Below are 70,587 nucleotides of genomic sequence, written 5' to 3' on the forward strand. Positions count from 1 at the left end.
GTTGTTAGATTTATGTCATCAGACCCTTTTTGGTTGGTCCCAGTGTTGTGGTCTCTCGGATTGTTCTACACTTATGGATTTTCTTTTGTCTCTCAGAATAGTTTAGTGACAATTCGTTTACTTTTACTTCGCTTTCCTCTTTGTTCACTATCGTGAACCTTCTATATTTTTCATGCTTTTCCAGCTTTAATAATATTTTTTCTTACCTATCAAAAAAATAAAGAAAAGAAAGTACTAAACTTAACCCAACCTAGATAACCTAACCCGGATAACTTAAACCGGGTAAACTTAACCCTCTAACCAACCAAGGGTAAATAGTACTTAACCCAATTCTCCTCAGCCTTACTCATTCCTAGACTGATTTTTTTTTTTCAAGCAGTCAGTTGGATGCCACATCTGCCTTCGTTGGTGCTCGGAAATTGTTTTCTCAGCAAAATCAGCTTTTCGGCAAAAGGTAGTCCTCTCTCTCTTAATTTTCTGATTCTTTGATTGTGTTTAATTTGCTGGAAATGGCCAGAGTCTCTACTTCTTTGTTCATGCTTAACATGCTTGATAAATTGCCCCAATAATTGTGTGAGTACATCAAAACCCGCAGGTGCTACTAAGGGTAGGACAGCTAACACGTACTAGTCAAACACAAGTATACATTTTTTTTTTTTACTTATAAAAAATAAAAATCTATTGATATGATTGAGATGTAGTATGTATCTTATAGATTATATTTTTTTGCTTCCTTGAACCATGTTAGAGAACTGATATGATGGAGACATAATACATATCTTATAGATTATATTTTTCTTTTTCCTTGAACTATGTTAGAGAACTTTTGTTATGTTTCCTTTTTTTTTGATAGGTAATAAGAATAATATTATTTAAGAAAAAAAAGAAAAGAAAGGAAAATACATGGTGTTAATGATGATGAACACAGAAAAGCAAGAACAGAAAGTAAAGAGAAAAGAAATCAAGAGGCTATTCTATGAGAAAAAATAAACTCTATAAAAGAGGAAAAATCCATAAAACCCTAGCACCATGACCAATCAAAAAGACTATGGTGGCACAAATCTTTTAACTCAACCAATGTCTTCTCAATGTCCTCAAAGGAGCAACGATTTCATTTCGTCCATACAGTGCACATTAAACAGCCTAGAATCAAATTCCAAATATCTGAACTATGGTTTCCATGCCAATGACTCCAACAAAATAACAACCCTGCCTCAAAAGCCTGGCATGACCCTCTCATGGTTTTCTTGGATAGGTGCAATGATTTTCTCTCTTTCCTTTCATGTTACCCTTCTACCCCAGGTTAGTTAGAACTGATGTGATGCAGTCTCTCTCATTATGTGAGTTCCATAATAGAAACAATATGTGCTGTGCAGGAATGAGGGGTGTTTTTCAAACTAATTCCTCAAATCTACATTCCTTGGTAACAGCCATCAGATCCCAAAAGGCTCTAAAGACTACCCTTTATAAAACATATGAAATGGATCAGCAAATGGTACATGGTCTCACCGTTTATATAGGTGCATACATCACCTTACATACTACTTTCTAAATGAAAAATGAGGCCCCCTTTGGGCATTGAAGCACTAAAGACTCTTCTATTTTACCCCAAATAACCTCATACTAAGAAAAAACATCAAAATTATCAATCCCCTTAAATTTTCATCTCATCCTATCAGTAGCTAACCTCTTGGGGATATTTGAGTAGAAAAGATCTAAAAGAAAATTAATTGACACCAATTTCTAAACATGAAAACCTTTTAGTAAATCTCACATTCCAACTTCATTGCACCCCATTTAATCGACTATCCACGGCTAAATGTATGACGTAGACTCTTTATCTTCAAATTAAAATGTGTTTCATCACACTCTTTTTGATTGATCAAAGTGTTGGGGTTTTTCTATTTGTTCATCTGTCCTTGAGTTCCTGGCTTTGAAGAGTGAAATTTTGTTCTCTGCTATACCAAAATTAGTGATACAAAACAACAAATTCTTCATGTCTTACCTTTTAAGGAAGGGATTCTTCCTGTCAAATATCTTGGATTACCTCTCATACCAGGGAACTGTCTTATATGGATTGAAAGTTGGTTTGGAGAAGATAGCTGCTAGAATAAATTCTTGGGCAACTAAAAACCTATCTTTTGCCGGTATAGTCCAACTTATTCAATATGTTTTGTTTGGGATTCAAGATTATTGGACAAGCTATTTCATTTTTCCAGCTAAGCTCATTAAAGACATTGAGAAGCTTTTCAATCTGATCAGGCTGTTCATATAGCTAAAGTAGTTTGGACTCAAGTTTGTTTGCCAACAAAGGAGGGTGACTTGGGGCTGAAAGGGGTTAGGGAGGGAGTGGAATATATATATATATATATATATATTTATATATATAATCATTGTACTTTGGCTATGTTTGTTTCATGGATAATCAGGGGAAAGAAATGAATTTCAGGATTATTTTCTAGTATGGTTGATAATTCAAGGAAATTTGCCTTTACTGTTTATCGATTATTGATTTGGTTTTGGTGCTTTATATATCTTTATTTGTTGATTATCTTTATTATCACTACCTAATAAAAAAAACAAAGACTGTAAATACAAATATTGGAATTCATAGTTGGTTGGATTCTTTGTACCGCAGAATTGACAATCCTTGGACAGCACTTGGTTAATAGTTCATTGTAGTTTAGTTTATATGGTCTGTTATGTGACACAATTCTTGTGTCTATTATTATTGTATCGGTAATGTGATTGTTATTAGTAGGTGATTTTGGAGTATGGTTGCTAATAGGAGAAAATTTATTTTAGCTAATGATTTCATAAATTGAAGATTAATATTTTTTATGATTGTCATTTGTGTTGCAGATAACAACAATACGTAGAAGGACTGAAGGATGCAGTCGCGTAATGTGGCAGTAGTTTTTTTCTTTTTGCCTAGAATTTTTTTTTTTGGGGGGGGGGGGGAGGGGGGGCTATGGCTCTTTGTCAAGCCTTCTTTGTTTGGAAAATGTAAAGTACACTTCCTATTGAGAATAATTTTAAATTTTTTTTATAAACTAAGATATTTTATTAGTAGACAAGATTACTTCGTGTTCAAGATGATAAACAAAGAACCCAAAAGAATTGCACATGAATGAAGTGATTCTAGAAAATCTAAAAATGCAACTAGTAGGACCCCACACATGAGACTAATGAAACTTAGTTCAAATCATCAATGATTCCAACTTAACATAAGATAGATAGATAGATATATATATATATATATATATTTTTTCGAACTTAACAAGTCAATATTCCAAATATTTGAGGGATGTTTTTCAAGCTAATTCCTCCAATCTACCTTCCCTAGTAATAGCCATTGGATCTCAAAAGGCTCTAAAGACTACCTTCTATAAAACATATTAAATGGATCAACAATTGGTCTATAGTCTCACCATTTATATAGTTGCATGCATACAATACCTCCCATACTAATTTCCAAATGAAAAATGAGCCCTTGGGCTTTAACACACTAAAGACTCTTCTATTTTACCCCGAATGATCTCATACTAAAAACGAACATCAAAATGACCACACCCCTTGAAATTTCATTTCATCCTATTGGTCGCTAACCTCTTGGGGATATTTGAGTACAGAAGATTTGAAAGAAAATTCATTGACACCAATTTCTAAACATGAAAACCTTTAATAAATCTCATGTTCCAACTCCATTGCACCCCATCTAATGGACCATCCACGATTGAATTAATTGAAACATCCTTATTCACTAAATAGACATATAAAGTAGGGTTCAACTCATCTAGAGAATGAGTCTTGTGCCAATTATCATGCAAAAACCTTACCTAAGTGAATAAAGTTATCCCAATCTACCTTAATCCTCCTCCATTGGTTACACCCATGCATTCCTCTAATTGATTTTGAAATCTAACCTCCCCATTGATGTCTAAAGTTTACAATTTTGTACATTAGCCCTAATGTTTGAAATCATTTTTAATATTAATATTTTGTCCATTTTACTAGTTAAGTTACGTGGCCATTAAATTTTGCATCTCCGATCAAATCTCATATTCACTAAAATGTATTTTGCCTCAAGTTTGTTTTTGACAAAAGGCCTTTTAAATTTCAACTAATTTGATAAGATTTTTATTTATTTATTTTTTGATGATATAAAATTTTGATTTTTATTGAAATTGAAAAAGAAAAGAAAAGAAAAATAAGGATATTATTATTTACTAAAGAACTTGTAGTGCCTACAAGGTGGTTTTTTTTGGAAAATAACACTGAAACTATTGAGGGAACTAACATTTCGAGTGCAATAGACTCGATTTTGGAGTGCTAGAATCTAGTCCATTGAACTCGATTTCATTTAAATTGAAATCGAGCCTTATAGACTCAATTTCACAATCTTGCCTTCTTCACTCTGTCTCTCCCTCACTCAAGAATCTCCTTCACTCAGATCACTCAACAAACCCAATGAAACCCAAAAACCTAGAGAGAGAAACATCAAGAAACCCACCCAAAAATACAGAGAGAAATATCATACCCCGTCACTATCGCATGCCTTTGCCGCCTGGGTTCAATCGCTGCCGCCTTCACTGTTGAGGGTTTGTTTTTTCTATCTTCGTGGTTTGGGTTTTCTGCAAGTGTCTTTGTTGGTTTGGGTTTTCCTATGGGTTTTGGGTTTCCTCATGCGTTGAGTTTCTAGGCGGAGTTTCTGTTCTTCATGGATGAGAAATCGAGCCTTACAAACTCGATTTCATTTTAAATGAAATCGAGTTCTGCAAACTCGATTTATCACTCTCAAAATCAAGTATGTTACACTCGAGATATTAGTTTTCTAAATAGTTTTGAAAACGTACTAACTAACAAAATTGTTTGAAAATTAATGTAATTTTGAATAAAAATCCTTGGGAAAAGATCATTTTAGACAAAAATGTAAAGTACACTTTCTAAGTTTAGAATAATTTTAATTTTTTTTTATAAACAAAGATATTTTGTTAGACGACAAGATTACTTCGTGTTCAAGATGATAAACAAAGAACCCAAAAGAATTGCACATGAATGAAGTGATTCTATAAAATCTAAATGGAAATGCAAGGCTTGGGGGGGCCATGGCCCTCCCAAAATTAAAAAAAAGAAAATGATTTTATATTATGTATAAGTATTAAAAACTTTAAATATTTTGCTACAAAAATATAAGTTGGCCTCCCAAATGTTTGAGTTCATTTAACGATGCTCGGCCAAAATGGGCTTTTACCCATTTCTCACAAACTTTCCAGCAAAATGTCTCATATCTGAAACTATTTAGGGATATGCCCCTGTTTTGAAACTCAATTTTCTAAAAATCAAGTTTCAAATGTAAAACTCGATTTTTGGAAAATCGAGTTATAGTGAATGTGGACTTAGAATTTTTTTTTTTTTTTTTTGGGGAACTTGAGTTCCATTCAAAGTACTCGAGTTCATGGAACTCGAGTTCCACTTGAATTTTTTCAAGGAACTCGAGTGCCATGAACTCAAGTTCTAGATTCTTTTTTTTTTTTTTTTGAATTTTCAGTTCGCTATAACTCGATTGTCCAAAATCGAGTTTTAAAATGAAACTCGATTTTTAAAAAATCAAGTTTCAAAACAAGTGCATTTCCCTAAATAGTTTCAGACATGGGGTATTTTGCTAGAAATTTTTGGCGAAAAAGGCAAATGCCCATTTTGTCCAACGATGCTCTGAAAAACCAATAGAATTTGTCAATTGGTCTAGTAGTTATAAAGACAAGACGATTTTTGTTTTCTCTAATTTGGTTTTTCGTACATGTTTAATATCAAACTAGACAGCTTTTGTATACTCGTTAGATTTTAACAAATGAAAAGTTCCCTTAAAAAATTATATTGCGAATATACATGTGAAAGTTGTTAATTTTATATACAATATATTTATAAATTACGACCTACTCTAGTATCAAAATATTAATGTTTATATTTGTGTATGCGCATTTATGCATGTGTGTGATGAGTTATCTTGACTCCAAACTAATATATTAGTACCAAAATTTGGCCCCCTAAACAAAAAATCCTAGCTCCGCCCCTATATGTATAAAAAGAATAGGGAATTGATGAATCATCTTCTTCTTCATTGTCCTAATGCTTATGAATTAGGGTCTATGGTGTGGGCTCTATTTGGTCTTCTATGGGTTATGTCGTATAGTGTCTATGATTTATTTTCGAGTTGGCAAGGTTCCTTCGGTGGGCATTGGCGCATTGATTTATGGAGGGATACCCCACATTGTGTCCTATGGTGTATTTGGAGTTCTTCCTTTAATCTTTTCCTTGTTCTAATTTTTTTAGAAATGTTTGATCTTTGTAATTTGTGTTTGATGTACTGTTATCTATGCACACCCCCAGTGTACCTGGACTTTTGATTAATACAATTCCGTTATTTATCAAATATATATATATATATATATATAACTATTTCTGATGATAACCACATAAGATATAACGAGTCAAAATTCCAAATATTTGAGTGATGTTTTTCGAACTAATTCCTCCAATCTACTTTCCCTAGCAATAGCCATCGGATCCACTACAAAAAAGATTGCTATTAGCAATGGCCAGAGTTTGTCGCAACAACACAAAAAGCCGTCGTAGATTAGTATTGCCGATGGTAAATGGCCATCGACGGCCTTCGGAAAAAGCCTTGTCGGTAATACTATATTACCGATGAGACCGTTGCTAACACTCATTTTCGACAGCACAACTCTGTCGTAAGTACTTGATAATTGTCGTCGTAGATTCAACTTCATATGAGGAAGTTGGACGACCAAATACCTTTTGTGACGACCTTCGGCCATCGTTAATGCATAGTTTCAACGACAAAATGCCGTCGTAGTAATTTCATTTGTCATCGACAATACAACTTTATATGAGGAAGTCGTATGACCAAATACTTTCTACGACGAACTAAGGCCGTTGTTAATACCTTTTTTTGACGAATAAAAGCGGTCGTAATTACTTGATTTGTCATCGACAATGTAACTTCATACGAGGAAGTGAAACGACCAAATACTTTCTACGACGAACTAAGGCCGTTGTTAATGTCCTTGTTTTGACGAATAAAAGCCGTCATAAGTACTTGGTTTGTCGTCGAAAATAACTTTTGTGATGAACTATAGTCGTCGTTAATGTAGTTTTTCAACGACTAAAAGCCATCGTAAAATAATTGGTTTTTCGTCAACAATACATTATCAATGTGACCATTTACCTTTTTCAATGAACTTTGACCGTTATTGAAACCTATTCACCACATCAGTAATACATTATTTGCAACAAAATAACCCTGTCAATAACAAAAGAGAAATCATTTCTAATATTTTAATTGCGAGGAAACATAAATCTCCCAAAAGTTTTTCAATTCAAATAACAAGCACAAATCCATAATTGTCCAAATCTAGAAAGTGCATAATGCAATAAAAAAAATATTAAAACGTCTATAAAATAGAATAAAAAATATTAATTAAAATGTCTACATGAAAGCTATAATATCCTTCACCAAACTTGAAAGCATAAATATTGGAAGATCAATCATCATCTGAGTCAGTATTCTCCTTCTGAGAGCCATCTTAGTCATCTTCCTCCTCAGAGTCATCTTTTGTGTTTCCATCCACATTTTGATTTCCTTCTCCAGCATTGGTCTGTAATATTTTGATCTCCTTCTGCGATTTCTTTTGTTTCTATCACTCTTTTCCTAGTTACATGAAAAAAAATACACTAAATGAGTTAATTATTAAACATTTGCTTCTAAGAAAGATTTTAGAAAAAAATATATTAAAAAAATATTAATAAAGTTCATTTTATAATCACCTTCCACTTGCGATTATTCCATTTGTTGCACATCTCTATCCAAATAGTTGGAGTTACATCATCTGGGGGATGCTTGTACCATTCATCTTGAGGAATTTTATTTGTTACACATTCTTCTCTAAGGTGCCACATCCAATTAGGATAGCTTCGTTTGACATGCTCATCAAATACCTCCCACTCAAGAACTAAGTCATCTGTCTCAAATTGTGCTTCTTTGTATAACTCATAAAGCATATTCAGTTGTTCTTTAGGGTATTTTGAAAAAGTTGTCCATGGCCCAGTAATGTTTTGGTGGAACTTAATAGTAATCTCTTGTGGTATTTTCTTTTCTATGAATCTAATAATATGAAAGAAACACAAAGCATGTAAAATATTACATATAAATGAAATGTAAGCACTAAAAAATAAAATGATTAAAGTAACCAAAAAATAGGGAAAAAAGACTTGTCATGTATCTCACACTTGTGGCTATGACCTAGATAAACACCCTTAGCCTTTCCCCGACCTCTTTTCTTTTGTACAGTAGATCCTACCAATAATGGAATAAGTAAAAATAAATAAATAAGCTTTAAGCATAAAATTGGTATATTAGGATATAAACTTTAGGAACATATTAAGTATTACCTTTGCTGCCCCCATTAATCACACTATTACAAGAAACAAGTGCTTCATTAGTTGGAGACTCAGATGATGAAGGTACAACTTGTGATTGACTACCACTATCAACTTTATCTCTCGCTTGTTTTATAGCTCGCTTCTTACTTTTCTTTGCCATTCACCTGTAACGTAGTTAAAAAGAAAGCCACATATTTGATAAGTTGTAATTATTTAGTCAATAAAAATATAATTAAAACCTAGGACCATATTAGAAATATCAATATAAAGATAAAAAAAATTTGTGATAGATAAACTTATTATAAAAGTTAAAAACTAAAAAACTAACTTAACAACACCACATCTGAATATATTGTAAACTAACTAACTAACATGAAAAGCTTAATCAAATTTTAGAGATCCACTAATTTAATTAAATAATTATATACAAATAAAATGAACAGCTTCAACAAATTGCTAAAGTTTAGCAAAAAAAATGCTAAAGTTACTTTTTACGGTACACTTATATTATTATATACTACAAGACAAATACTATTATTATTATACTATTGTCACAACTTCAACAAATACATATTATTGAAAAGTGTTCAATAGGATTCTAGTCTCCTTGCAGTTTTACAGACAAAGAAACATTCAACGATACACTAATATTATATTATATTATTATATATCCACAACAAACACCAACCATTCATTCAAATATATTTTTTTAATCAAAAAAAATTTTCAACCATTCATTCATTAGCTTTTTGGCTCAACACCCAACCATCCACTATCACTATATGTCTATTCAGTGGATTCATTTAACCAAATCGTGCAGTATAACTTAAAACTGTACAAAAAACTAAAGTGCAGACAAAGAGAGTGAGATAGAGTAAGTGATACCGGTGGCTTAGCAAGATGATTGGATTCTGGCAAGTATGGAGAACGATGGTGTAGAGACAAGCAAAGATACTGACGGCGCAAGAGAGTAATAAGACAAAGTTGTGTTTTTGTTTTTTTTTTTTTTTTTTTATGTTTCTATTTTTTGGTTTTTGCACTGGGAATTAGGGATTTGTTGAGGAAGACAGATTTGGGCTTTTTTTTGTTTTGTTTTGTAATTAGGGATATGCTTACCTGAAAGGAATTTCCTATATTTTTGGGTTTTTTAAAATTTTATTTTTTGTTGAGAAGATGGGTTTGTTAACATTGTTGTACCAACTTTTTTTTTTTTTTGAATTTTTTTCAACAAATTTATAAGGGTCAATTATAAAATTTTAAAGTATAAATTTTTTTTTTTTTTTGGATGATTTGAATTTTAAATTTTTAGCTGCCAAATTCTAAATTTTGAGAAGGGTAGGAGTAGGAGGGAGGGGGTGGCGGTAAAGAAAATTTTAACCTATGTTGCAATTTTATTCCATCTCAAATAGGAAGTTTCAAAAGTCAGTGAAATATAACCTCAATATTGTGTAGGTGGATTTTTTTGTAAGAAAATATAACCTCAATATTAAAAAAAAAAAAAAAAAATTGTGTATTTTATTTGGCAAAACCTCCCAAGGAAAAAAACATTTTTCACTTGAAATCTCATTAACCAAATTTTTTTTAATTAATATTAAAAATGTTGTATACTAACTTGCTCTCAATTTTCCAAAATTATCTTATTTTATAAATAAAATTTACTGATTTAAAATTTTAATTAAAGTTTTCTCAAAAAAAATTTAATTAAATTTTAATTGTTGACATGACAATTAATAATTGATCACCTTGAAATTTTATAAACATGAAAAATATATGAAAATAATGCAATCTAACGGTAGATTTGTCAAAATTCACATCGAATTAAGAAATATAGAGTTGGGTTCAAGTTACACGTGTTGTAACTCTAAAAAATGTTACAACACCCAATAACTTATAATTGAATTAATATTTTGAAAATCCAACCATTGGATTATATGTTCTATATGTTCTTAACATGCATGCCAACTTTCATACCAATCAGATTTAATTTACCATTTGATCTATGAACTCATCCTTTATGCACTATTTTAAACTACTAAAACTTGAATCTAGACAATTGATTGATGACATGGCTATTAATCTTTGATCACCTTAAAATTTTGTAAGCATGAAAAATATACGAAAAAAAATGTAATCTAATGGTAGATTTGTCAAAATTCGTATTGAATTAAGAAATATAGAGTTGGGTTCAAGTTACACATGTTGTAACTCTAAAAAATGTTACATTACCTAATAACTTATTATTGAATTAATATTTTAAAAATCCAACCATTGGATTATATGTTCTTAACATGCATGCCAATTTTCATGCCAATTTGATGTAATTTACCATTTGATCTATGAACTTATCTTTTATGCATTATTTTAAACTACTAAAACTTGAATCTAGACAATTGATTGATGACATGGCTATTAATCTTTGATCACCTTGAAAATTTGTAAACATGAAAAATATATGAAGATAATGTAATCTAACAATAGATTTGTCTAAATTCACATCGAATTAAGAAATATAGGGTTTGGGTTCGAGTTACACCTGACAGAACTCTAAAAAATGTTACACCACCCAATAACTTATTAGTGAATTCATATTTTAAAAATCCAACCGTTAGATTGCATGTTATATATGGTCTTAATATGTATGCCAATTTTCATGCCAATCGGATGTAACTTACCATTTGATCTATAAAATTATCTTTTATGCATTATTTTAAACTATAAAAAATTGAATTTAAACAATTGATTAATGACATGACAATTAATAATTGATCACCTTGAAAATTTATAAAAATGAAAAATATGTGAAAATAATGTAATCTAACAGTAGATTTGTCAAAATTCACATCGAATTAAGAAATATAGAGTTGGGTTCAACTTACATGTGTTGTAACTCTAAAAAATGTTACATCAACCAATAACTTATTATTGAATTAATATTTTGAAAATTTAACCATTGGATTACATGTTCTATATGTTCTTAACATGCATGCTAATTTTTATGCCAATCGGATGTAATTTACCATTTGATCTATGAACTCATCTTTTATGCATTATTTTAAACTACTAAAACTTGAATCTAGACAATTGATTGATAACATGGCTATTAATCTTTGATTACCTTGAAATTTTGTAAGCAAGAAAAATATATGAAGATAATGTAATCTAATGGTAGATTTGTCTAAATTCACATCTAATTAAGAAATATAGAGCTGGGTTCAAGTTACACGCGTTGTAACTCTAAAAAATGTTACATCATCCAATAACTTATAATTGAATTAATATTTTGAAAATCCAACCATTGGATTACATGTTCTATATTTTCTTAACATGCATGCTAATTTTCATGCCAATCGGATGTAATTTACCATTTGATCTATGAACTCATCTTTTATGCATTATTTTAAACTACTTAAACTTGAATCTAGAAAATTGATTGTTGACATGACAATTAATAATTAATCACCTTGAAATTTAATAAGCATGAAAAATATATTAAGATAATGCAATCTAATGGTAAATTTGTCAAAATTCACATCGAATTAAGAAATATAGAGTTGGGTTCAAGTTATACGTGTTGTAACTCTAAAAAATATTATATCACCTAATAACTTATAATTGAATTAATATTTTGAAAATCCAACAATTGGATTACATGTTCTATATGTTCTTAACATGCATGCCAATTTTCATACCAATCGGATTTAATTTACCATTTGATCCAGGAACTCATCCTTTATGCATTATTTTAAACTACTAAAACTTGAATCTAGACAATTGATTGATTACATGGTTATTAATCTTTGATCACCTTGAAATTTTGTAAGCATGAAAAATATATGAAAATAATGTAATCTAAAGGTAGATTTGTCAAAATTCACATTGAATTAAGAAATATAGAGTTGGGTTCAAGTTACACATGTTGTAACTCTAAAAAATATTACATCACCTAATAACTTATTATTGAATTAATATTTTGAAAATCCAACCATTGGATTATATTTTCTATATGTTCTTAACATGCATATCAATTTTCATGCCAATTAGATGTAATTTACCATTTGATCTATTAACTCATCTTTTATGCATTATTTTAAACTACTAAAACTTAAATCTAGACAATTGATTGATGGTATGGCTATTAATCTTTGATCACCTTGAAAATTTGTAAGCATAAAAAATATATAAAGATAATATAATCTAACGGTAGTTTGTCTAAATTCACATCGAATTAAGAAATATAAGGTTGGGTTCGAATTACATATGACATAACTCTAAAAAATGTTACACCACCCAATAACTTATTAGTGAATTCATATTTCGAAAATCCAACCGTTAGATTGCATGTTATATATGGTCTTAACATGCATGCCAATTTTCCTGCCAATCGGATGTAATTTACCATTTGATCTATAAACTTATCTTTTATGCATTATTTTAAATTATAAAAAATTGAATTTAAACAATTGATTAATGATGTGACAATTAATAATTGATCACCTTGAAAATTTATAAAAATGAAAAATATGTGAAAATAATGTAATCTAACAGTAGATTTGTCAAAATTCACATCGAATTAAGAAATATAGAGTTGGGTTCAAGTTACATGTGTTGTAACTCTAAAAAATGTTACATCACCCAATAACTTATTATTGAATTAATATTTTGAAAATCCAACCATTGGATTACATGTTCTATATATTTTTAACATGCATGCTAATTTTCATCCCAATCGGATGTAATTTACCATTTGATCTATGAACTCATCTTTTATGTATTATTTTAAACTATTTAAACTTGAATCGAGACAATTGAACGATGACATGACTATTAATCTTTGATCACCTTGAAATTTTGTAAGCATGAAAAATATATGAAAATAATGTATTTTAACGGTAGATTTGTCTAAATTCGAATCTAATTAAGAAATATAGGGTTGAGTTTGAGTTACACCTAACATAACTCTAAAAAATGTTACACCACCCAATAACTTATTACTGAATTCATATTTTGAAAATCCAACCGTTGGATTACATTTTCTATATGGTCTTAACATGCATGCCAATTTTCCTGCCAATTGGATGTAATTTACCGTTTGATCTATAAACTCATCTTTTATGCATTATTTTAAACTACTAAAACTTGAATCTAGACAATTGATTGATGACATGACTATTGATCTTTAATCACCTTAAAATTTTGTAAGCTTGAAAAATATACAAAGATAATGTGATCTAGCAGAAGATTTGTTAAAATTCACATCGAATTAAGAAATATAGGTTTGGGTTCAAATTACACCTGACGTAATTCTAACAAATGTTACACCACCCAATAACTTATTTTTGAATTCATATTTTGAAAATCCAACCATTGGATTATATGCTCTATATGTTTTTAACATGAATGCCAATTTTCATACCAATCAGATGTAATTTACCATTTGATTTGTAAACTTATCTTTTATGCATTATTTTAAACTACAAAAACTTGAATTTAAACAATTATGCATTTATGCATTTCTTTTTATTTTTCTTTGAATTTTAGAATAACTTTCATCTCCAAAAAAAATTAATATATTAATGATTTTTTGTGAAGGTCAATCATAGCCCTCGCAAATAATTTAGTATTAGTAAGGGCATATCTTTAACCCACACAAAAAATAAACTTTTTGTGGCAATTGGATTCTAGCAAGTATGGAGAACGATGGTGTAGAGATAAGCAAAGATGCTGACGGCATAAGAGAGTAACTGTAAGACAGCGTTGTGTTTTTTATTTTTTTATTTTTCTATTTTTTGGTTTTTGTACTAGGAATTAAGGATTTGTTGAGGAAGATAGATTTGGGCTTTTTTTGTTTTGTTTTGTAATTAGGGATATGTTTACCTGAAATGAATTTCCTATATTTTTGGGTTTTTTATCCTTTTTTTTTTCTTTGGGTTGAGAAGATGGGATTATTCACATTGTTGTACCAACTTTATTTTATTTTTTGAATTTTTTTCGACAAATTTATAAGGGTCAATTATAAAATTTTAAAGTATAATTTTTTTTTTTTTTGGATGATCTGAATTTTAAATTTTTTACTGCCAAATTTTAAATTTTGAGAGGGGTGGGGGTAGGAGGGAGGGAGTGGCGGTAAAGAAAAATAAAATTTTGCTACCAAATTTTAAAGTATACATTCTTTCTTTTAAAGCAAATTAACTATTTACGACAATTAGCATGTTTGTCGCAAATACAAACTCAATTAAAAAAAAAAAAATTAATTGCGATGGATAAATGTTGTCATAAATGTGAAAAGTAAGGGAGGAATTTTCCCTCCAAAATATTTTACCAATTTCGATGGCTTCATGTCTATCGCTAATACCCTTTTTTATATTTATGATGGAATCATGTTTGTCACAAAGGCCGTCACAAGTGTTAATAGTGCCGACGGTATTTCTTCTGTTGTCGTAAATAATACCCTCTTTTATATTTACGATGGAAGATTGTTTGTCGCAAATACTAACACCATAAAAAATATATATTTTATATTTTCGATGTACCAAAGCTGTCACAAGTGTTAATAGTTCCGACAATTTTTCTTTAGTTGTCATAAATAATATCTTACTAGGGATGAACATTTTTATGCCATCGTAAAAAGTAAGGCAGGAACATTTCCCTAAAAAAAAAAATCACATTTTCGACAAAAATAATAAGCATTTTTGACAGACTCATTTTGCCATCACAAATGTGTTGATATTTGATGAGTCATTGTCGATGGAAGAGACTTGCCGTCGAAAAAGCTAGTTTTTACGATGGCTTTTTGTAATCGTCAAAAAAGTTTCGTCGCAAATAGCAATCTTTTTTGTAGTGTCTCAAAAGGCTCTAAAGACTACATTCTATAAAATATATGAAATGGATCAACAAATGGTCCACAGTCTCACCATTTATATAGGTGCATGCATGGAACACCTCCCATACTACTTTACAAATGAAAAATAAGGTCCTTCTTCGAGCCTTAACACATTAAAGACTCTTCTCTTTTACCCCAAATAACCTCATTCTAAGAACGAACATCAAAATGACCACTCCTCTTGAATTTTCATCTCATCCTATTGGTTGCTAACCTCTTGAGGATATATGAGTAGAGAAGATCTAAAAGAAAATTCATTGACTCCAATTTACCTTTTAATAAATCTCACATTCCAGCTCCATTACACCCCATCTAATCGACCATCCATGATTGAATTAATTGAACATCCTCGTTCACTGAATAGGCATATAAATCAGGGTGCAACTCTTCTAGAGAATGATTCCCATGCCAATTAGCATGCAAAAACCTTACTCAAGTGAATAAACAATGAGGATAAGATTGTCCACTTTTCTGAACTTGAATTTTTTGTATAGTGCTCTATTCTAATGTTGGGAAAATACAAGGATATAAAAAGGAAGAAAATGGAGTAATGGGGGAAACTTTAATGACCAAATTGGATTATTCTACAAATTTTAACTATTTTGAAACTCTAAGGTCAAAACTGAAAAATGGGAGAAAACTTAAGGACCATAAGTGGTGTCCGGGTTTTGCAGGGAGGACTTTGGAATAGAATTATGAGTATAGAATAGAATTGTAATTGAGACCCCCCATTTTTTTTTTCTGTAGATCAAACAAATATAGGATAGTGTTATTTGATTATTAAATGGTTCGGTTTGCTGTAGGGAGAAATTTAGATCTATGTTTATGGTATATTATATAGAAATTAGAAGGAAACTGATGTAAATGTTAGCAATTGGCGAAAATGGGAAACTAGACATAACTTTCCAACTATATAGTTAGTAGTCAAATTTTCAAACTATATTTTTTACTAGCATCTCGAGTCTAAGAGACTCGATTTAGGGCCTATAAATCGAGTTTTTGGGACTTGATTTTCATGGGTTGATCACGTTTGATGTGGTATTTTTTTCCACATGGTGTCTACCTGGAAATCGAGTCTTAGAGACTCGATTTCTAACCTAAAAATATTAATTAAGACCCAAAATGCAGAAACAGCAAAAACAAACGCGGAATCGTTCAGTTTCCGCATTTATTTAATGTACAAAATTAATTCACGTTGACAATGACGATGATAATTACTCATTTAATTAATTTCAAAATGTGGAATCGTTCAGTTTTCAGGTTTGATCTAAGGATCAAGGTGGTAATGATTGCACTTCCATGTAGAACTGAAGAGGAAGACCAAGGCGCCTTGTTTCCAATTGGGATTAGTTTTAAATATTGGTTGAAACCAGCTCCTTCTTTAAATGGAGTTGTGGCGAATGATTTTGCCAATGACGGTCATTCATTAGTTTTGTCATTTGATTTGCATGATGAGGTTTTTCGCGTTATATCCTTGCCAAATGATGAATTCAGAGTTAATCTTGAGATTGATACTTTAGTAATCAGGGGATCACTTTCTCTAGTATGTTGTGATTTTACGAACAATTAAGTGCTCCGTGTGGGGGATGAAAAGCTATGGCACTTTTGATTCTTGGACTAAACAATTCACTATTGATCACAACGAAGGAATTAGAAGGATGGTAGGTCTCTAGAAGAATGGTCATATATTAGTGGAAAGACAAGTAAAACCATTTTTTTTTGAACTCTCTTCATACGACCTTGAGAGCCAACAAGTTAAGGATTTGGGGATTTGTGGTGTGCCACACTTATTTCTTGGTGTTGATAATTTGTGGATGTTGGGTTTTGTGGAGCCTAGTTTTGTTTGATCTGATTTGACGACCCGACCTGACCCGAATAATATTGCGTGGTTTTTAATGGGAGATTTACTGAGGCTTAGTCCATGGAACGGAGGCTTGGACCGATAGGCCCAAGTTAGAGCACTCATGGACAAGCCTCTTGGGGGTAATGGTTTCATTGTGAGTGGTGTTGCTGTGTTTTAGAGTGAGAGAAAATATTGTAGCCACATCTAGTACTCTGTATTCTTCCCTGATAATAGTGAAATCCCTGCAACTCCGTGGACGTAGGCAAATTGCCGAACCACTTAAATATTGTCTTGTGCGTGTGATTGTTTTTTCTTTGGCGTGTGTTTTCTCTATTTTTTTTTTGTTTCTCACAAGTTGGGAATTCAGTTTAATTCCCTACAACTGGTATTAGAGCCTAGGGTTAGGTTTGAGTGGGAGCAATGGCAGTGGAAGCAGGAAAGTCGTCTGGAATAGAAAATTTTGATGGCACAGAAATTGCGTATTGGAGGATGCAGATTGAAGATTATCTCTATGGGAGGAAATTGCATCTGCCTCTCTTGGGGACAAAACCTGAGGCTATGAAGGCTGAGGAATGGGCTCTTCTTGATAGACAGGTACTGGGAGTTATCAGGTTAACTATGTCTAGGTCTGTTGCACATAATGTTGTAAAGGAGAAAACCATAGCAGATCTGATGAAGGCTTTGTCTGATATGTATGAAAAGTCGTCCGCAAATAACAAGGTGCATCTGATGAAGAAATTGTTCAATTTGAAGATGACAGAGAATGCTTCAGTAGCACAACATCTGAATGAATTTAGTACTATCATAAATCAATTGTTGTTTGTAGAAATTGATTTTGATGATGAGATTCGTGCTCTAATCGTTTTGGTTTCTTTGCCAGCCAATGAGGATGGCAGTAAGCAATTCTACAAGAAAAGAAAAGCTGAAGTACAATGATATACGAGATTTAATTCTGGCTGAGGAGATTCGTAGAAGAGACGCAGGTGAAACCTTAGGATCTGGTTCTACCATAAGGAAGAGGTAATGACAGAAATTCAAATCGGGGTAGATCAAAATCCAGAAATTCTAATCAGAATAGAAGCAAAACTAGATCAGGCCAACAAGTACAATGTTGGAACTATGGGAAAACAGGTCACTTTAGGAATCAATGCAAAAGTCCTAAGAAGAAGAATGGAGATGATTCTGCTAATGCTGTAATAGAAGAGATACAGGATGCATTACTTCTTGCAGTAGACAATCCACTTGATGATTGGGTTTTGGATTCAGGAGTTTCGTTTCATACCACTCCACACCGAGAAATCATACAGAATTATGTTGCAGGTGATTTTGGTAAGGTGTATTTGGCTGATGGTTCAGCCTTGGATGTTGTAGGTATGGGAGACGTCCAGATATTATTGCCCAATGGATCTGTTTGGTTATTAGAGAAGGTTTGACATATTCCTGACCTGAGGAGGAGTCTGATTTTTGTTGGACAACTTGATGATGAAGGGCATGCAATACTATTTGTTGGTGGTACTTGGAAGGTTACAAAGGGAGCTAGGGTATTGGCTCATGGAAAGAAAACCGGTACTCTATATATGACCTCAAGTCCAAGAGACATAATTGCAGTTGCTGATGCAAGTACTGATACAAGCTTATGGTATCGCAGACTTGGTCACATAAGTGAGAAAGGGATGAAGATGTTGCTGTGAAAAGGAAAACTACCAGAATTGAAGTCCATTGATTTTGACATGTGTGAAAGCAGCATCTTAGGAAAGCAGAAAAATGTGAGCTTCTTAAAAACTGGCAGGACACCTAAGGCTGAAAAATTGGAGTTAGTACACACTGATTTGTGGGGGCCTTCTCCGGTTGCATCCCTTGGAGGTTCAAGGTACTACATCACTTTTATTGATGACTCAAGCAAAAAAGTATGGGTTTATTTTCTGAAAAATAAATCTGATATATTTGAAACTTTTAAGAAGTGGAAAGCCATGGTTGAGATAAAAACAAGTTTGAAAGTAAAATGTTTAAGGTCAGATAATGGAGGAGAGTACATAGATAGAGGGTTAAGTGAGTATTGTGCTGCACAGGGAATTAGGATGGAGAAAACCATTCCTGGGACACTAAAGCAGAATGATGTGGCTGAACGCATGAACGGAACTCTCAATGAGCATGCTAGGAGTATGAGGTTGCATGCTGGACTGCCAAAAACTTTCTGGGCTGACGCTGTTAGCATTGCAGTTTACCTGATAAACCGAGGACCATCAATTCCCATGGAGTTCAGACTTCTTGAGGAGGTTTGAAGTGGTAAAGAGGTAAAGTTTTCACATTTAAAAGCTTTTGGTTGTGTTTCTTATGTTCATATTGATTCTGATGCTCGTAATAAACTTGATGCAAAGTCTAAAATATGTTTTTTCATTGACTATGGTGATGAGAAATTTGGCTATAGGTTTTGGGATGAACAAAACAGGAAAATCATCAGAAGTAGAAATATAATATTTAATGAACAGGTTATGTACAAGGACAGGTCAACTGTAGTATCAGATGTTGCAGAGATAGATCAAAAGAAATCTGAGTTTGTCAACTTAGATGAATTGACTGAAAGTACTATCCAGAAAAGGGGTGAAGAAGATAAGGAGAATGTAAATTCACAGGTAGATTAGAGTACACCTGTAGCTGCAGTCCGGAGATCTTCCAAGAACGTTAAACCTCCACATCGTTATTCACCCACTCTAAATTATCTCCTGTTGATTGATGGTGGTGAGCTAGAGTGTTATGATGAAGTCTTGCAAGATGATAACTCAAGCAAGTGGGAGTTAGCCATGCAGGATGAGATAGATTCCTTGTTGGGGAATTAGACATGGGAACTAACTGAATTGCCAGTAGGAAAGAAGGCACTGCATAACAAGTGGGTATACAGAATAAAGAATAAGCATGATGGTAGTAAACGTTACAAGACTAGATTAGTTGTTAAAGAGTTCCAGCAAAAGGAGGGCATTGACTTCACAGAGATATTTTCTCCAGTTGTGAAGATGTCAACAAATAGACTGGTACTGGGAATGGTGACTGCAGAAAACTTACATCTTAAGCAGTTAGATGTGAAGACAACATTCCTTCATGGTGACTTGGAGGAAGATCTTAACATGATTCAGCCAGAAGGGTTCATTGTTCAGGGACAAGAGAATCTAGTCTGCAAACTAAGAAAGAGTTTTTATGGCCTAAAACAAGCTCCTAGACAGTGGTACAAGAAATTTGATAGTTTTATACATAGAATTGGGTTCAAGAGATGTGAAGCTGATCATTGTTGCTATGTTAAGTCTTTTGACAATTCTTACATTATATTACTGTTGTATGTGGATGATATGCTTATTGCAGGGTCTAGTATTGAGGAGATTAATAATCTGAAGAAGCAATTGTCTAAACAGTTTGCAATGAAGGATTTGGGAGCTGCAAAACAAATCCTTGATATGAGAATCATTAGAGACAAGGCTAATGGTACATTGAAACTTTCACAGTCAGAGTATGTGAAAAAAGTTCTCAGCAGATTCAACGTGAATGAAGCAAAACCAGTGAGCACACCCTTGGGTAGTCATTTCAAACTAAGCAAAGAACAGTCACCGAAGACAGAAGAAGAAAGGGACCATATGAGCAAGGTGTCCTATGCCTCAGCTATTGGCAGCTTGATGTATGCTATAGTGTGTACAAGGCCAGACATTGCACATGTAGTGGGAGTTGTGAGCAGGTTCATGAGTAGGCCTGGAAAGCAGCATTGGAAGGTAGTAAAGTGGATTTTGAGATATCTTAAGGGTTCATCAGATACATGTCTTTGCTTCACAAGTGCAAGTTTGAAATTGAAGGGTTATGTAGATGCTGATTTTGCTGGTGATATTGATAGTAGAAAGAGTACTACCGGGTTTGTTTTTACACTGGGTGGTACAACTATATCATGGGCTTCAAATCTACAGAACATTGTTACTTTGTCTACTACAGAAGCTGAGTATGTTTGATGCAGCATGAGCGTGTAGAAGCAGAATTTGTAACACACAATTACTACAATTCTTCCACGAAACCTAAGTTCTACAATAACACTAGGCTAATAGGCAAAATAATAGAGAAAACATCTCTAACAAACTTTTATTAATCAATGCATAACAACAATCAACCTCTCTATAAAAAGTATTTATAGGAATAGAATTTCTCCTACTCCTTTTAGGAAAAGACATAATAAACCTACGCTTACTTGAAAAAGGAAAAACAATTTAACTTGAAAAAGAAAAACAATTAAAACCCTAATTCATCTATGAAAAAAGAAAACAACATAAAATATTAAAATATTTTATTCTTCTTTAATGTATCTGCATCATTCTCTCGGGGTTGGGGAAAACTCGTCCTCGAGTTTTGTGGCAATCTTCCATGTTAAGGAAGAATAAAATATTTTAATATTTTATGTTGTTTTCTTTTTTCATAGATGAATTAGGGTTTTAATTGTTTTTCTTTTCCAAGTTAAATTGTTTTTCCTTTTTCAAGTAGGCGTAGGTTTATTATGTCTTTTCCTAAAAGGAGTAGGAGAAATTCTATTCCTATAAATACTCTTTATAGAGGGGTTGATTATGGTTGTTATGTGTTGATTAATAAAAGCTTGTTAGAGAGGTTTTCTCTATTATTTTGCCTACTAGCCTAGTGTTCTTGTGGAATTTAGGTTTTGTGGAAGAATTGTAGTATTTGTGCGTTACAGATTCTGCTTCTACATGCCTACGCTACATCAGTTGGTATCAGAGCAAGGCTAGGTTCCTACCATGGCACAAAGAGGAGCATGTGGGGGAAGACTTGTTGCCATAGATGACGTGTATGAATGCGATGAGGTTGCACACGATGCGCAATTAGAGGCGTTCTTTCAACGAACAAAGGAGTGTTTTGATGCGCTTTTAAAGCAGCTCGCCGCCTTAGCCGTTGAAAACCAACCTCAAAACTGCCATCCAAATCCATGTTATGTGGAGGAGGAGGAGTATTTTGATGTTGAGGAGGAGGACTACGATCTCAAAAAGGAGGATGAATACATTGAAAGAGTCTGTGTAATAAATTGGGATTCTCTATCAATTTATAATGACTATCCTGAAGATTTTAGTCAAGAAGACAAGATTGAGCTCGATAAAAATAAAGTCATATACATACAAGGTGAGCCCATAACTCATACCATTGATGAGACTTTCGACCTTCAAAGACAAAAGGTTATTGATTTTACTGATTACAATCATAGGTTGGTACAATCAATTTGTTCAGTAGTAGACGAGTTTTCAATTGATGAACAAAGTTTCAATCTATTAAAGCTTGAACTTGAACACATTAGACACTATGATTTCATTGGGGTTGATGAGCTTCTCTCAAATTTCTTTGGTAATACATTACTTCAATTTGGAAAGATTAATGGAAAACGTTATTGATCCCTTCTGGGAGGATTTTATTGAACAAGAATTGATAGAGGTCAACAAGAGGCGTGAACGAGTGATTTTAAGTAATCTTTGTCGAGTGATTTTAAGTTTTTGGATGTGTGCATGGATTCTTTTTTAGTACTTGCTTCATATATCCTGCCATGGCAAAAGAGGTCAAGAATAAAAATTCGTACATCAAGATTTATTATGAGTGAGAAAAGATTAATAAGTAGCATATTGATTCATCTTGTCTTGCGCAGAAGAATAGGATGGAGAGGATTATTCAGGGTTCCAAATGATCGTGGAAGATTGCCACAAAACTCGAGGACGAGTTTTCCTCAACCCCGAGAGAATGATGCAAATTGGTTAAGGGAGAATAAAATATTTTAATATTTTATGTTGTTTTCTTTTTTCATAGATGAATTAGGGTTTTAATTGTTTTTCTTTTCCAAGTTAAATTGTTTTTCCTTTTTCAAGTAGGCGTAGGTTTATTATGTCTTTTCCTAAAAGGAGTAGGAGAAATTCTGTTCCTATAAATACTCTTTATAGAGGGGTTGATTATGGTTGTTATGTGTTGATTAATAAAAGCTTGTTAGAGAGGTTTTCTCTATTATTTTGCCTACTAGCCTAGTGTTCTTGTGGAACTTAGGTTTTGTGGAAGAATTGTGGTATTTGTGCGTTACAGATTTTGCTTCTACACGCTTACGCTGCATCAATGTTGCTGCAACTGAAACTGGAAAGGAGATGATTTGGCTACATGGTTTCTTAGATGAATTGGGTAAGAAGCAGGAGATGGGCATTCTACACAGTGACATTCGGAGTGCAATCTTTCTTGCCAAAAATTCGACTTTTCATTCAAAGTCGAAACATATACAAACAAAATACCACTTTATCCATTACCTTGTTGAAGATAATCTGGTAATACTTGAGAAGATTTGTGGATCTAAGAACCCAGCAGATATATTGACTAAGGGTGTCACTATTGAGAAGTTGAAGCTGTGTGTAGTTTCAATTGGTCTTTTAGCTTGAGGACAAGAGGATGAGTTGTAGGGATGAGGGATTGTGTTTTGGAGGATAGCGGTTTGATGTAGGTGATTGAACTAGTCTCCAAGTGGGAGATTTGTTGGGTTTTGTGGAGCCTAGTTTTGTTTGATCCGATTCGACAACCCGACCTGACCCGAATAATATTGCGTGGTTTTTAATGGGAGATTTACTGAGGATTAGTCCATGGAGCGGAGGCTTAGGCCGATAGGCCCAAGTTGGAGCACTCATGGACAAGCCTTTTGGGGGTAATGGTTTCATTGTGAGTGGTGTTGCTGTGTTTTAGAGTGAGAGAAAATATTGTAGCCACATCTTGTACTCTGTATTCTTCCCTGATAATAGTGAAATCCCTGTAACTCCGTGGACATAGGCAAATTGCCGAACCACGTAAATATTGTCTTGTGCGTGTGATTGTTTTTTCTTTGGCGTGTGTTTTCTCTATTTTTTTTTTGTTTCTCACAGGTTGGGAATTCGGTTTAATTCCCTACAGTGGAGTCAGTGGAGAGAACCTTGTTTTAATAGACAAGCCAAATGATGTAAGTTTCCAAAAGGAGAGTGCCTAAACAGAGAAAGAGGAAATGCAGGTAAAAGCATGATTCAATTCAAAATTTCAGAATTTACGTTCCTTAATTCTACTTATTCTTAGTATATACTAGATATTGTGGTGTGGCTATAAATAAATTTTAATTTTCAAACCTGAATATACTATATTTATTTTGTTGAATATGATTTTGTGGTTGAGAATGATGATTGTATTACACATTGCAAGCAAGAATTTGTATATATTAATTAAAGACTGATGTTGTTATCTTTTTCTATATGCTGATTTGTCACATCTAATCCATATTCAATATAAATATTTTTTTACACTTTCCACTTCATTATGCTTGCTAAGATTTTTCTGCTATGTTTAGTTGTTTCCTTCTGATACTGTGTTTTGTACATTTAAATTCAACAAAGTATTGGATGAGTCCAAACATTTAAAAATTTTCTGTAACTGTCAACCGTGTAACTTTAGGTAGAGTAATGAAATTTGTTAGGGGTTTTGATTGATCAAATGTGTTGTGTTGTATTGAGTGTCGGAGCTGCATCAATCAAGTTGACCCTAGTGACAATCCTAGGATTTATTTTAATAACGTAAAAAAAATTGGCAAACACCACTTTTGGTCATCAGACTTTTCCTCATTTTCCTATTTAGTCTAGAGTTTCTAAATTAGTAATCAAATTCTTAAAGCAGTACTGAATTTAGGGCGCACACCACTTTTGGTCCTTAAAGTTTCTCCCAATTTTCACTTTAAGGACCAAAAGTAGCAAAAATAAGGACCAAAAGTGGTGTTTGCCCGAAAATAAGTACTATTTTGTTTGGCTGAATGTATGATGTAGACTCTTTATCTTCAAATTAAAATGTGTTTCATCACACTCTTTTTGATTGGTCAAGGTGCTGGGGTTTTTCTAATTCCTAGTTTTGAAGAGTGAAATTTTCATATCTGCTATCCCTAAATTAGTGACAACAAATTCTTCATGTCTTACCTTTTAAGGAAGGGATTCTCCTTGTCAAATATCTTGGATTACCTCTCATACCAGGGAAACTGTCTTAGAAGGATTGAAAGTTGCTTTTGGAGAAGATAGCTGCTAGAATAAATTCCTGGACAACTAAAAAGCTATCTTTTGCTGGTAGAGTCTAACTTATTCAACATGTTTTGTTTGGGATTCAAGTTTATTGGACAAGCTATTTCATTTTTCCTGCTAAGCTCATTAAGGACATTGAGAAGCTTTTCGCTTCCTTTTTTTGGAGTGGCTCTAATAAGGCTGTTCATATGGCTAAAGTAGCTTGGACTCAAGTTGTGAGAGACCGCGCCCTTGGCCCATTTTGATGGATGTTGAGCTAAACCCACGTGAATGGATAGAGTCGTGTTATTGCCTCTCAAAATGGAGGTTCGACTGATTATATTTTCCCCCTTTAGATTAGGGGTTTTACAATGGAGTCGCCACTTATTTAATTATTGAAAAAATAAGAAAACCATAATTGAAAGATTCCTTATTTTATTAATTTGAAATTTAATTTACGTTGATCATAGGAAAATTACATGGCTTTGGTCCTAGATACAATCTAAGATAAAGTACATGGCTTTTTTTCCTAGTTACAATTTAGAAATTGAAAAATTACATGGATAAGCATTTGATCTACTAACCCTTGATCTAAGTTCGGAGGCCATGTTACAAGGTGGGAAGGTGTTAGGCACCCACCTTGCCGGTGAAACCAGTCTTCTAGACTATGGTGGCCAACATTCATATCATATCATTCAATATGTCAATCAATTTATATGTTGAATTTAAAGTGTGTGCATTTGATGACCTTAATTCAATTTATTAAGCATTGCATTTGAATTGAAAAATAAATTCTAGTGAATGTGTGTGTATAGTGATATCCTAGATTCAAGGATTTGAAAGAATTATGAAAAAAACATGTTTTTTATATTTTTGATGTGGATTTAAGATCAAAACTAATGTTTATGCATGAACATGTGATAAACAACTAAGAACATTTAAAAATATTCAAACATATTCAAAAGAATTTAAATAATTACTATCATGCTTTAATCCTAAATTCTCATCTTGGCAACACAAAAAACAAGTTAGGGAAATGGATTATACCTTCATGCAATATCCATACGGTAGAGGTCCTAAGGGTGGAGGAAAAGAAGAGTTAGGAGAAGAAGAGTGAGTCTCACTTAATACCTTGAGTCTTAGAAAGACCAAGATATGACAAGACTACTCAACTTCACTAGAACTCAAGAGAGGAGAAGAGGGAGAGGTTTTGTGTGCTCAAATTGAAGTCCCAGATGTGTAGTTTCTAGGAAAATTAACCTCATTCGCAGATTCAAAATATTCTAAGAGATATTGACGAAATGGTGAGTAGAGGTAATTTGTTAGAAAATGATTTCAGCACAATTAACATTAATAGGTCTCAAATTAGTTCCCAAATAATATTAAATGGCTCCAATCACTCCCATTTCAAACTTAATTGGTTCCAAATTTACCTTAATTAAAAAATAATTGCACAAATTACTCATTGAATAATTAATGTCTAACTATCTAATTAATTAGGTGTGTGCAACTTTATCATAAAATGTAGTCCTAACCAATCAAATTATGACACATCATTAATCTCAAATTGATTATAATTATAACCAATTGGAATCAATTGTTCATAACCGTATATAGTTAGACTCAATTTGTGATAGAGCATCTCGGCCATTAAAACTTGATTTGGTGATAACTTTTAATCTGGTGGTTCGATTAAGGCTTATGACCAGTCGATTTGATCGTTACAACATCAAGATCATTTTGGTAAAATGAGATTAAGGATCTAATGACCAAAATCAAGATGCATATTTTCAAGTCAAAATTACCCTTTTACCCTCCAAGTAAGGTTAAATGCAGGTTGCAAAATGAGGTGTCAACACAAGTCTGTTTGCCAACAAAGGAGGGTGGCTTGGGGCTGAAAAGGGTTAGGGAGGGAGAAAGATTTTGAAGCTTGGGAATCTGTGAAAGGTTTTTTTAACGGAAAATTGGAGATGGGAGTAGGGTCTTTGGCATGATATTGGCATCCTCAAGGGGTCCTTAGTCATAAATTTGATACTAAAGCCATATTTGCAGTAGGCATGTTATCATTGTACTTTGGCTATGTTTGTTTCATGGATAATCAGGGGAAAGAAATGAATTTCAGGATTATTTTTTAGTATGGTTGATAATACAAGGAAATTTTCCTATACTGTTTGTTGATTATGATTTTGATGTTTTATGTCTTTATTTGTTGATTATCTTTACTATTACTACCAAATAAAAAACTAAGAAACAAAGACTGCAAATACAAATATTTAAAAAGGGGAATTGATTGGAATTCATTAGTTGGTTGGATTCTTTGTACCATAGAATTGACAATCCTTGGATAGCACTTGGTTAATAGTCGATATAGTTTAGTTTATTACAATATTGGCGCGCGGCTATGGTTTTGAAGTGTTTATGAGATATGATTTGTAATGTGACAATTCTTGTCTATTATTGTATTGATAATGTGATTGTTGTTAGTAGGTGATTTTAGAGTATGGTTGGTAATGGGAGAAATTTTTTTTGCTAAGGATTTTATAAATTGAAGATTAATATGTTTTATGATTGTAATTTGTGTTGCAGATAACAACAATACATAGGAAAATTGAAGGATGCATTCGTGTAATGTGGCAACAATTTTTCTTTTTGTCTAGATTTATTTTTTGCCCTATGGATCTTTGTCAAGCCATCTTTGTTTGGAAAGGATCATTTTAAATTTTATACAAAAATGTAAAGTACACTTAAGTCTAGAATAGTTTTAATTTTTTTTTTTTATATAAACAAAGATATTTTATTAGAAGACAATATTACTTCGTGTTCAATATGAAAAACACAATTACCCAAAAGAATTGCACTTGAATGAAGCGATTCTATAAAATCTAAATGGAAATACAACTAGTAAGATGCTGCACATGAGACCAATTAAGCTTAGTTCAAATAATCAATGATTCCAACTTAATATCAGATTTTTTTTTTTTTATATGTATAGTAATAATTAATAAATATAATTATTTCTAATGATAGCCACATAAGATATAACGAGACAAAATTCTAAAAATTTCAGGGGTGTTTTTCAAATTAATCCCTTCAATCTGCATTCCTTCCCTGGTAATAGCCATCGGATCCCAAAAGACTCTAAAGACTGCCATCCTCTATAAAACATATGAAATGGATCAACAAATAATCCATAGTCTCACCATTTATACAGGTGCATACAACACCTCCCATACTACTTTCCAAATGAAAGATGGGGCCCTCCTTGGGGCCTTAATGCACTAAAGACTCTTCTATCTTACTTTAAAAGCTAAAATGCAAAACTGATCTTTTAAGTTTCTTCAGATTTCATTTTAGTCCTTTAACTTTGCTTTTTTTTCATTTTTGAGTCCTCTAAGTTTTAAATTTATTCAATTAAGACTTTTCCATTAACTTTTGTTAAAATTTTTTGAAAAAAAAAAAAAATTGGAAAAAAAATTTTCAATCATTAATTGAATTTTTTTAATTTAAAAAATTGAAAAATTAACCACAACATATAGCAAAAGTTGATAGAAAAGCCCAAATTGAATAAACTTGAAAGTTAGAAAACTGAAATGAACAAAAACAAAGTTAGGGGACTGAAATGAAATCTGCAAAAACTTAGAAGGTCAGTTTTGCATTTTAGCCTACTTTAAATAACCTCATACTAAGAACAAACATCAAAATGACCCCCCCCCTGAATTTTCATCACATCATATCAATTGCTAACCTCTTGGGGATATTTGAGTAGAGAAGATCTAAAAAAAATTCATTGACTCCAATTTCTTTTCTTAACATGAAAACCTTTTAATAAATCTCACATTCCAACTCCATTTCACCCTCCTTCTCAAAAAAAAAAAAAAACCTCCATTTCACCCCATCTAATCGACTATTTATAATTGAATTAATTGAAACATCCTTGTCCACTGAATATGCATATAAATCAGGCAACAACTCTTTTATAGAATGATTCTCATGCTAATTATCATGTGGAAACCTTACTCAAGTGAATAAAGTTTTCCCAACCTACCATAATCCTCCATCATAGGTTACACCCATGCCTCCCTTTAACTGATTTTGAAATCTATCCTCCCCATTGACGTTTGAAGTTTACAATTATGGACCTTAATCCCAACGTTTGAAATCAATTTTAATGTCCATATTTCAGATTTTTTATTTATTTATTATTATTATTATTATTATTTTTTTTTGCATTTAACACTATTTTTGAAATATTTTAATTAGTTTTCATGTTTACAAAACTATGTATAGAATGATTCTCGCACTAATTATCATGTGGAAACCTTACTCGAGTGAATAAAGTTATCCCAACCTATCATAAACCTCCATCATAGGTTACACCCGTGCCTCCCTCTAATTGATTTTCAAATCTAACCTCCCCATTGACGTCTAAAGTTAACAATTCTGGACATTAATCCTAACGTTTGAAATCAATTTTAATGTCCATATATCAGAATTTTTTTTTGCATTTAACATTATTTTTGAAATATTTCAATTAGTTGTCATGTTTGCAAAACTATGTAGCAAACTAGCATCTCAAGACTCTAAAACTCAAGTTCAAAGGTTGAACTCAAGTTGCATGTGATGGCAGTCTGATGTGGAAAAAAATTCTACGTGGAATCGAGTATTTAAAACTCGAGTTCCCCATTCTCCACATTCCACGAACAAACCTCTTCTTCTTCTTCCTCAATTCTTTTCTTCTTCCTTCCAGATTTGATTCTTCTTCTTCTTGCTCAATCTAGTCCACTGTTCTTCTTCTTCTTCTTCTTCTTCTTCTTCTGCCTTCCTAATTTGGTCCTCAGTTCTAGATCTGATCTGGTCCTCTGCAAGGTTTTCAAACTCGGACCGTTCATTGAACCGTAAAAGGGAGAGGTTCAAGGTTTTTGAGGTCGAACCGATGTCGAACTGGGGGCAAACCGTGATGAAGTCATAATTAATTTAATAATTAATTAAAGCCTAAATATAGATATTAAATTTATAAAACTAGTAAAATTAACAATATATCTATATATGTGAGGAAAATTTAATGATTTTCAAGCATATATTTAATAATTAAATAAGAAAGTTAATAAAATAAAATAATAACCATGAAAACATTAAAATTTATGATTAATTTTGAAGTAAAGTTGAATATCTTTGAAGGATTTTAATTATAAGAGATGGATAATTTAATTAAGTAGAATAAAATTGTGTTAAGTTGTGTTTTTTTTTTTTTTTTTTAAATTTCTAAGGGGTTGGACCGTGCGGTTCTCACCAGTTCGTATGGTCCAACCCCGGTTTTAGGGGTTCACGGAATTAACAAAAAATCCGGTTCTTTAGGCTTAAAAAACCAGTTTTCATCATGATTTTTTATTTTCACGGTCCAACCTCCCAGTCCGGTTTTGAAAACCATGGTCCTTTGTTCTTCTTCTTTGTCTTCTAGATCTTCATCTATAGAAATCGAGTCCTATAGACTTGGGTTTACTTTTTACAAACTTGAGTCTATAAGACTTAAGATCTATATGGCAAAAAAACCTCCAAAACAACAAGTGAAACTTGAGTTTTTGAGACTCGAGTTTCAGTCAATAAAACTTGAGATGCTATTTTACTGAATTGTTTCTAACGCATGCTAACTAATGCTATTATCTCCCAAATGCATGCTAGCCTACAAATTACCTCCCATATTTTGTCTATTTTATTAGCTACATTACGTGGCCGTTAAATTCTATGTCTCTAATCACATCTCATATTCGCTAAAATGTATTTTGCCTCAAGTGTGTTTTTGACAAGAGGCCTTTTAAATTTCAATAAGATTTTTATTTATTTATTTATGAAATACTGTAGTAATAATTTCATTTTTATTGGAATCGAAAAAAAAAAGAAAAGAAAAGAAGGATATAATTGTCTGCGGCATGCCACAAGTCCACAAGTGCTTCAAATTGAAGATTTTCCCAGCAGTCTGAAATTGGTAAAGCCGAAAAAAAGAAAGATAAGGAATGTTGGAGTATCTGCCCAACGAAGTGTTGCTGGAGATCCTGCATAGGCTACCCGTGAAATCCCTAATTCAATTCAGGTGCGTTTCCAAATCATATAACTCTCTAATTACAAGTCCTGCCTTCATCAAATCCAGTTACACTCGATCGCCCTCCGATTCCAACAAATTAATTGTTAGGTATTTGGATGTCAAATCCCATGTAGAGCGCTACAAATTAATACACGAAGACAATGACAATAATGACTCCTCCTCATCTGAACAAATTCCAGATCTTGAGTTCCCACTAAGGAGTAGTAGTTGGGACTATTTTCAATTAGTCGGTTCCGCGAATGGATTGTTTTGCCTTCATGAAGGAAAACACTTTATTCTTTGGAATCCTTGTATTAGAAAATTTATTACCCTTCCCAACCCTTCTTTTATTGACCTCTTTCCTCGTTATCTAGCAGTTGGGTTTGATTTGAGGACCGATGATTATAAGGTGGCGAGAATTGCTGGAAATATTAGGTACGAAGGTGCCAAACCACCTCTGGTTCTGGTTGAGGTTTACTCTGTTAGCGAGGGATCTTGGAGAGTAACTAATGGTGGTGACTCATATCCGCCTAGGATTACTATTAGTAATTGGCACCCACAAGCAGCTTATTTAAATGGAGCTGTTTATTTTGCGGCGAATGATTGGGGCGATGCCCAGAGTTCAATAGTTTTGTCATTTGATTTGGGTGATGAGGTTTTCCGCTTGATATCCTTGCCAAATGGTAAATTTGGATTGGATGCTGATATTGGTACCTCAGTATTCAATGGATTGCTTTCTCTAATATGTTATGGGAATCAGCATCTGAGCATCGTCAAGAGTTGTTCTGTTTGGGTTATGAAAGAGGATGGTGTTGTGGATTCTTGGACTAAACAGTTCACTATTGAACTCAATATGCTACGTTGGAAAGTGTTAGGTTTCTTGAAGAATGATCATGTATTAGTGCAGAAAATAAAATCACATGGTTCGAAGCTCTTGTCATATGACCCTGAGAGCCAACAAGTGAAGAATTTAGGGTTTTATAGAAGCACATATTATTCTTATGCTGATAATTATGCGAGGAATCTTACCTTACTCGACAAACCAAATGATGTAGTTTCCAAGAGGAAAGTGAGCAAGAAGAGGAAGTGCAGGTAAAAAGGCTCGATTCAAGTATTCAACTAAAAATTTCAGCATTTACATTCCTCAGTTCTATCTTGTTCTTGGTATTACTAGATATTTTTGTGTTGCTATAAGTAAATATTAAGTTTCAAACCTCAATACATGGCTTTTGGATTTAATTTGTTCTTGAATGGATATAAAGACTAAAGAGTAAAGAGTAGTCATAATTTTTAAATTTTTTTTATAGGTAATGTAGCAAAATTTTATCAATTTAGAGGGAAAAAAAAAGATCCAGTGTACACAGGTAGCATACGAGAGAGAGTCTTAGAGTCTAACAAAAATAACACAAGTCCACAAACTCCTTGAAAGAGAAAAAAGACAGCCTGTTCAAAGCAGCCATCCAATCATACAACAATCACAGCAAAAACAGTTTCAACTACAATGATGTACGTTCTGTCCCCTCAAAAGTATGCCTATTTCTTGTCAAATAGTCCACATTAAACATGGAGGGATATCCCCCCCAAATAATATTGGACTGATGATGGCAAAAATCCCAATTGTGGTAGAAGAAGATGCTCTAAAGAGTGTTCAAAATTGTTAAATATGATTTGGTGGTTTTGGTTGATGATGGGATGAGTCATTCGCAAGCACGAAATGGTAAATCTAAATGAAGACTTATTTTATTATCTTTTTCTATATGCTGAAAGTGTCATATCCAATCCATATTCTGTAAGAAAATTTGTTTCGCTTTCCATTTCATTAGGCATGCTTAAATTTTTCTGCTATGATCAGCCGTTGCCTTCTGATACTGTGTTGTGTACCTGACATATTGTTTTGCATCAGTGTAAAGTCAAGAGTATAGGATTAGGCTAAACATAAGTTGCTTTAACCGTGTAACTGTAGGTAGAGTCGTGTTTTGTTAGGGGTTTTTATTGATTAAATGTGTTATGTTGTAAAGAGTGTGGGAGTTGCATCAATCTGAGGTGACCCTGGTGACAACCTTATGGTTTATTTTAAAAGTGTAAAAAAATAATATCGAGCAAAAGCCATCTTTGGTCATTCAAGTTTGCCTCATTTTTCCTATTTAGCTAGAGTTTCTAAAATAGTTATGGAGTCCTTAAATTTTTTAGAATGAGATAATTTGGTCTATATGCTAATCTGGACACTGACATTTCATGTGATTGGGCACGTTTATGATTTTTTTTTTAAAAGGTTTTAAGTGGTTTAGAAATATTACACCGGTAATCTAGGTGGATTACAAGTGCCATGTGACTACCATGATGGCTTATAATTGCCTCGTGGTATTGACATGCAACAAAAAAAGAGGATAAGGTTGTCCACTTTTCTGAACTTCAATTTGTTGTATAGTTCTCTGTTCTGATGTTGGGAAAATACAAATTGTATTATTTTACAATTTAACTATTTTGAAACTCTAAGGTTGAAACTGAAAAATGGGAGAAACTCTAAGGACCATAAGGGGTGTTTGCCCAAAAAATAAGTATTGTTTTGTTTAGCTGAATTATATGAAGTAGACTGTAGTCTATTGATTCACTTTGGTTGTTAGTTGATGTGGAAAGATTATTGACATTAATGGGGCAAGGAGGGTAAATTGGACCTTGTATTACTTCTCCAGTAATTTTTTTGGCTTTTCTACGGGAAAGTGATTAGGGTTTTGCAGAGAGGACTTTGGAATTGAATTATGAGTATAGAATAGGATTGTAATTGGGACCTTTTTTTTCTATAGAAGTTTTATTTACTGATCAAAAAAATATAGGATAGTATTATTTGATTATTAGATGGCCCGGTTTGCAGTAGGGAGAAAATTATGTCTATGTTTATGGTATATTATATAGAAATTAGAAGGAAGATGATGTAAGTGTAAGCAATCACAGCTTAGGTTTCTTTAGGCAATTGGACTTAATAAAAGAAGGTAATCACACCCTCAAAAAGAACCAAAGCTATTGGACTCTTTCATTCAACTTCTAGAGGAATTGGAATTCTGGGCCACAAAGGAAAGCAATTTAATCAATTTTTTTAATAAAAACAAATCTTTTAATTCAACCAACGTCTTCTTAGTGTCCTCCAAGGAGCAACGATTTTGGTCTGTACATACAGTCCTCATCAAACAGCTCTTTTCAAATTCCAAATATGATGGTTTCCAACCCAATGACTCCAACAAAATAACAACCCTGCCTCATAGCCTGACATGACCCTCTCATGGTTTTCTTGGATACGTTTAATGATTTTCTCTCTTCCCTTTCATGGTACCCTTTTTACCCCATTGGATAGTTAGAATTGCTGTGATGTAGTCTATCTCATTATGTGAGCTCCATAAGAGAAACAATATGTGCTGCAGGAATGAGGGGTGTTTTTCTGACTAATTCCTTGAATCTACATTCCTTGGTAACCCAAAAGGCTCTAAAGACTACCCTCTATAAAACATATGAAATGGATCAGCAAATGGTTCATAGTCTCACCATTTATATAGGTGCATACAACACCTTACATACTACCTTCAAAATGGAAAATGTGGCCCTTCTTGGGCATTGACACACAAAAGACTCTTTTCTTTTACCCCAAATAACCTCACACTAAGAACAAACATCAAAATGATCAATCCCCTTGAATTTTCATCTCATCCTATCGGTTGCTAACCTTTGGGGATATTTGAGTAGAGAAGATCTAAAAGAAAACTCATTGGCTCCAATTTCTAAACATGAAAACCTTTTAATAAATTTCACATTCCAGCTCCATCACACCCCATTTAATCGATTATCCATGATTGAATTAATTGAAACATCCTTGTCCACTTTTGGTCCTCAAAGTTTCTCCCAATTTTCACTTTAAGGATCAAAAGTAGCAAAAATTTTAAGGACCAAAGGGGGTGTTTGCCCGATAATAAGTATTGTTTTGTTTGGCTGAATGTAAGACATAGGGCCCGTTTGGTTATAAAGTTCAAAAATTATTGTTTAAAAAGATGTGAAAATTATAGTTTAAAAAGTGTTATTGAAATACATATTTTTAGTATTTATAAAACAAAAAAATGTGTTTGGTATCATGGTTTAAATAACATGTTTTAGTGTTCAAAAACATAAAATATGTGTTTGGTATGTGTGTGTTAGATGATAAAAAAAAGTTGAACAAAGTACAAAATAAATATTTTTTAAATCAGTAAAGTACAAAATAAATATAAAATATTTTTTAAATGCTGCCGGTTGTGTCTGTGGGCGTGAGAGCATTATTTCAAAAAGCTGACTGGTGGGCCTTCATATTGTTCAACTTAATTACAAAACTGCCACTCAGCAATAGTTTTTGTTGTTCAAAATCAACCTGAAGGTGATTTCAAAAACTATTGTTTTAAACATATGTTTTGAGCAATATTTTTCAAACAGCCCTGTTCCAAAATGGTTTACCAAACATATTTTTTTTGTTTTTGAACAATATTGTTCAGTGTTTAAACACTGAACAATATGTTTTGAAATCAAAGACCAAACACCCTCATAGACTTTTTATCTACAAATTAAAAATGTGTTTCATCACACTTTTTTTGATTGGTCAAGGTGTTGGGGTTTTTCTAATTGTTCATCCGTCCTTGAGTTCCTAGCTTTGAAGAATGGAATTTTCTTCTCTGCTGTCCCTAAATTAGTGAAACAACAAATTCTTCATGTCTTACCTTTTAAGGAAGGGATTCTACCTGTCAAATATCTTGGATTACCTCTCATACCAGGGAAACTGTCTTATAAGTATTGAAAGCTGCTTTTGGAGAAGATTGCTGCTAGAATAAATTCTTGGGCAAGTAAAAAGCTATCTTTTGCTGGTAGAGTCCAACTTATTCAACATGTTTTGTTTGGGATTCAAGTTTATTGGACAAGCTATTTCATTTTTCCTGCTAAGCTCATTAAGGACGTTGAGAAGCTTTTCAATTCCTTTTTATGGAGTGGCTCTGATCAGGCTGTTCATATGGCTAAAGTACCTTGGACTCAAGTTTGTTTGCCAACAATGGAGGGTGGCTTGGGGCTGAAAAGGGTTAGGGAGGGACTGGAATTGGGAGAATCTTTCTCCATCCCCAGAACTGCTCTTGGGGATGGAGAAAGATTCTGAAGCTTAGGGAATCTGTGAGAGGTTTTTTTAAATGAAAAATTGGAGATGGGAATGGGAATGGGAATGGGGTCTCTGGAATGATAATTGGCTTCCTCAAGGGGTCGTTAGTCATAAATTTGATACTAAAGCCATATTTGCAGCAGGCAGCTATCCTTCAGCAAGGGTTTGTATTATTGTTAATGGTCATTGGCAATGGAGGCCTCCTTGATCTATGGATCAAAGTCTTTTACAGCAGGAATGCCAGTTGTTTCCTATTCATGGAGAAGACACTTTAGTATGGACTCTTACTAAAAATTGTATGTTTTCTTGTGAATCTGCTTGGGAAGCCCTTAGATATAGAAGCAATGAAGTTGATTGGGATGCTGCCATCATATCAAAACATGCATTTATTTTTGTGTTGGCTATTCAGGATAGGATTTCCACTTTGATAGATTAGTTAAATGGGGCTGGCAAGGAAATTTGTTGTGTGGATTCTGCAGAAACAAGTGTGAATCCAGGGATCATATTTTCTTTGAATGTTCCTTTTCAAGCAGGATGTGGCAGCAAGTAGCGTGGGAATGTTTATGGCAGCAGGTGCCTGATCACTGGGGAGCAGGAATTGATTGGGGGAAAAATTTAACAGTCAAGTATACAATCAAGAGTGGGGAAAATGGCCATAGCAGCTGCTGTATATCATATCTGGTGGCTGAGGAAAACTTGTAAATTTTCAAAAATTATGTTGACTGAAGAACAAATGGTTAAAAGAATTTTTCTTGGAAATAAAATGGAGATAGGGGGCTTTGTGCCTAAAAGGATCACAAAAATTAACAGAAGTATATGTGAAAGATTAGGTGTTAGGAAATTTTTTGTAGCATGGTTGTGACTGGGTTGGTGATGGTTGAGCTAGTAGTCTTGTGCTAGTGGTAAAAGAAACTAGAAGATTTTGCAAATAGGAAGTGGAGCTGGTGAATCACTTATCCCCTACTTGCTGCCTTCAAATTGTTGTGGCTTCTGTGCTAGTTTGCTGTTCTGGTCTTGTGCCTAGATGCTGTTTTCTGCTAGTAGATTAGAGAGAATTCACAGGAATTTCCTTTAGGGGAGATCTGATGAAGTTTTTAAATATCTGCTTGTTGCTTGGGATAAGGTTTTTTGGCTGGTGGAGGCAAGTGGTTTGGGGATTATGAGGATTGGGCTTTTTAAATAAGCTTTGCTTGGAAAGTGGCTGTGGCGCTTTGGGAAGGAAGTTACCCATTTATGGCGTCAAGTTATTACCCTTCCCAACCCTTCTTTTATTGGCCTCTTTACTTGTTTTCTAGCAATTGGGTTTGTTTTGAGGACCGATGATTATAAGGTGGTGAGAAGTGCCTATCAAAGTGTAAATGTTAGGTACGAAGGTGCCAAACCACCTCTGGTTGAGGTTTACTCTGTTAGTGAGGGATCTTGGAGAGTAACTAGTGGTGGTGACTCATATCCGCCTAGGATTACTAATTGGCTCCCACAAGCAGCTTATTTAAATGGAGCTGTTTATTTTGCGGCGATTGATTGGGAAGATGCCCAGAGTTCAATAGTTTTGTCATTTGATTTGGGTGATGAGGTTTTCCACTTGATATCCTTGCCAAATGGTATATTTGGATTGGATGCTCATATTGGTACCTTAGTATTCAATGGATTGCTTTCTCTAATATGTTATGAGTATCGGCATTTGGACATCGAGTGTTGTTCTATTTGGGCGATGAAAGAGTACGGCATTGTGGATTCTTGGACTAAACAGTTCACTATTGACCTCAATATGCAATATTGGAAAGTGTTAGGTTTCTAGAAGAATGATCACGTATTAGTGCAGAAAATGCAATCAGGTGGTTTGATGCTCTTTTCATATGACCCTGAGAGCCAACAAGAGAAGGATTTGGGGTTTTGTGAAAGCACATGTTGTTCTTATGCTGATAATTATGTGGAGAACCTTGTCTTACTTGACAAACCAAGTGATGTAGTTTCCAAGGAGGAAAGTGAGTAAGAAGAGGAAGTGCAGGTAAAAAGGCTTGATTCAAGTATTCAACTCAAAATTTGAGCATTTACATTCCTCAGTTCTATCTTATTCTTGGTATATACTAGATATTTTTGTGTTCCTATACTTAAATATTAAGTTTCAAACCCCAATATATGGCTTTTGGATTTAATTTGTTCTTGAATGGATATAAAGACTAAAGAGTAGTCATAATTTTTTAAAAAATTTTTTATAGGTAATGTAGCAAAATTTTATCAATTTAGAGAAAGAAAAAAAAAAAAAAAAAAAAACCAATGTACACAGGTAGTATACTAGAGAGAGTCTTAGAGTCTAACAAAAATAACACAAGTCCACAAACTCCTTGAAAGAGAAAAAAGACAGCCTGTTCCAATCATACAACAATCACAGCAAAAACAGTTTCAACTACAATGATGTACGTTCTGTCCCCTCAGAAGTCTGCCTATTTCTTGCCAAATAGTCCACATTAAACATGGAGGGATATCCCCCCAAATAATATTGGACTGATGATGGCCAAAATCCCCATTTTAGTTGATGAAGATGCTCTAAAGAGTGTTCAAAATTGTTAAATATGATTTTGTTGTTTTGGCTGATGACGGGATGAGTCATTTGCAAGCGCGAAATCATAAATGTAAATGAAGACTTATGTTATTATCTTTTTCTATATGCTGAAAGTGTCACATCCAATCCATATTTTGTATGAAAATTTGTTTCATTTTCCATTTCATTAGGCATGCTTAGATTTTTCTGCTGTGATCGGCTGTTGCCTTCTGATACTGTGTTGTGTAACTGACATATTGTTTTGCATCAATGTAAAGTCAATAGAGTATAGCATTAGGCCAAGCATAAGTTGCTGTAACCATGTAACTGTAGGTAGAGTCGTGTTTTGTTAGGGGTTTTTATTGATTAAATGTGTTATGTTGTATTGAGTGTGGGAGTTGCATCGATTTGACATGACCCTAGTGACAACCTTAGGGCTTGTTTTAAAAATGTAAAAAAATAATAATGAGCAAAAGCCACTTCTGGTCATTAAATTTTGCCTCATTTTTCCTATTTAGCTAGGGTTTCTAAAGTAGTAATGGAATCCTTTTTTTTTGATAAGTAAAAGTTTATTGATCTCAAAAAATGGAACACCCTAGTACACAGGGAGTGTACAAGGGTTCAAACAATCAAGAACAAAAATTACAAGAATCTAAGAAATCAAGAAAGGATGGAAAGGATTGGTTCCGCAAAGCAGCCAACCAATCCATTAATGTTCTAAAGAAAAATAGCTTCAAATCTGATATGGATCTCTCCTTATCTTCAAAGCACCGACTATTTCTCTCCCTCCAAAGGCACCACAATAAGCAATGAGGAACCATAAGCCATATATACCCATTTCGATGACGGCCAAAACTGCCTTGCCAACAAGCTAGAAGCCCCACTACATATTGTGGCATAACCCAACTCACTCCAAACAACCCGAACACCATAGCCCACATATCCATTGCAACCGGGCAATGAAGAAAAAGATGATCAACTGATTCCCCATTACACTTGCACATATAGCACCAATCTAATATCCAAACCTTCCTTCTTCGTAAATTGTCAATCGTTAAGCATTTCCCTAAAGCAACAGTCCAAACAAAGAAAGCTACTCGAGAAGGAACCTTCTGCTTCCAAATGCTTTTCCAAGGAAAACAATAGTCAGTAGGGCCCACTAAGAGATTGTAATAATCCCTAACTGTGAATCCCTTCTCTCTAACAGACTTCCAGCACATTTTATCCTCACCAAGCCCTCTAACCGAGACACCATATATGGTATCCATGAAACTGGCCAGTGCCTCTAGTTCCCGAGCATGCACACCCCGAAAGAAACTTACATCCCAAAACAGGATTCCGTTATCAAACTTCATAACCTCAGCCACACTAACCTCTTGATCTCGGCAAAATCTAAACAATTCAGGATAGCTGACTGCAAGAGAAGTTTCACCACACCAATGGTCTTGCCAAAATTTCACCCTAGACCCATCCCCAATCTCATATAGAATGTGTCGAGAGAAAGTAGACCATCCCCGACTAATATTTTTCCACAAGCCAACACCATATGGACCGTTAGAAGGCCTAGTACACCAACTTCCCCATTCACAGCCATATTTCACAGCTATCACCTGCCTCCAAAGAGCAGCCCTCTCCATCCCAAATCTCCATAGCCACTTCCCAAGTAGAGCTTCATTAAAAGGTCTTACCTTTCTTATCCCCAAACCACCCGAAGCAATGGGTGTGCAAACAGTAGCCCATTTGACCAAATGGAATTTTGGTTCATCACCAATGCCACCCCATAAAAAATCCCTCTGAAGTTTCTCAATTCTGTTAGCCACAGAAGCAGGAATAGGAAATAAAGATAGAAAATAAGTGGGTAAGTTAGATAGAGTGCTTTTAATTAAAGTGACTCTACCTCCCTTGGATAAGTACAAACGTTTCCATCCTGCTAATCTCCGTTCTATCTTCTCCAGAATTGGGTTCCAAATTGATTTATCCTTACATTTAGCTCCCAAAGGAAGGCCTAAATATTTCATTGGAAGGGTACCTTGTTTACAACCAAGGACATTCAACAATAAGTCAAGATTATGCACCATACCAATAGGAACCAGCTCTGACTTGCCCAAGTTTATCTTCAGACCAGAAACCGCCTCAAACCAAATGAGAATCATACGGAGAAACAAAACTTGGTCCAAATCAGCATCACAAAAAATTAAAGTGTCGTCTGCAAAGAGCAAATGGGACACCTCCAAAGATCTTCCCTCTAAACGACCCACAGCAAAACCTGACATGTGACTATCATGGACAGCCTTATCCAACATTCTCCCAAGGGCTTCCATCACCAAGACAAACAACAAAGGGGACAATGGGTCTCCTTGTCTTAACCCCCTGGAGCTCTCAAAAAACCCACAAGGAGTGCCATTTATCAATATAGAGAATCGAACGGTAGATATACAAAAGAAAATCCACTGCCTCCATTTAGCAGAGAACCCACTCCGTTCTAGTAACTGCATAAGAAAACCCCAGTTGACATGATCAAAAGCCTTCTCAACATCTAATTTGCAAAGTATCCCTGGCAAACCAGTTTTAACTCTACTATCGAGGCATTCATTAGCAATAAGCACAGGGTCAAGAATCTGCCTGTTCCTCACAAATGCATTTTGAGAAGGAGAAATTATATCTTCCATGACCGTGCGAAGTCTGGTGGCTAAGACCTTGGCAATGATTTTATAAACCCCCCCAACAAGACTAATGGGGCGAAAATCCTTGACTTCAATTGCTGGATTTTTTTTAGGGATGAGAGTGATGAATGTTGCATTTAAGCTTTTCTCAAACTGACCTTTAGCAAAAAAATGGTGAAATACAGCCATAAGATCAGTTTTGAGAATACCCCAACATGCTTGGAAGAAGGCCATTGGAAACCCATCAGGTCCAGGAGCTTTGTCACCATTAAAATTCTGTATGACATCCAAAATTTCTGCCTCCTCAAAGGGTCTATCTAACCAATCAGCATTATCACCGGATATCCTAGGAAATACCAAGACTTCTGGAAAAGGTCGAACAACTTGCTGCTCCGAGTATAAGTTCATAAAGAATTGAGTAATACAATCAGCAATCATACCTTGATCAGAAGACAAGGTTCCATCAACCATAAGGCTCTCAATACCATTATTTCTTCGATTGGAATTAGCCATTCTATGAAAAAATTTTGTACTTGCGTCCCCCTCCCTCAAGTGTAGCATTCTAGACTTCTGCCTCCAACTAATTTCTTCCAAAAGAATAAGCTTTTCAATCTTGGTACGGAGATTAACTTGTTCTAACTTCTCCTCAGCTATTAAAGGTTGAGTCTCCTCTTTAACATCCAAGTCATTCAATTTGTTCCATAACAACTGTTTCTTTAAAGTGACATTGCCAAACTCCGTTTCATTCCATTTTTTTAGGTCCAACTTCAAGGCTGCCAACTTCTTAGCTAGTATAAAACTCAGGTTGCCTTGAAACAAATAGGATGCCCACCAAGATTTCACTTTATCCACAAAATTTTCCGCCTTCAACCACATATTTTCAAAACGAAAAGGTGTTCTACCTCTCCGATGACTCCCCCCTTCCAACTGAATTGGGTAGTGGTCTGAAAGTATCTTAGACAACCTTCTCTGTGCCAATAGAGTGAAATGATCCGCCAAAAGTGGAGAGAAAAGAAACCGGTCAATTCTAGAGGCAGAGAAATTGTTGGACCAAGTATAAAGGCCTCCTTCCATAGGTATATCCATCAGCCCATGAAAAGAGATAAAATCCGAAAATTCATACATAGCCCGAGTACTAGTTGTAGCCCCTAATCTCTCCGATGGAAAACGAATTATATTAAAGTCACCTCCTAGGCACCATGGCACATCCCACCAACAAATCAGCCCTGTCAATTCCTCCCACATCTTCCTACGCCTCTTGTTCGAATTTGGCCCATATACACCTGTAAAAGCCCACTCAAATTGATCGCCTATGTTTTTAAATCTGCATGAAACAGAAAAGCGCCCTACTGCTTCTTCCACCTTTTCCACTGTCCTCCGATCCCACATCAATACAATACCTCCAGAAGCACCTTCTGAACCCAAGTACAACCAGTCTACATATGGACAACTCCATATACTTCTGACTACTCCTCTAGTAATCCATTCAAGCTTAGTCTCCTGCAAACAGACAATATCAGGTCTCCATGCACGCAATAAATTACGAATCTGAAGTCTCTTCCCAGCCTCATTCAATCCTCTGACATTCCAGGAAATCATCTTCAGATTCATTTAGGAACAGAGAGAGCCCGCTCCCTATTAATACCACTGCGCCTAGTTGAAGTAGAACCATAATTAATCGAGCTGAATAGACCCTTCAGCTCTCTAATACCCTTCACTCCAGAACTCTTCAACTCACGTGCTTTTTTTTCCAAAGCAGCCCTACGGTGTAATTCAGCCTCAACAGCCAATAAAAAGGTGGTTGCTTGATTTTCCAAACCTTTTAGGGACGTGCCTAGGAAGTTATCAAACCCTTTAAATCTGCTTTGGACCCACTCAGAGTAAGCTTCTCCCCTCACTGGATTCTCCACACCCAACACTTCCTGCCCTTCCATTGCCAAAGGTAGAGAAAAGGCCAGTGGTTCCACACTTAGAGGCGACAAACCCTCTACATTAGGTAGCTCAGAAGACTCTGAAGTGTCTGAGACCCAATCCTCCACAAGTACTTCATTGTCATCAACTTGGGCTGAGGACACCTCCACAACATTTGAACACTTCAAGGGGACCAAGGCCAATTGGGTTTGCTCTTCCAATACCTCTGTGACTTCACCTGGAGGCAGAGAAATTTGAATCGGAACCGCCACTCTTCTTCCATCTCGAAGTTCAAGCACCCACTGATCTGAATTCCCCCATTTCTTGCTAACATTGCCGGAATTCTCCTGAAGTATCAAACGGATGTCTCGGTGCAATTTCTCTTCACCGTCGGAGGTGTTTGCTGACTCATCGGACTCATCGGAGCTGAAAGAAGCTGTATCGGACCCATCGGAGCCGAGAATCTCATTATCGGGCTCATCGGCGCCGATAAAGTCAATACCGGCACCGTCGGAGGCTTTAATCGACTGGGATAGCCTCAACAAGCTTTGGGAGTCAGCTTGTGGAAGTTCCGAGGTCGAGTCCTCAGCGCCTCTGCGTGTATCGCTGACTGAGCTCTTTGAAGCAGAAAACAAGTTACGTGGGTGAGTCTCGCTGCTTTGAAGAGTTTGTTTTGACTTGGGCCTCCAGACTTTGATGGGCTTGGGATTAAGTTTGGGCTTTGCATTGAAGGGAGCTGTGGGTTTAAAATGGCTAACGGGCTTAAAGTTTTTGTCTTTGGGTTTTTCTATGCAGCCCACTTCCTTGACTTTGGACCACACTACCTGCCACTCACCATCTGGCCCACGCTCCAATCTCAGGCCAACATCCAACGTTAAAGGTGAGTCATTGATACAGCTGTTACTCTCTGTAATCTCAACCGACAATTCAGCCTTAGATATAGCTTGTTTCTTCCCAGCATTCAAATCGCGTATATCGTGGCTCTTATTGCTCAAGATTGATTCGGTTGAAATTTGAAACTCCGGCATTAATTGCTTTCCTTTTCTGCTACCATTACCCTCTCTCCGATCACCCTCCGCCGCTGCCAGCAGAAAAGTTTTGTGATTCTCCACTCTCGGTTTCAGGACAGAGGTAAAAGACTGTTTGGTTGCAAGTGTCCCAGGTGCGATTGCTTTCCTTAGATGAAATCCAAAACCTCGCCACCCACTACTAGCTTTCCCTTCTGGGACCACGAGAAGTCCTTTCCGACGGCCATGGATGAGTTCCGAGATCATTAAAAAACTGCCGTGTGAATTGGCGCCCAATTGCAAAATAAAAACTTTCTCATTATCCCTAAAGGTACGAGCAAAGTTACCGGATGTTTTAGTAGACATTAGATCCTCCACAATAGCTAGCAAACGCTTAGCGCTTTCTCTGCCCATGAAAACTGATCGGAGAGAATCCCGACTTCGCTCAAAAATGCGTAACATGAAATACGTACCTCCCTCCTCGACTGAGAATTCGAAAGTCTTAGATTCAACGAAAAAGAAAATTGAACCCCCCATAACAACAGAGGACAAAACACAAATATTGTGACTAATTCGAGGTAGCCAGGCCTCTCAGCCAACAAATTCCTTCAATTTCTCAGATGATATGCCCTCCTCCTCCTACTCTTCCTCTCAATAAGTTTTTTCTTTTTTGGAATATATGATTGTTCATCTAGCAATGTACTAGTTTGGTTGTATGTAAAATGAAAAGGGTCTCTGGAAAAACATAGCACCCAAATTAGATAGTCGAACTAGTAATGGAATCCTTAAATTTTTAGAATGATATAATTTGGTCTACATGCTAATCTAGACACTGACATTTCATGTGATTGGGCTTGTTTATGATTTAAAAAAAAAAAAGGTTATAAAAGGTTTAGAAATTGTACACCGGTAATCTGCGTGGATTACAAGTGCCATGTGACTACCAAGATGGCTTATAAATGCTTCGTGGTATTGACATGGAACAAAAAAAGAGGATAAGATTGTCCACTTTTCTGAACTTGAATTTGTTGTATAGTTCTCTATTCTGCTGTTGGGAAAATTCAGTTTGGATTATTTTACAAATTTTTAACTATTTTGAAACTCTAAGGTCAAAACTGAAAAATGGGAGAAACTTAAGGACCATAAGTGGTGTTTGCCCAAAAAATATGTATTGTTTTGTTTAGCTGAATTATATGAAGTAGACTGCAGTCTATTGATTCACTTTGGTTGGTAGTTGTTGTGGAAAGATTTTGACATTAATGGGGGCAAGGAGGGTAAATTGGACCTTGTGTTACTTCTCCAGTAATTTTTCTGGCTTTTCTATGGAAAATTGATTAGGGTTTTGCAGAGAGGACTTAGGAATTGAATTATGAGTATAGAATAGGATTGTAATTGAGACCTTTTATTTTTTCTATAAAAGTTTTATTTTACTGATCAAACAAATAATGGTATAGTATTATTTGATTATTAAATGGCCCGGTTTGCTGTAGGGAGAAAATTATATCTATGTTATTGGTATATTATATAGAAATTAGAAGGAAAATGATGTTAGTCTAAGTAATCACAGCTTAGGTTTCTTTAGGCAATTGGACTTAATAAAGGAAGGTAATCACAACCTCAAAAAGAACAAAAGCTGTTGGACTCTTTCATTCAACTTCTAGAGGAATTGGAATTTCTTCCTTTATGTTTCATAAATGTGCAAATACCCCAATTCTGTCTCTACCTCAGTTAATGTGGACTATTTGGACTGAATGGACTCGGCGTTCTTTTGAGGATACTGGAAAATCTTTGGCACAGTTGTTAGATTTATGTCATTGGACCCTTTTTGGTTGATCTCAGTGTTGTGGTCTCTTGGATTGTCCTACACTTATGGATTTTTTTTTGTCTCTCAGAATAGTTTAGTGACAATTCGTTTATTTTTACTTCTCTTTCCTCTTTGTTCACTATCGTGAACCTTCTGTTTTTATCATTCTTTTCCAGCTTTAATAATATTTTTTCTTACCTATCAAAAAAAGAAAAAAGAAAAGAAAGTACTAAACTTAACCCAACCCAGATAACCTAACCCGGATAACTTAAACCGGGTAAACTTAACCCTCTAACTAACCAAGGGTAAATAGTACTTAACCCAATTCTCCTCAGCCTTACTCACTCCTAGACTGATTTTGTTTTTTCAAGCAGTCAGTTGGATGCCACATCTGCCTTCGCTGGTGCTGGGTTATTGTTTTCTCAGCAAACTCAGCTCTTCGGCAAAAGGAAGTCCTCTCTCTCTCTTTATTTTCTGATTCTCTGATTGTGTATAATTTGCTGGCCATGGCCAGAGTCCCTACTTCTTTGTTCATGCTTAACATGCTTGATAAATTGCCCCAATAATTGTGTGAGTACATCAAAACCCGTAGGTGCTACTAAGGGTAGGACAGCTAACATGTAAACTAGTCAAACACAAGTATACATTTTTTTTTTTTACTTATAAAAAATAAAAATCTATTGACATGATTGAGATGTAGTATGTATCTTATAGATTATATTTTTTTGTTTCCTTGAACCATGTTAGAGAACTGATACAATAGAGACATAATACATATCTTATAGATTATATTTTTCTTTTTTCCTTGAACTATGTTAGAGAACTGTTGTTATGTTTCCTTTTTTTTTTTTGATAGGTAATAAGAATAATATTATTTAAGGAAAAAAAAAAAAGAAAGAAATGAAAATACATGGTGTTAATGATGATGAACACAGAAAAGCAAAAACAGAAAGCAAAGAGAAAAGAAATCAAGAGGCTATTCTATGAGGAAAAACAAACTCTATAAAAGAGGAACAATCCGTAAAACCCCAGCACCATGACCAATCAAAAGGACTATGGTGGCACAAATCTTTTAACTCAACCAACGTCTTCTCAGTGTCCTCAAAGGAGCAACGATTTCATTTCATCCATAAAGTTCACATCAAACAGCCTAGAATCAAATTCCAAATATCTGAACTATGGTTTCCATGCCAGTGACTCCAACAAAATAACAACCCTGCCTCAAAAGCCTGGCATGACCCTCTCATGGTTTTCTTGTATAGGTGTAATGATTTTCTCTCTTTCCTTTCATGGTACCCTTTCTACCCTAGGATAGTTAGAACTGATGTGATGCAGTCTCTCTCATTATGTGAGTTCCATAAGAGAAACAATATGTGCTGCAGGAATGAGGGGTGTTTTTCAAAGTAATTCCTTGAATCTACATTCCTTGGTAACAGCCATCAGATCCCAAAAGGCTCTAAAGACTACCCTTTATAAAACATATGAAATGGATTAGCAAATGGTTCACGGTCTCACCATTTATATAGGTGCATACATCACCTTACGTACTACTTTTTAAATGTGAAATGAGACCCTCCTTTGGGCATTGAAGCACTGAAGACTCTTCTACTTTACTCCAAATAACCTCATACTAAGAAAAAACATCAAAATTATCAATCCCCTTAAATTTTCATCTCATCCTATCAGTAGCTAACCTCTTGGGGATATTTGAGTAGAGAATATCTAAAAGAAAATTAATTGACTCCAATTTCTAAACATTAAAGCTTTTAGTAAATCTCACATTCCAACTCCATCGCACCCCATTTTATTGACTATCCATGGCTAAATGTATGACATAGACTCTTTATCTTCAAATGAAAATGTGTTTCATCACACCCTTTTTGATTTGTCAAGGTGTTGGGGTTTTTCTATTTGTTCATCCATCCTTGAGTTCCTAGCTTTGAAGAGTGAAATTTTCTTCTCTTCTATACCAAAATTAGTAAAACAAAACAAAAAATTCTTCATGTCTTACCTTTTAAGGAAGGGATTCTTCTTGTCAAATATCTTCGATTACCTCTCATACCAGGGAACTGTCTTATATGGATCGAAAGTTGGTTTTGGAGAAAATAGCTGCTGGAATAATTTCTTGGGCAACTAAAAACCTATCTTTTGCTGGTATAGTCCAACTTATTCAATATGTTTTGTTTGGGATTCAAGTTTATTGGACAAGCTATTTCATTTTTCCAGCTAAGCTCATTAAGGACATTGAGAAGCTTTTCAATCTGATCAGGCTGTTCAGATAGCTAAAGTAGCTTGGACTCAAGTTTGTTTGCCAACAAAGGAGGGTGACTTGGGGCTGAAAAGGGTTAGGGAGGGAGTGGAATAGGGCTGCCATAACGAAGCACATTTGGATTTTGCTTGTGCAAGCTGGCTCCTTGTGGGTGGCATGGATACACAAATACCTTTAGAAAGGGCAAATTTTTTGGGAGGTAAAACCCCCCCAGAACTGTTCTGTTTTTTAAATGGAAAATTGGAGATGGGAGTAGGGTTTCTGGCATGATAATTGGCATCCTCAAGGGGTCCTTAGTCACAGATTTGATACTAAAGCCATATTTGCAGCAGGCAGCTATCCTTCAGCTAGGGTGTCTAGTATTATTGTCAATGGTTATTGGCAGTGGAGGCCTCCTCGATCTATGGATCAGAGTCTTTTACAGCAGCAATGTTGGTTCCTATTCATAGAGAAGACACTTTAGTATGGACTCATAACTAAAAATTGTATATTTTCTTGTAAATCTGCTTGGGAAGCCCTTAGAAATAGAAGCAATGAAGTTGATTGGGATAAAGTGGTTTGGGATACTGCCATCAAGCCAAAACATGCATTTATTTTTTGGTTAGCTATTCAGGATAGGCTTTCCACTTTTGATAGATTAGTTAAGTGGGGCTGGCAAGGAAATTTGTTGTGTTGATTATGCAGAAACAAGTGTGAATCGAGGGATCATATTTTCTTTGAATGTTCCTTTTCAATTAGGATGTGGCAGCAAGTAGTGTGGGAATGTTTATGGCAGCAGGTGTGTGATCACTGTGGAGCAGTAATTGATTGGGGGGAAAATTTAACAGGCAGAAGTATACAATCAAGAGTGGGGAAAATGGCCATAGCAGCTGCTGTATATCATATCTGGAGTCCGAGGAACACTTTTAAATTTTCAAAAATTATGTTTATTGAAGAACAAATGGTTAAAAGAATTTTTTTTTGGAAATAAAATGGAGATTAGGGGCCTTTGCGCCTAAAAGGATCACAGCAATTGACAGTTAGTATATGTCGAAGATTAGGTGTTAGACAATTTTTTTGTAGAATGGTTGTGACTGGTTTGGTGATGGTTGAGCTAGTAGTCATGTGCTTATGCTTAAAAAAACAAGAATAATTTGAAAATAGAAAGTTGGCCTGGTGAATCACGTATCCCCTGCATGCTGCTTTCAAATTGTTGCAGCTTCTGTGCTAGCTAGAGGCTGTTTGCTGCTAGTAGGTTATTTGACTAATCCTCTAGGTGGAGTGTAATATATTTGCTGGAGAGTTTGTATGCACCCCTTTCTTGGTGTAATTTATTAGTTTGGGTGAGGTGGTTCTGTTTAGTTTTCAAAATGGGGTTTGCAGTTCGTTTGCTGCTGGTTTGGTGTTTTGGAATTCATTGTAGATCTTTCTTTTGTTTTTTTAATATATATATATATATATATAATCATTGTACTTTGGCTATGTTTGTTTCATGGATAATCAAGGGAAAGAAATGAATTTCATGATTATTTTCTATATGGTTGATAATTCAAGGAAATTTGCCTTTACTGTTTATTGATTATTGATTTGATTTTGGTGCTTTATATATCTTGTGCTTTATATATCTTTATTTGTTGATTATCTTTATTATTACTACCTAATAAAAAATTAAAAAAAACAAAGACTGTAAATACAAATATTGGAATTCATAGTTGGTTGGATTCTTTGTACCGCAGAATTGACAGTCCTTGGACAGCACTTGGTTAATAGTTCATTGTAGTTTAGTTTATATGGTTTGGAATGTGACACAATTCTTGTGTCTATTATTATTGTATTGGTAATGTGATTGTTATTTGTTGGTGATTTTAAAATATGGTTGCCAATAGGATAAAAAATTATTTTGGCTAATGATTTTATAAATTGAAGATTAATATTTTTTATGATTTTCATTTGTGTTGCAGATAACAACAATACATAGAAGGACTGAAGGATGCAGTCGCGTAATGTGGCAGTAGTTTTTTCTTTTTGCCTAGAATTTTTTTCTTTTTTTTTTTTTTGGGCCTATGGCTCTTTGTCAAGCCTTCTTTGTTTGGAAAGGATCATTTTAAATTTTAGACAAAAATGTAAAGTACACTTTCTGTTTAGAATAATTATTATTATTTTTTTTTTTATAAACTAAGATATTTTATTAGAAGACAAGATTATTTCGTGTTCAAGATGATAAACAAAGAACCCAAAAGAATTGCACATGGGTGAAGTGATTCTATAAAATCTAAATGGAAATGCAACTAGTAGGACCCCACACATGAGACCAATTAAACTTAGTTCAAATCATCAATGATTCCAACTTAACACAAGATATATATATATATATATATATATATATATATTCAAACTTAACGAGTCAAAATTCCAAATATTTGAGGGATGTTTTTCGAACTAATTCCTCCAATCTACCTTCCCTAATAATAGCCATTGAATCTCAAAAGGCTTTAAAGACTACCTTCTATAAAACATATTAAATGGATCAACAAATGGTCTATAGTCTCACCATTTATATAGGTGTATGCATATAATGCCTCCCATGCTACTTTCCAAATGAAAAATGAGCCATTTTTCAGGCTTTAACACACTAAAGACTCTTCTATTTTACCCCAAATAATCTCATACTAAGAACAAACATCAAAATGACCACTCCCCTTGAATTTTCATTTCAACCTATTGGTCGCTAACCTCTTGGGGATATTTGAGTATAGCAGATCTGAAAGAAATTTCATTGACACCAATTTCTAAAAATGAAAACCTTTTAATAAATCTTACGTTCCAGCTCCATTGCACCCCATCTAATTGACCATCCGTGATTGAATTAATTTAAACATCCTTGTTCACTGAATAGGCATATAAATTACGGTTCAACTCCTTTAGAGAATGATTCCCGTGCCAATTATCATGCGAAAACCTTACTTAAATGAATAAAGTTATCCCAATCTACCTTAGTCCTCCTCCATTGGTTACACCTACGCATTCCTCTAACTAATTTTGAAATTTAACCTCCCCATTAATGTTTGAAGTTTACAATTTTGTACATTAGCCCTAATGTTTGAAATCAATTTTAATATCAATATTTTGTCCATTTTATTTGTTAAGTTAGGTGGCCATTAAATTTTGCATCTCTGTGCAAATCTCATATTCACTAAAATGTATTTTGCATTAAGTTTGTTTTTGACAAAAGGCCTTTTAAATTCCAACTAATTTGATAAGATTTTATTAATTTTTCTAAGGGGAAAAAAATAATTTTTGTTAGTAAAAGTTAATTGTCTGCCACAGGCCCACAACCACAAGGCCTACAACAAGTGCTTCAAATAGAAAATTTTCCCTAGTTTGAAATTGGTAAAGCCGAAAAAAAGAAAGAAAGATAAGGAATGTTGGAGTATCTGCCCAACGAAGTGTTGCTGGAGATCCTGCATAGGCTACCCGTGAAATCCCTAATTCAATTCAGGTGCGTTTCCAAATCCAGTTACACTCGATCGCCCTCCGAGTCCAACAAATTAATTGTTAGGTATTTGGATGTAAAATCCCATGTAGAGCGCTACAAATTAACACACGAAGACAATGACTCCTTATCTGAACAAATTCAACAAATTATTTTCAATTAGTCGGTTCCGTGAATGGATTGTTTTGCCTTTATGAAGAAAACCGCTTTATTCTTTGGAATCCTTGTATTAGAAAATTTATTACCCTTCCCAAGCCTTCAGTTACTGGCCTCTTTCCTTGTTATTTAGCACTTGGGTTTGATTCGAGGAACAATGATTATAAGGTGGTGAGAATTGCACATCAATTAGTAAAAATTAGGTCCGAAGGTGCCAAACCACCTCTGGTAGAGGTTTACTCTGTAACAGAGGGATCATGGAGAATAACTAGTGGTGGCGACTCGTATCCGGCTAAGATTACTATTAGTAACTGGCCCCATCAAGCAGCTTCTTTAAATGGAGCTGTTTATTTTCCGGCGAATGATTGGGGCGAAGCCCAGAGTTCAGTAGTTTTGTCATTTGATTTAGGTGATGAGGTTTTCCGCGTGATATCCTTGCCAAATGGTAAATTCAAATTGAATGCTCGTATTGTTACCTCAGTATTCAAAGGATTGCTTTCTCTAATATGTTATGAGCATCAGCTTATGGGCGAGTATTATATGTGCAGTGTCAAGTCTTGTTCTGTTTGGGTTATGAAAGAGTCTGGTGATGTGGATTCTTGGACCAAACAGTTCAATATTGACCTCGATATGCAATATTGGAAAGTGTTAGGTTTCTGGAAGAATGATCATATATTAGGGCAGAAAATACAACTAGATGCTTCGATGCTCTTTTCATATGACCCTGAGAGCCAACAAGTGAACAATTTGGGGTTTTATGGAAGCAGCTGGTATTCTTATTCTTATGCTGATAATTATGTGGAGAATCTTGTCTTACTTGACAAACCAAATGATGCAGTTTCCAAGAGGAAAGTGAGCACGAAGAGGAAGTGCAGGTAAAAAGGCTTGATTCAAGTATTCAACTCAAAATTTTAGCATTTACATTCCTCAGTTCTATCTTATTCTTGGTATATACTAGATATTTTTGCATTGCTATAAGTAAATATTAAGTTTCAAACCTCAATATATGGCTTTTGGATTTAATTTTTTCTTGAATGGATAAAAAAGAGCAGTCATAATTTTTTTAAAATTTTTTTATAGGTAATGTAGCAAAATTTTACCAGTTTAGAGAAAAAAGAAAAAGAAAAATACACAATGTACAAAAATAACACAAGTCCACAAACTCCTTGAAAGAGGAAAAAGACAGCCTGTTCAAGGCAGCCATCCAATCATACAACAATCACAGCTAAAACCGTTTCAACTACAATGATGTATGTTTTGTCCCCTCAAAAGTATGACTATTTCTTGCCAAATAGTCCACATTAAACATGGAGGGATATCCCCCCAAATAATAGTGGACTGATGATGCTCAAAATCCCCATTGTGGTGGAAGAAGATGCTCTAAAGAGTGTTCAAAATTGTTAAATATGATTTTGTGGTTTTGGTTGATAACGGGATGAGTCATTCGCAAGCACGAAACGGTAAAGGTAAATGAAGACTTATGTTATTATCTTTTTCTATATGCTGAAAGTGTCACATCCAATCCATATTCTATATGAAAATTTGTTTCACTTTCCATTTCGTTAGACATGCTTAGATTTTTCTGCTGTGATCAGTCGCTGCCTTCTAATACCATGTTGTGTACCTAACATATCGTTTTTCATCAATGTAAAGTCAATAGAGTATAGGATTAGGCCAAACATAAGTTGCTGTAACCATGTAACTGTAGGTAGAGTCGTGTTTTGTTAGGGGTTTTTATTGATTAAATGTGTGAGTGTGGGAGTTGAATTGATCTGAGGTGACCCTAGCGACAACCTTAGGGTTTGTTTTAAAAATGTAAAAAATAAAATAAAAAAATAATGAGCAAAAGCCACTTTTGGTCATTAAATTTTGCCTCATTTTTCTTATTTAGCTAGAGTTTCTAAAGTAGTAATGGAATCCTTAAATTTTTAAAATGATATAATTTGGTCTACATTCTAATCTGGACACTAACATTTGATGTGATTGGGCACGTGTATGATTTTTTAAAAAAAGGTTCTAAATGGTTTAGAAATTGTACACCGGTTGTCTAGGTGGATTACAAGTGCCATGTGACTACCATGATGGCTTATAATTGCTTCGTGGTATTGACATGGAACAAAAAACGAGGATAAGATTGTCCACTTTTCTGAACTTGAATTTGTTGTATAGTTCTCCATTCTAATGCTGGGAAAATACAAATTTGATTGTTTACAAAATTTGCACTATATTGAAAGTCCAAGGTCGAAACTGAAAAATGGGAGAAACTTTAAGGACCATAAGTGGTGTTTGCCCAGAAAATAAGTATTGTTTTGTTTAGCTGAATTATATGAAGTAGACTGCAGTCTATTGAGTCACTTTGGTTGTTTATTGATGTGGAAAGATTATTGACATTAATGGGGCAAGGAGGTTAAATTGGACCTTGTATTACTTCTCCAATAATTTTTTTGGCTTTTCTATGGAAAATTGATTAGGGTTTTGCAAAGAGGACTTTGGAATAGAATTATGAGTATAGAATAGGATTGTAATTGGGACCTTTTTTTTCTATAGAAGTTTTATTTTACTGATCAAACAAATATGCAATAGTATTATTTGATTATTAGATGGCCCAGTTTGCTTTAGGGAGAAAATTAGATCTATGTTTATTGTATATTATATAGAAATTAGAAGGAAGATGATGTCAGTGTAAGCAATCACAGCTTAGGTTTCTTTAGGCAATTGAACTTAATAAAAGAAGGCAATCACACCCTCAAAAAGAACCAAAGCTATTGGACTCTTTCATTCAACTTCTAGAGGAATTGGAGTTCTGGGCCAAAAAGGAAAGCAATTTAATAAATTTTTTTAATAAAAAAAATGTTGGAAATTACTTAACTATTAGAATTATGGTTCAATGATTAAATTCACTATTTCTTAACAGTTTAAGTTTTTGAGAGAGTTGAAATTTTTTTTTGGGAGGTGGTTCAGAATTTCCCCCCATCTTTTTTCTTTGGAAGCAACCAATTTCTTCCTTTATGTTTCGTAAATGTGCAAATACCCCAATTCTGTTATTACCGCAGTTAATTCTAACAGAATCTAGAATATTCTATTGTGAAAGTTCTAAACTTAACCCAACCCAAATAACCTAACCCCGGACAACTTAAACCGGGTAAACTTAACCCTCTAACTAACTTAGGGTAAATAGAACTTAACCCAACTCTCCTCAGCCTTAGTCATGCCTAAACTGATTTTTTTCAAGCAGTTAGTTGGATACCACATCTGCCTTCGCTGGCGGTGGGTTATTGTTTTCTCAGCAAACTCAGCTCTTCAGCAAAAGGAAGTCCTCTCTCTCTTAATTTTCTGATTCTTTGATTGTGTTTAATTTGTTGGCCAAGGCCAGAGTCCCTACTTCTTTGTTCATGCTTAACATGCTTGATAAATTGCCCCTATAATTGTGTTGAGTACATCACAACCCGTTGGTGCTGCTAAGGGTAGGACAGCTAACACACAAACTAGTCAAACACAAGTAAACAATTTTTTTTTTTTTTTTTTTTTACCTTATAAAAAATAAAAATCTATTGATATGATGGAGATGTAGTATATATCTTATAGATTATATTATTTTGTTTCCTTGAACCATGTTAGAGAACTGAAATGATGGAGACGTAGTATGTATCTTATAGATAATATTTTTATTTTTCCTTGAACTATGTTATCATATCTGGAGGCCGAGGAACAATCATAAGAGGTAGAAGTATACAATTGAGAGTGGGGAAAACGGCCATAGCAGCTGCTGTATATCATATCTGGAGGCCGAGGAACACTTGTAAATTTTCAAAAATTATGTTTACTGAAGAACAAATAGTTAAAAGATAAGATTTTTTTTTTTTTTTTTTTTTTTTTTTTTTTTTTTTGCGAAATACAATGGAGAATAGGGGCCTTTGTACCTAAAAGAATCACAACAATTGACAGTAAGTATATGTCGAGGATTAGGTGTTAAACAATTTTTTTTGTAGCATGGTTGTGACTGGTTTGGTGATGGTTGAGCTAGTAGTCATGTGCTTGTGCTAAAAAAAACAATAATTTGCACATAGAAAGTGGGGTTGGTGAATCACGTATCCCCTGCTTGCTGCTTTCAAATTGTTGCAGCTTCTGTGCTAGCTAGATGCTGTTTGCTGCTAGTAGGTTATTTGACTAATCCTCTAGGTGGAGTGTAATATATTTGCAGGAGAGTTTGTATGCACCCCTTTCTTGGTGTAATTTATTAGTTTGGGGGAGGTGGCTCTGTTTAGTTTTCAAAATGGTGTTTGCAGTTCGTTTGCTGCTGCTTTGGTGTTTTGGACTTCACTGTAGATCTTTCTTTTGTTTATATATATATATATATAATCATTGTACTTTGGCTATGTTTGTTTCATGGATAATCAGGGGAAAGAAATGAATTTTAGGATTATTTTCTAGCATGGTTGATAATTCAAGGAAATTTGCCTTTACTGTTTATTGATTATTGATTTGTTTTTGGTGTTTTATATATCTTTATTTGTTGATTATCTTTGTTATTACTACCTAATAAAAAAAAAAAAACAAAGACTGCAAATACAAATATTGGAATTCATAGTTGGCTGGATAGTTTGTACCGCAGAATTGACAGTCCTTGGACAGCACTTGGTTAATAGTTCATTGTAGTCTATTTTATATGGTTTGTAATGTGACACAATTCTTGTGTCTATTATTGTTGTATTTGTGATGTGATTGTTATTAGTAGGTGATTTTAGAGTATGGATGCTAATAGGAGAAAATTTATTTTAGCTAATGATTTTATAAATTGAAGATTAATATTTTTTATGATTGTCGTTTGTGTTGCAGATAACAACAATACATAGGACTAAGGATGCAGTCGCGTAATGTGGCAGTAGTTTTTTCTTTTTGCCTAGAATATATATATATATATATATATATATATTTTTTTTTTTTTTTGGAGGGGGCCTATGGCTCTTTGTCAAGCCTTCTTTGTTTGGAAAGGATCATTTTAAATTTTAGACAAAAATGTAAGTACACTTTCTATTTAGAATTATTTTATTTTATTTTTATAAACTAAGATATTTTATTAGAAGACAAGATTACTTTGTGTTCAAGATGATAAACAAAGAACCCAAAAGAATTGCACATGAATGAAGCAATTCTATAAAATCTAAATGGAAATGCAACTAGTAAGACCCCACACATGAGACCAATTAAACTTGGTTCAAATCATCAATGATTTCAACTTCACATAAGATTTTTTTTTTTTTGGGTATTGTAAAAAATATAACTATTTCTAATGATAGCGACATAAGACATAACGAGTCAAAATTCCAAATATTTGAGGGATGTTTTTTGAACTAATTCCTCCAATCTACCTTCCCTAGTAATAGCCATTGGATCTCAAAAGGCTCTACGACTACCTTCTATAAAACATATTAAATGGATCAACAAATGGTCTATATTCTCACCATTTATATAGGTGCATGCATACACCACCTCCCCTAATACTTTCCAAATGAAAAATTCTTCGGGCTTTAACACACTAAAGACTTTTCTATTTTACCCCAAATAATCTCATACTAAGAATGAACATCAAAATGACCACTCCCCTTGAATTTTTATTTCATCCTATTGGTCGCTAACCTCTTGGGAATATTTGAGTACAAAAGATATGAAAGAAAATTCATCGACACCAATTTCTAAATATGAAAACCTTTTCATAAATCTCACATTTCAACTCCATTGCACCTCATCTAATCGACCATCCATGATTGAATTAATTGAAACATCCTTGTTCAGTGAATACGCAAATAAAGGGTTCAACTCTTCTAGAGAATGATTCCCGTGCCAATATCATGCGAAAACCTTACTTAATTGAATGAAGTTATCCCAATCTAAGTTAATCCTCCTCCATTGGTTACACCCATGCATTCTTCTAACTGATTTTGAAATTTAACCTCCCCATTGACATCTGAAGTTTACAATTTTGTACATTAGCCGTAATGATTGAAATCAATTTTAATATCAATATTTTGTACATTTTATTAGTTAAGTTAGGTGGCCATTAAATTTTGCATCTTTGAGCAAATCTCATATTCACTAAAATGTTTTTTTCCTTAAGTTTGTTTTTGACAAAAGGCCTTTTAATTAATTAATTAATTATTATTATTATTATTATTATTTTTTTTTTGCTAAACAACAAAAGGCCTTTTAAATTTCAACTAATTTGATAAGATTTTATTTATTTATTTTTTGATGAAATAAAATTTTGATTTTTATTGAAATTGAAAAAGAAAAGAAAAGAAAAATAAGGATATTATTATTGGGTCCGACTCCCCCCCCCCCCCCCGGTTCAAAATTCTTCAGTTTTCTCCAGTTTTTACCCGGATAAAAGAGACATGGCACATAAAACATTTGAAGGTAAAAAATATGCCACATCAAAACATCATTTATCTCCATCTTACCCACCCCTTTCACTCAGCAACCTCCATCCACAAACCCACCTCCCATATCCACTAACAATCTTGGCAAACGGACGGCCAGGAGCCATTAGAATGGTGCCGGCGACGCCATCCACTAATATGCATGGCAACAAATAGCAATGCTACGAAGGTTTTGCGGCTACTGTACTTTTATTTTTTGTTTTCTTAAAAGGAAATGGTTGCTTTGCTGGAACCAACCATAGTTGGGATGTTCTTTAATGCGGCTTTAAGAAGAAGAGGAGAGGAAGCAATGTAAGAAAGGAAAGAAACTTACCCATATACAAGATTTCAATTTCCATTTTTTGATAAAAGCTTCAAGATTTCAATTTCTTTTCTTACACTTTCTCAAAGACCAAAAAGTGCAAGCCGGTGATGAGCAAAAAGTGAAAATTGACAATCACCAAGTGGCCTTTCTAAGGAGATGAAAATCACCATGGGTGTTAGTGGGTGGTGCCTCCGGCACCATTTTGATGGCTCCTTGCTGTCCGTTTGCCAAGATTGTTGGTGTATATGTGTTATGAGCATTATGTGTTGCTGATGATGACATGAGGAATGAGGGTGCTTGGGCAGCATTGGGCCAATCACTTGGCTTCCTATTTTCTCAACACACTCATGGCTCCTCATGCTTGACTAGTGATGCTCCTAAGGGCTCTTTGAGGGGGACCTACCCAGTCTCCCCACTCAAGTTAGATCGATGAGCAATGATGAGGGTCAGCATATGGAGGCACCTTTCCACATGATGCCCCAAGGCCATGGCAGAGGAGGGCCATGGTGGGCAGAGGTGGATTTTGATGATATGCAGCAATAGGTAGTGATGACCCTATGTGATGGTGCATGGCATTGCTGGTTTAGTTGTTGGTTCCTTATGTGTGGGTTTGGTGGCCAGAATGCAAGGCAAGGCTAGGCTATTATGATGATTAAATGTTGTGTGCAAGGCATTGGACTAGTGGGGGTTGACTGAATGCATGGACAAGTGCTAGTGGGCTGATGGCAATTACTATGTGTGTTGCATGTGGGCATGTTGTGTGGACTGTAGTGCTGATGGGACCCTTGAGCATGGGCCAAACCTCTCTAAAATGTGTGGGAACATGTTGTGTGGGCTGTTGGAGGATGGGTAGAGGCCCCATGGTCTGCTGAGACATGGGTTGTGCATATGCAGCATGTGCAGTGACAGTTACTAAGCAGTTACCAAGCAGTTCATAGCTTTCCTAATGATCAGACCTGCTATGTAGGGGCTAAAAACATGGAGAGCAGGTCAAGACAGCATCAGTTGAAGGTGTCCTAAGTCAAAACACAAGTGGCAAATTGTCCAAGACCCAGGCTATTACTAAGCAGTAACTGCCATAACAGTTAATTCTGTGTATTTAACCCCAAGGCTGTTGGGGGTGTTAACAACAAAGTGTATTTGACATTGGGAAAATTCTGTGTAATTCTTTAGGCTTGTAAAAGGGTTTCCTTTGTACTTGAGATTAAGTAATAAAGGTTGGGGGTGGGTTCCTTGTAAATATTGTGTGTGCTATGTGTTTAAACGTCCCTATATAATCTGTTCTAAGTGTTATTGTAGTGAGTGTGTGTTGTTGGCTGAGACTAAGTCAGGGACTTAGGGCCATCACAAGCAGAAAATTTGAGTGAAAAACTGACCCTGTGACAATATGGGAGGTGGGTTTGTGAATGGAGTTTGCTAAGTGAAAGGGGTGGGTAAGATGGAGATAAATGATTTTTTGTGTGGCATGTTTTTGACCTTTAGATGTTTTATGTGCTACGTGTCCTTCATCTGGGTAAAAACTGGAGAAGATTGAAGAATTTTGAACGGGAGGGGAGCGGGACCCCTATAACGCACATAAAATTTCAATTTTTCTAAGGGGAAAAAAAAATTAATTTTTGTTAGTAAATGTTAATTGTCTGCCACAGGCCCACAACCATAAGGCCTACAACAAGTGCTTCAAATAGAAAATTTTCCTTTGTCTGAAATTGGTAAAGCCGAAAAAAAGAAAGAAAGATAAGGAATGTTGGAGTATCCTCTATAAAACATATGAAATGGATCAGCAAATGGTTTACAGTCTCACCATTTATATAGGTGCATACAACACCTTACATACTATTTTCTAAATGAAAAATGAGGCCTTCCTATGAGCATTGACGCACTAAAGGCTCTTTTATTTACCCCAAATAACCTCATATTAAGAACAAACATAAAAATGATCAATCCCCATGAATTTTCATCTCGTCCTATTAATTGCTAACCTCTTGGGGATATTTGAATAGAGAATATCTAAAAGAAAATTCATTGATACCAATTTCTAAACATGAAAACCTTTTAATAAACCTCACATTCCAACTCCATTCCACCGCATTTAATCTACTATCCATGATTTAATTAGTTGAAACATCCTTATCCATTGAAGAGGCATATAAATCAGGGTGCAACTGTTCTAGAGAATGATTCATGCGCCAATTATCATGCAAAAACCTTACTCAAGAGAATAAATTTATCCCCGTTTTACCTTTTAATCATTCTCCATAAGTTATACCCATGCATCCCCCTAACTTATTTTGAAATATAACCTCCCCAATATTGATGTTTGAAGTTTACAATTTTGCACATTAACCATAATGTTTGAAATCAACTTTAATGTCAATATTTCGACCATTTTATTAGTTAATTTATGTGCCCCTTAAATTTTTTGCCTTCGATTCTATTCATATGGCCTTTCATTTTTTTATTAATTCTATTTTTTTTTTTTTTAGTATGGCAATATAGATTAACAATTATATTTTCAATAGGATTTAAATTTTGTATCAAATGGAACTCTAACAATATGTATGCTTTCATTCTCAAAAAATATATATATGCTTTTTTTATTCTATTTTTTCATGGGATAAAGCATTAGCATTAGTATGTATAAAATCTTGCAAAATAGAAAAAGTTGCTCATTCTACACATTTTGAGCCAAAAAAAACCCACATCAGTGGGTGTAAAATTGTGCATTTATGCACAATTGCTACAGTAACCATGTATATATGCACAGTTATATTTTTTTTCTCTCTCGTCTCTCTTGCCTTGTCAAACTCTCTCTCACCCACTCTTCAATGCCAAGAAGAAAAAGAAGAAGAAGAAGAAGCTAACCATCACAACAACCCAGCACTGCTAACCACCACCACTGCAACCCAGTACTGCCAACCACCACTACAACAACACGGACACACCACAAAATTATCAAAATCGTTCTAAATCTAAATCCAAATTCATCAAACCCATATACAAATTCATATAAATAATCAAACCGAAATTGAAAAAAGAAGAAGGAGAAGAAGAGGAAAGAAAGAAGAAGATGCTGAAGAAGAGGAAAGAAAAACCCAAACCGAAATTTTTCTTTCTCTGCCCAAAATCACTGCCCTTAATCAAACCCAACCCAAATTCATCATTTATAATAAAAGTATAAAACCCAAATTGTAAAGGAAGAAGAGGAAAAAAAAAAGATTCTCAAAAAAAAAAAAAAGGAGAAGAAGAAAGAGAGGCGGAGATAGAGATAAGGACAAGAAGAAGAAGAAGAAGGGAGTGTATTCATACTCTCAGAGAAAAAAGAAGTGTTATAAGTGGGGGTAGGTGAGAAATAATAGAAAAAAAGTGAGGGAAAATATTATTTTAATAAAAAAGTGTATATAATAAATAAATTAACGTGAGTGTTTTGTAAGAGTGATGGCGTAAAATAGAAAAAATAATTTTTTTTTGTGTAAAATAGATAGAATCTCTTAGACATACAAATGCGTTGCTCTAAACAAACAAGGAAATTAGAAATACTAATTACGGTAGGATACAGTTATATATATATATTGTCGGTCAGAAGGCCGACAACAAGACCTATAAATTGAAACTTTTCTCGACACTCTGAATTCGGTAAAGCCCAAAAAAAAAAAAAAATAAAGAAAGATACGGAATGACAGAGTATCTGCGATACGACGTGTTGCTGGAGATCCTGCATAGACTACCCTTGAAATCTCTAATCCGATTCAGGTGCGTTTCCAAATCATGGAATTCTCTAATCACAAGTCCTGCCTTCATCAATTCCAATCTCACTCGATCACACTCCCAACTCCAACAAATTAATTGTTAAGTATTTGGATGTTATACCCCATGTTGTAGAGGGTTACGAATTAATTCACGAAGAAGACAATAACTCCTCATCTGAAAAAATTCAAGAACTTGAGTTCCCGAATAATTTTCGTCGAAATTTTCAAGTAGTCGGTTTCGTTAAAGGATTGTTTTGCCTTTATGAACAAAGCCGCTATATCGTTTGGAATCCCTGCATTAAAAAATCTATTGCCCTTCCCAATCCTTCCGTTGCGACCTCCTTTCCTTGTTATCTAGCGTTTGGGTTTGATTCTAGGATCAATGATTATAAGCTGTTGAGAATTGCATTTCAATCTAAAAATATTAGCTCCAAAAAACCTCTGGTTGAGGTTTACTCTGTTAACGAGGGATCTTGGAGAATAACGAGTGGTGGAGACTCATATCCGCCTAGGGTTTATATTAGTAATCGGTCCCTATCAACAGCCGTTTCTTTAAATGGAGCTGTTTATTTTGCCGCATATCATATTCATAGTGATGCCCGGGTTTCAATAGTTTTGTCATTTGATTTGGGTGATGAGGTTTTCCGCGTGATATCCTTGCCAAATGGTAATTTCAGATTCGAGGCTAATATTGATATCTCGGTATTCAAGGGATTGCTTTCTCTAATATGTTATATGAGTATGTGGGCAGGCATTGTATGAGCGTCAAGTGTTGTTCTGTTTTTGTGATGAAAGAGTATGGCGTTGTTGATTCTTGGACTAAACTGTTCACTATTGACCTCAATAGGCAATTGTGTGGAGTGTTAGGTTTCAGGAAGAACGGTCATTTATTACTGCAGAAAGAAGTATTACTTGGTTGGGAGCTCTGTACATATGACCCTGAGAGCCAACAAGTGAAGAATTTGGGGCTTTGTAGAAGCTCATGTTATTCTTTTGCTGATAATTATGTGGAGAATCTTTTCTTACTTGACAAACCAAATGATGCAGTTTCCAAGTGGAATGTGAGCAAGAAGAGAAAGTGCAGATAAAAAGGCTCGAGTATTCAACTCCAAATTTCTGCATTCACATTCCTAAATTCTATTTTATTCTTGGTATATACTAGATATTTTTGTGTTGCTATACTTAAATATTAAGATTCAAACCTCAATATATGGCTTTTGGATTTAATTTGTTCTTGAATGGATATAAAGAGTGGTCATAATTTTTTTACTTTTTTTTATTGGTAATTTAGCAAAATTTCATTATTTTAAAAAAAAAAAAAAAAAAAAGACCCCATGTACATATAGGTAGTATATCAGAGTGTCTTAAGAGTCTTAACAAAAATAACATTAGTCCACAAACTCCTCGAAAGAGGAAAGAGACAGCCTGCTCAAGTAAGCCATCCAATCATACAACAATCACAGAAAAAACAGTTTCAACTAGAATGATGTACTCTCTGTCCCGTCAAAATTACCCCTATTTCTTGCCAAATAGTCCACATTAAACATTGAGTGATAGCCCCCCCGAATAACAGAGGACTGATGGTAGCCAAAATCTCCATTGTGGTGGAAGAAGATGCTCTTAAGAGTGGTCAAAATTGTTAAATACGATTTTGTGGTTTTGGTTGATGATGGGATGAGTCATTTGCAAGAACGAAATGGTAAATATAAATGGAGACTGATGTTATTATCTTTTTCTGTATTCTGAAATTGTCACATCCAATTCATATTTGGTATGAAAATTTGTTTCACTTTCCATTTCATTCGGCATGCTAAAATTTTTCTGCTATGATCAGCCGTTACCTTCTGATACTGTGTTGTGTACATGACATATTGTTTTGCATCAATATAAAGTCAATAGCCTATAGTATTATGCCAAACATTAGCTGCTGTAATCATGTAACTGTAGGTAGAGTCGTGTTTTATTAGGGGTTTTTATGGATTAAATGTGTTATGTTGTATTAAGTGTATTAAGTGTGGGAGTTGCATTGATCTGAGGTTACCCTAGTGACAACCTTAGAGTTTATTTTAAAAATGTAAAAAAAAAATAAATAAATAAATAAATAATGAACAAAAGCCACTTTTGATCATTAAAGTCTGCCTCATTTTTCCTATCTAGCTAGATTTTCTAAAATAGTAATGGAATCCTTAAATTATTTAGAATGAGATAATTTGGTCTACATGTTAATCCGGACACTGACATTTTTCATGTGATTGGGCACGTTTATGATTACAAAAAGAGGGTTCTAAACGATTTAAAAATTATACATTGGTAGTCTAGGTGGATTACAAGTGCCATGTGACTACCATGATGGTTTGTAATTGTTTCGTGGTATTGACAATGGAACGAAAAAAAGAGGATAAGATTGTCCACCTTTCTGAAATTGAATTTGTTGTATAGTTTTCTATTCTAATGTTGGGAAAATACAAGGATATAAAAAGGAAGAAAATGGAGTAATGGGGAAAACTTTAATGACCAAATTGGATTATTTTACAAATTTTTAACTATTTTAAAACACTAAGGTCAAAACTGAAAACTAGGAGAATCTTTAAGGACCATAAGTGGTGTTTGCCCAAAAATTAAGTATAGTTTTGCTTTGCTGAATTATTTGAAGTAGACTGTAGTCTATTGATTCACTTTGGTTGTTTGCTGATGTGGAAACATTATTGACATTAATGGGGCAAAGAGGATAAATTGGACCTTGTATTACTTCCCCAATATTTTTTTGACTTTTCAATGGAAATTGATTATGGTTTGGCAGAGAAGACTTTGAATAGAATTATGAATATAGAATAGGATTGTAATTGGGACCCCTTTTTAATCTTTAAAAGTTTTATTTTATTGATCAAACAAATATAGGGCAGTATTATTTTATTATTAAATGGTCCTGTTTGCTGTAGGGAAAAAATTAGATCTATGTTTATGGTATATTATATAGAAACTAGTATTTAACTCGTGCTTATGCTTGAGAATAGTAAATCGTAATTGTGCTATTATTATTAGCTTGGGTTATTAAATATATAGAACATTAGTTCAATCCGGATATTTGAAGGCATTTTAATGGTTTTCCTTTGCAGTTTTAATGATATTGGTTACGTCAAGTTTATCATCACATTGCTCGGTTACATTTATGAATAATCACAATTAAATATATAAAACTTTTGGCCTTATATATATATATATATATATATATGTGGGCAAATTATAATTTTCCCACCTATGGTTGGGCCAAATAACAAAAGGCTGAGAAAGCTTGTATTTATTTAGAGTCTAATATGGGTTTAGTTATACCACATCAACTACATTAACCAAATTTGGAAAAAAAAGAAAATAAGAAGACGAAGAAGAAGAATAATGATCAAACAATATCTTGAAATTTATAATCTACAGGTAGAACTTTTTGGAGGTTGAAACTGTTAGAGTATGCTGAAGCAGAAATTTATAATCGACAGTTTATTAAATAGAGCTTTCCGTATAACGGGATTACACGCCTAAATTCTTTTGGTTAAATTTAGCTTTCCAAAAACTGTCAGAGCCAAATATTCTTTTGGTTACAGAAATTGTTGGGCCATAATTCTTTTCTAATGTCAACAATACTCTACATGAACTATTCAGCCTCTCTCATTAAACAAATATCTACATAAACTGTTCAGCCTCTCTCACTTATCATTTCTGCTTCCAATTCTTTTCCAAAGTCAAGGATACTCTACATATCATCCACTTTAGAGCCAAATATTCTTTTGGTTACCTACACTATTCAGCCAACAATGGAATCTCCATCCAAAGCAATAGGCGTGTAATTGCTTTATTTATATCCATGTGATTGCCAAGAATACAATCAAAGCTAATAGAAGGAATTTTAAATTGATTCCTGTTAGGGTCATATTTTATGTAATTTGCTAATCCTTGACAAAATGCACTTTACTTGTAATTAGGTAGATCTAAGTTGGGTTCAATACATCAAGAAATATGTTGTTTAAACATATATATCAAGTGTTAGTATTAAAGTCATGAAGATTGATCCAAGAAACAAGTGAAGAAAAGCTATTTCATTAAGTCTCGACATATAGCTCGACAAATACTGCTATTGAGATTAAATGGGAAGCTCGATAGATGCTTGACACATGCTCATTCTATCAAGAATTACGATTTTCAGGTTTCCAAATCAGAAATTCTGCCCAAGCTTGTTTATTTGTTTAGGGTTTCTTTTCTCACAACCCTAAACATATACAAGGCTTATTTTAAGAGCTATTAAACACAAAAACAAGGACCAAGAGTTTATTTTTCTCTGTGAAAAGCTATTGCGTTTGTACGCCATAGGATTTGGTAACCAAGTGCTTCATAATCTTCATGGTTGATGAAGTGAAGAACTTTGCAACCAATAACAACCATTCAAGTTGCTGGAGTTAGTCACATACTAGGATCTGTGCAAAAAAGTTAGTCAGATATTAGAGATTTGTACAACAAAGGAAAGAAGGCTACTACAAGATCAAGTCCAATTGGATATTAGAGCAAATGTTCGACTGTAGGTTGGTATTTTGGGATAGGCCAGGGTAGTGGTAAGATTATTTTTACTTGTAATCGCTTGATTGTTGATTAATAGATTCTTGGGAGTGGTGACCTTAAATTCACTCTGTGGGGCTTTTGCCTTGTGAGAGGTTTTCTCCATTTGTCAACAAATCATTATGTCAAATTTATTTTCAGCTGCATTTAGTTTATTTAGTGATTTGTTGGTACCTCCATGATTTGCATGTAATTTGAATTTATTAATTAACTTAGGTAATTGAATTAATTAACTGATCCAAATATCTTAACCCAACAATTCCAATGATGAAGGACAGATTCACTTAAATGAAAAGACCAAGAGAAAAGGAAAAGTAGCATGTTTTAAGTATAGTAATGAATTTCAATATCCACACCATACATTGCAGAAATCAGTAATGACAAAACAAAAGTTATAATCTTACACTATATGATTTTCACACTCTTTTTGGCGTATCCCTACCTAGAACTTCCCCACATGTTAACCAAACAAAATTGTTGAGGTATCCACACCACAACACTACACAAAGAAATTAGAGTCACACTAGGTAATACTTAAAAATGAACAAACCCATATTGTCTTTATGTGGCCTTAGGTTAGGAAGGTTGCCTTGAAGTTAGTGTGAGGCTCATCACCAACTCTAGCAATAGGACAGTGATTTTATTGAAACCATTTTGCATGTATGCTATTTTATGTGTTTGCATGTGTTTAGGATGACTACAAACAGCTGTGATAACTGTGCTACCTCCTGGAAGAATACCAGTCGAAACTTTCTTTATCGAAGGATGACTACAAACACAAAAAATTATATAGGCAGAAAGCTGACCCATTTGGCTGCTTCATGTGAACGTAGTAGGAAAGCCGAAAGCCCATTAGACCAGCTATTTTACTCATCATTTGCGCCAGCTAAATTAGAAGGTAGGCAGAAAGCTAGAAGCACATTTTCTTTACAGTTCAAAAAAGATGCATTGACCATTCTTCAAAAAATATATATATATATATATATATATATATTGACCATTCAACCCAAAAAAATTAACAAAATTCTTGACCAATAAAAGAGCCAAGATATCAAGAGTTCCATTAAATGAGAGAGGCAAATAAACCCAGCAATCAAAATCAAAATAACAATCATCCACACCATAGCACGAAAGAGGCAATAACAAAATTTATAATGGAAAAAAAAAATTCAATCAAAAGGAACAATAATATTTATCTAATCCTTACATTGAATTATTATGCGGGTATACTTGAATTGAATCATCTAACTTCTGTCAGTATTTATATACTATGAGGAAATGAAGAGAGGGAGGAGGGAAGATAGAGAATGCCGATAGAAAGCCAAACTCTGAAGATTTGAAATTGCTTTAGAAAGGAGAGAGGCTGGCAAGCTAAAGGTAGCTTGCCGTTGAGAAATTTAAACCATTGCAAAATTGAAACATTGAAGCATTAAAACACAATAAATTAAAAGGTGGGGAGTAAGAAAGTTGAAACCATGAAACACAAAAGGGTTTTCGTTGAAAAATTGAAACCGTGAAACACATGCTTGGGTTTGAGCTTTATGATATGGCTGAGAATTATTTTCTTTTTATTAGTATTTTAAAATTGAGAAGAAAAAAAATTTATGAATTGTAGAAAAAATTTTAGGACAAATGATGGTAATGACATGGCTACTGATGTGTCAATGTGAGCGTAGCAACATTAAATGCTACGCTTCGGCTTTTAGATTTACTAGTCGTTAACCTATGCGATGCATGAAAATAGTTACAGAATGAGTTTCAAAAAAAAAAAAAAAAACACGTTAGGTTCTAAAGAATTAGGAACTAATGTATTAGAACTTCATTTGGTAATGCTGGCAAACCATGATCAAAACGTTTTAGTCTTGTTTAGACTTGCTTAAAGTATGTGTTTTTATGTAAAGTTGGAATCGAGTTACTGCTGGATTTACTGTGTAAATCTGCCTGGCTCGATCGATCAAGAATTAAACTCAATCGATCGAAAGTCGTGCAAATTGTTTTTTCTGCAGAATTTCCAACTCAGCCCAATCCCATTTGACATGTAGGGTTTTATATTTTGCCTTAAGTATAAAAGGGAAAATCCTAGCCACGTTTTGAGATTGCTCTTTATGCTTTGTGTGTGAATCTTCTGTGAGATCTAGAAGTGTTTGTCTTCACATACACTTAGAGTTTCCAATCTCAAGATTGATGTCGAGAGCTTGGTGATCAATTTAGTTGCAGATTCAAGAGTTTAAAGATACATAAGTGGGAGTGCTTGTACTTGCTGGGAATCTAAGAAAGAAGTAATCCGTGAACTCAGAGCTGTTACATGGTCGTGGTAGTAAGTTTCCTACTCGAGCTAGCAATAGGATGTTAGTGGTCTAAGTCGCTATTGTATAACCTTCACTTCTTTCATAGTGGATTTAGTTTTACCTTGAGGATAACTAGGTTAAATCTTCCCCAAGTTTTTTACCAGTTTGGTTTTCCTAGGTTATCATATTGTTGTGTTCTTTATTTTCCGCACTTGTCAATGATATGATTTATATGTGTTAACCTAGATCTACATAATTTACCTAAGTTAATCACTTGGCTAAATAACTAGGTTAATCTGGTTGTGTTTAAGGGGTCTAAAATCGTACAAGTGATATCAAAGCAGGTGGCTCTCTTATTGAAGATCTTTTGATCTTAGAGCTGATCCTTGACCCCTGTTGTCATGGAACACAAACACACTCTTGTTATTCCACCTCACTTTGATGGGAATAATTATGCTTATTGGAAAGTAAGGATGAAAGCATTCCTGAAATCTATTGATGAGAGAGTTTGGAACTCCGTTGAATATGGATGGGAGAAGCCTACTACTCTTGTTAGTGAGTGACAAACTTCTCAAAAAGAAGCAACTGCTTTTAATAGCAAAGCTATGAATGCTATCTTTAATGTTGTTTCTATGGAGGAATTTTAGAGAATCTCTAATGTTGAGATTGCTCATACTGCTTGGAATATCCTCCAAACTGTGCATGAAGGCACAAAGGTAGTTAAAATCAATAAGTTGCAGCAATTAACTACTAAATTTGAAAGCATCAGGATGTCTGATATGAATCTTTTGATGAATTCTATGCTAAGTTTAAGGATATTGTTAATTCTGCTTATAATCTGGGTGAAATCTATGATCAACCTAAAATTGTTCGAAAGATTCTTAGATCTTTGACTGGGGATTT

At 34.3% G+C, this 70,587-nt stretch overlaps 3 protein-coding genes across 4 annotated transcripts in view; all 3 read left to right on the forward strand.

Moving 5' to 3' along the window:
• The window catches only part of LOC115984156 (F-box/kelch-repeat protein At3g23880-like), a 6,278-nt gene extending 3,343 nt beyond the window's left edge, over positions 1–2,935 (forward strand). The window contains exons 2-3 of the mRNA XM_031107081.1: positions 380–454; positions 2,863–2,935. Of these exons, the coding sequence (XP_030962941.1) occupies positions 380–454; positions 2,863–2,916 (129 nt within the window). The 3' untranslated portion in view covers positions 2,917–2,935. The remainder of the gene's footprint in view (positions 1–379; positions 455–2,862) is intronic.
• A 28,256-nt stretch (positions 2,936–31,191) lies between these two features.
• LOC115983731 (F-box/kelch-repeat protein At3g23880-like) lies at positions 31,192–50,786 on the forward strand. 2 transcript variants are annotated; one of them, XM_031106495.1, is made up of 2 exons: positions 31,192–32,414; positions 50,620–50,786. In XM_031106495.1, exons 1-2 carry the CDS (start codon positions 31,255–31,257, stop codon positions 50,621–50,623), a joined length of 1,164 nt encoding a protein of 387 aa, XP_030962355.1. In that variant the 5' UTR covers positions 31,192–31,254; the 3' UTR covers positions 50,624–50,786. The 2 variants fall into 2 exon arrangements, with proteins under 2 accessions (XP_030962355.1, XP_030962354.1); XM_031106494.1 differs by lacking the exon at positions 50,620–50,786 and adding an exon at positions 46,785–47,169.
• Positions 50,787–50,906: 120 nt separating this feature from the next.
• On the forward strand, positions 50,907–57,273 carry LOC115984748 (F-box/kelch-repeat protein At3g23880-like). The gene is made up of 3 exons (XM_031107760.1): positions 50,907–50,910; positions 52,315–53,182; positions 57,144–57,273. The coding sequence occupies exons 1-3, from the start codon at positions 50,907–50,909 to the stop codon at positions 57,145–57,147; spliced, it is 876 nt and encodes a 291-aa protein (XP_030963620.1). The 3' UTR covers positions 57,148–57,273.
• Positions 57,274–70,587: the final 13,314 nt, after the last annotated feature.

This window comes from Quercus lobata, chromosome 4, assembly GCF_001633185.2.
Source record: "Quercus lobata isolate SW786 chromosome 4, ValleyOak3.0 Primary Assembly, whole genome shotgun sequence".
NCBI lineage: Eukaryota > Viridiplantae > Streptophyta > Magnoliopsida > Fagales > Fagaceae > Quercus > Quercus lobata.

Excerpts from the sequence above, each read along its gene's own strand:
- LOC115983731 (XM_031106494.1), top strand. The coding sequence starts at position 31,255 with ATGTTGGAGTATCTGCCCAACGAAGTGTTGCTGGAGATCCTGCATAGG. Across the intron at positions 32,415-46,784 it reads AGCAAGAAGAGGAAGTGCAG|TCAGTTGGATGCCACATCTG; the intron begins GTAAAAAGGCTC and ends TTTTTCAAGCAG.